The following is a 72,089-nucleotide window of genomic DNA, read 5'->3' on the forward strand; positions in this document are numbered from 1 at the left end:
GTTATTTTTTATTACAATATCTTTGAATGACTTTAATACTTTTTAAGGCAAAATGACAACATGTGCAGAAAATCACCCATTAAAACTGTATAGTAACACTCTAAGTAAAAGGTCCCTTTATTACTGTTAGTGCATTATTTAGCATTAATAAACAAATGGTCCCTTTATTATAGTTCCTGGTATTTGTTAACTAATAAATGTCCATAAGTTTAAGACATAGGGTCAGAAGAGTATCTGCTTAGCATTATATAGTATGGTAAAACTGATGTTAATACTTTATGAAATAGTTTATGATTGCTTAAAAATGCTCTAAGTAATGCTAACAAGCTTTACTGTGTACTGCAAAAACCAGAAGTGTGAACCGTCTCACTGTCATAAACACATATTCATCATGTCCCTCCTGATTCTGCAGAACCGTCTGTGAAAGAAAGGATGCGAACGTAAGTAGATTTCCACATTGTCAGGTTTGATTTCCTCTTTTAAAGTTGTCACGTGGTTAAAAGTAGCTTTGGTTTGTTTTTATTTCATTAAACAGTAAAGTTGGCTTGAAAAAGTCTCCGCCGCCCTTCTCCATCAGCGGCTCCGTGAAATAGCATTCTGTGATGACTGAGTCTGGAAACGACAACGATGGAAGTCACACCCCTCATGCACCTTGTCGGCAGTGCTTAAATTGTTCGTGTTTTGTATTTGTTGCTGTTACGTCCAATCCGTGTTCCTCATCTGATTTCATTGTTCTGATGAATGCTACAGTGAGAGCCGAAACATGTCTGCAAAAAGTGAAAAGACAAGCTCTATTTACTCTGTAAATACTAGTGAAGAACCAGAAAAAATGGAATCAATCCATTCTATTTGACCTGGTCTTTTATTAACAAAGAAGGCAAAAATATTGCACGATTGCACACAACATTAAAATATGTACTTAAGTTGTTTTAAATTATCTTTAAATGAATAAACATGTTGTTAGATGTTTGTTGGTTTTGGTCTGAGTCAGAACAAAACCCAAATGTCACGGTGTCTCGTGCACATGCTGAGAGAATGAGATGCATTGCATGGTTGATAATTAAAACTTGTTGAGGTGAAGAATCACACCAGCTCCACCACACTAACCAGTCAGATCCGTTTTCTCATAAACTGAAGGTGACTTCCTTGTAGCTTCACACGTTTGCAAACTTTATGATACTTTCCATGGTTAGATGAACTTTAAAATCTCACCATTTTATTCCTTCTTTGAAACTAAAACTTGCATTCTTGAACTTTAAAGTATTTTTCTTACATGAGTTGCCTGAAATGGGGTGAATTCAGGTCATCTATTATATTTGGCTTAAAAAACTGAGCTGCATGCATTATTTAGATATATCACATTCATTTATCATATATTATTTAATAACATCTTACATGGTTTAAAATAGAAGAAGATGACAAAGCTTAGTAAAGTAAAAAAAAAGGTCTCTATTTGATATAAAAGGAAATGCAAGTTTAGACTAAAGAAGTTCTTTTGTCCAAAAAAGAAATGTGATGCGTCATTGGTGAAACTGGCCACAAAATGCAAATCAAAACTAAAGTGTAAAGCAGAACTCCCTGTACATTCTGCACGACATGCAGTTAATTCTGTCTTTTCCTGTCATTGGATGTTATAAAAAATGAGGCAGATGCATACTGTCTATAACAGTTAATAACTAAACTGGGCTCATATTAGGAGGCGCTTGTAATGACAGTATAATGTTACAGGTGACATTCATATATATTACATTTTTTATCACCCCCTGCAGAATAGTGAGAGATGTTTCAGTGAGCAGATGGTGTTTTGTTTATCTGTCTCTTGAAGTGTTCTGCACTTGACCAGCAGCAGTGAATGTACAGGGCACACTCACAAAATTAGAATGTGGAGTTAAGTTAATTTATTTTAGTAATTCAACTTGAAAGGTGAAACCGATGAGTGTGTGAAAAAGATGGACAAACCCCATCCATAGCCTTCTGTGGGGCTTTTTGAAGTAGAATGGGCGGTTACGAATGCTGCCATCTTGGCCGTGTCACACCCAGACAAGCTGAGAGCTGGAGCCAGTGGTGGTACATGGAATTACTCCCCGAGCGAGACATCCCTTGAGCGCCTCGTCCCCGCCTTTTTCTATGCATCTCGTTTGGCACTCGACTCAATAAACAGGTTTCCAATCATCAATGACAACAACCAGGAGTCAAGACAAAACCAATTGACCCTAGTGGGTGACCACTAAATGTTTATTTCTTTATTTTTTTAACCCAACGATTGTGCACCCCCTTTGTGTCATGAAAAAATGCCGCCCGGTCTGCCTGAAACTGCTACTGGTTGGAGCAAATGATTGATACCCATAAACTCTGAACAAATATAGCTACAAGCAAACCCGAAGCTACACGGAGCCTGAAGCCAATGAGGGTAGCTACAAACTGCCTGGGGTAACCCGGAGCTAACGCTAAGGTTACGTATATTTTTGAGCTTGTTTAGCCATGCAAACGCAGTTGAGCAGAAGTGAAGCAAACATCAACTCAAAGAGCTGTGGTGTTTTTACGGTCTTGCTCAGAAAGCTTCACAGGCAACCAGGATGACTACAGCCTCACATCGGAGCTGGGTGAAGCCAGATGGCTGCGTGACTTTACTGCCTCAGCTAGCGCTAGCTCTGAAGCTCATGCTACCTGTCAATCAAATCTAATTATACATTTAATCACATTTAAAACAGTTGCAAAAAATTCTGCCCCGTCAGAGTTGTAATGAATATAAACTAGACCTATTACACCTAAAATGTTTTTTTGAACCAGGCTGTAAACATGCTTATTTGTGCTGAAGTTGACATTTTTAACATTGGAGGCAATGAGGATTTGCCCGCTTCTGGTGCCAGCCCCTAGTGGATGAGGGTGGAACTGTAATTTTTGTCACTTTCGTGTTGGCTTCAGGTCTGGTACTGTGGGGTTCCCAGTTGAGTGAAACTAACATCTGAGATAAACTCATTACATGCAAAGCCAGATATATCAAGCCTTCATTTGTTATAATTGTAATGATTATGGCTTACAGCTTATGAAAACCCCTCATTCAAAGTCTCAGACATTTAGAATATTGTGAAAAGTTTCAACGTTCTAGACTCAAAGTGTCACACTTCAGCTAATAAATCCAAAACCCCTGCAAAGGATTTCTGAGCCGATGGTCTCTAAGTCTAAGTTAACTCACTGATATAAATTTACTTTTGCCGCATTTTCTCATTTTTGAGTTTCACCTTTAATTTTACAAAGTTAAACACATATGAAAACTCAGATTTTGCTGCTATTTTACAAAATAACTCATCAAAACAAAATAAAGGATCACTGCTTCAGACCAGAAGCTGCATTATTCTTAGCTTGATGTTTTTGACTCATTGTTTGGTTCCCATTTGAATTTCTAACTTCTATCCCACCCAAGAGCCCCGTAGCTGGACCAACAATGAATCACTCCTGCACAAACCCTTTGAAAGATGATCCTAGTTTAAAACTCTGACATGAAACAGATTTCAGGTCTCTCTTTAAACCAAGTTTAACTTTAGCTCTATTTTACAAGATATGTGGCCCTCTTTTGTTCTAAGAAATTTCAGATCCTCCGGGAAAAACCTGAGGTTTTCTCACTTTCAATAAACAGATTTAGGTCAAAAGAGTTTCTTATCTAGATGAGCTCACGTTTGTTTGTTCCAGTTGCCATCAAAATCAAGAGGAACTGCAGCGTGGGACTTTTTATTGTAGGCTGGTGGAAGCGTGATGGAGGAAGTGTTTGCCTCTTAGCTTAAAACCACAGACCTGGTTAATGTTGGTAAAACACACGAGGATCCTGACTTTAGCCACATAACAAGCACTTTCATCTCCACATGATGTCAGGCATTTCCTTTAGCTTACCTTAGTCATGTTTTTTAAATAAACCCTGAGTAACATTTGGTCAGTGGGTAAAAAATGAAAACGAACAAAATTTCACAGTACATTATTACAGCTTTTAATCAAATACAGAAGTAAAAAAGTACATACAATCTCTGTGATAAAAATAAATAATGTAGTTTCCCCCTAATGACTAATAAATAGATTCTCCAAAATAAAAGCTACTCGCTGAGTCGGGTGAAATGAAGACAAGCTAAAACAAGTCAAGACATATTTCTCAGTTTATGAAATCTGACCAAGAATGTGATGAATGACAAATCAGTTACAAGTAATGTTCTATTAATACTTTTTTCAGCTTGAGTGGAATAATTAGAAAAAAGTTAAGCATGTGTGATGAAATGTTCAAAACTTTTTGTGTTTTCTCAGCAGTGCTCTTCAGTTTCGCTTCTGTTCTAAATGACTTCAGTTAGTTATAAATACCTCCCCTCACACAGGTTTGAATAAAGTCTTCACGGTGAGTTCTTCAACAAGCTCCCAAGACTTCAGCTGCACAGCCGAACTGCTGTTTCCTTCCTGTGTTCAAAAACCGCTTCATCAGTTTGAAATGTTGCCTTCTGTTCTCTAGATTTTGAAGCGTTTTGTTCACTTCTAAGCTTCAATTCCGATGATCCAGTGAGGACGACATGCAGGAGAGGCTGTGACAGGTTTAAAATTGTCATTGCATTCCACGGAGCCTTACTCAGACGCCAGTTGGACGTCACACAGCGAGAGGCTGTTCATGTTGAAGTCTTGTTCACACTTTATCGAGTGCAGAGGTATCAGCAGTGGACAAGTGTCACTTATTTGTAAAAATGTTGTTTCTAAATCCTCAATCATGACAGTATCTATGTGTGTTTCTTTAGAATAGGCTGAAAAAGTGTGTTTTTTCTGGTAAAGTTCACTTCTGGTGCTCAGCAGTTCATTTTTGTGGCACCAGCTGCACTGACCCGACCCTGAGCAGATACAGGACTGAGGCCCGGCTCTGTATCCTGTCACCACTTTAGCCAACATTGAGTGTGCAGGGATATTTTGTAACGTGTCTACGTCGTCACTGATCTGGATTTGCATCACAGATGGATTCTGCCTGCAATAATTGTCCACGATGACTGTTTCCATTAGAGGCTCACCGTCCTGACCGTCCAGGTTTACAGATGAAGAGTCCAGCTGGCAGCTCATGCCCGTCCCGCTGTCTTCTCTTTTCCCAGCATCACCTGTGTCTACATCATTCTGTAGAGGATAATCTCCCTGACTGTCGGGGGAACCCTCTGGGTCTCCCATGCTCCCACAGCCGCTGTCTTCTTGTCTCACTGGAGGCTTTTCAACACTCTTCGTATCAGAGTCTGACTCCATGCTGAGGCTGCTGTCCATCCTGCTCCTCCGGATATCCTCCTCCTCCTCGACGTCTTCTACTATTGTAGTGTGGCTCACTGGAAGTTTGGCAGAGTTTTTCGCCCCCGTGTTGTAACTGGAAAGAAACCATCCTTTGTCTGTAACCACCTCCATAGATCCTTCTGACACAGAAAGTGGATGCCAGCCGCTTATAGGGGATTTCTAGTGTGAGACAAATAACAATAGTATCACACACGGCCGATGGCCCAGAGGGTGTTTTTTATGTGTCGTTACTGTAACACCTGTTCATTTCTTGTATTTACTTACCAGTGATGTGGGCGTTTTTGCAGGACGTCTCAAATAACACAAGAGGATGCTTGACATAATAGTAACCACTGCAAGGACTCCCAGAAGAGACAACGATGTCGCAGCAATTATGTAGAACTCTGAAAAGAAGCAAAAGCACTTTTATTTAATATGTTTCTGAAACTTTCAATGCTTGTTTTGAATCTAAACACCCCTCACAATGAAATAGACTTCAGAAAACATGATAATTTACGTTTGTTTTTATAGTTTTAAAATGTACAACGAAACCCTGTTATTTTTACCTTTTGGAACTTAAAAGCATTTGTAATTTATCAGCCATTATTGCTGTAATTACCTTGTTCTGGAAGGACGAGACACTGTTGATCAGACAGTCTGCTGGAAGAAAGAGCTGCTGTTGCCTCAACTTTGACTCTCACGCAATATTTTCTCCCCCATTGGAGACCAGTGAAGGTCTTTGACCTCTGATCCTCCTCTGAATAATCTGTCATGTAAGCTGTGGTAATCTGAAGATCAAAACAATGTACATGGAATTAATTCCTCCTTCTTAGGTGTTAGATGTTCTTGGTCTAGGTTTTGCTCTTTGTAAAACCCACCTTGTTCTCGTCTCCTACTTCTTCCAAAGTGATGGTGTAGGTGACTCCAGACGGGAAGATTTTCTTCAGCATGGGTTTTTCATGCACATAGATGGTCAAAGTGCTGGAAGTCGCCCACAAATTGAAGGAAGGAGGAAGCAATCCACCTAGAAATAGAGAAGAAGAACATAAATGTTAGTAACCATTGTGTTGATGATCGATGATGCAGACACGACACCAAATATGACACTTGCCTTCATTTAGACGAATTTTTTTGCTTATCCAGTCAGACTTTTCAAATCCTTTGGCCATCTGAACTCTGACCTTGTAGATGACCCTGTAGTCATGAATGGAGTTATTGAGGATGCAATAAGTTTTCCTTGTTTTTGTGCAGCTGGGTACTTCGGCCCACTCATTATTGTACCTGAAAAAATAAAATCCATCATTCATTAGGTAAAAAAAGATCAAACAAACTGCTGAGTTGTTCGATAATTCCTTTCTTTGGTTCTTTTAATTAAATTTTTAGATAATAGAGAATTAATCTTACTTTGCCATTTGCACATTATACACGAAATCTGATGAGGCATCCCCGGGTTGTTCCCAAAATAGAGTCACCTCCCCATCTGAAATATTTACTTCCACATTATCGGGTGACGGGATTTTTATGCCTGTTGCAAAAACAGAAAAAAATAAAACCCCACTTGTTACCACTCAACCGTTTTAACATCCTTTAATGCAAAACACTCAACAACAGGGGAAATATTTCTGCTGCCTGGTTTAAAAAAAGTCCTTCAAATGTATGCTGGACATATGCAGAGAGAAGTGTTTATGAATGTTTCTGAGAAATTAGCGCTGAAGAGGAGGGAAGGATGTCTGGTTGCAGAAAAAGGAACCTTGTAAATCATGTGAGGGGATTCCAGTTCTGATGAAACAGGATCACCTGTGTTGGGATGAAGTACGAAAGTGTACGGGAACAAGACTGAAAAGATCTATAAAGTTCTAATTCTGAATGTTTTTACTTAAATATTTATAGTCATAGAACAACTTCATGACTATCAGAAAATATCATATTAAACAAAAAAAAATCTATATAACCAATAAGTATTCAAACATAAGAAAATTACCTGACACTTGGTTTACGTAGAGAATTAGGAAGACCATGACTTGCATCATGTTTACATCCATTTTATCTGCCTGTAAACGTTTCCCATCAGTCTGACTCCATTCAGCAGCTGCCAACAATTGCCCTTTCCTCCAGCTTCGGTGGATCCTTACTGAGTGGCGTTTAAGTGTTGGGCAACTAGAAGGGACGCGTCTCTCTCCGTGTGCTGTTTCTTCATCTGAAGAGTAAATAAAAGTGTTCACTATATCAGCCCTCCCACTCATGATGCCTTTCCTGTTGTGACAGATTCTGTGACGTTGTGGTAAGTTTCACATCAGTCCCTCTCAACTACATCTTCCTTGTTTTCTTTTTCCATGAACGCACAGTCAAACCCGTGACAGAGGATGTCTGGGTTAATACAGTACAGAGATGGGAAAGTGGAAAATGTCAGGAAAACTCCTTCCACTTTATTGTTTTGTTTACATTCCTTTTGAATAAGAGATTCACTGTCTTCTTTCCAGAGAGGACTTTTTATATTTGACTTTAACAAGAAAAATCTGAAATTATTTCAGTGATTGAGTCTTATTGTTGATTTGTTTTTTCTTCTTTCTTTCTGAACGCTTCTCTATTCAAACATGTCTACCTTTTCCTGTGACACATCTGTAAAACCTCAATTACGGTTGGTTGCCTGCAGATGGTTTTTGCACCTTTGCCTTTGAAAAGATGTATGCATGCAACCTGCAAAGATGTATGCACACACACACACACACACACACACACACACACACACACACACACACACACACACACACACACACACACACACACACACACACACACACACACACACACACACACACACAGCGCATTTGCACATTAATACATAAATAAGTGTAATCAGCAGCTTACAGCAATGCCACACTTTTGAATTTACATTTATATAAATATATATCAAGTGCAAAGGTCTATCTTAACTTTATAAAATAACATTAGTAAGGAAGGCTTTTATGATGCTTTTGATGATCTTATATCTTATTTTTATTTCTACAAAAATGTTGGGTTGAACTTGTTCCAGTCAGCTCAGCTTTAGCTGTTTTTAATCCAAACCCCAGCAACAGAGAACTATCTCCACACCTCATACACACAAATTCATCTGCACATAGTTTGTTCATTCTGATCGTATTTCTGGGGATTTTACAGCAAAGAAATGAAATGATTATTATTTTGTACACAGCTGACTACAGCACATAGCCATCATTTAATCACGGAGCCTTCTCGAGAGTGCCCATGGGTTACTTAATGTTTTTTTTCTGTGACCAAGTGAGGTCTAAAGGTCTCAAAGGCATCCGAAATTTCTGTTTCTGCCTTGTTTCTCTGCTACTTATCTATTCCTTTAGTTTTCACCCAGGATTTTTATTAATTTTAATTTTTACTGTATAAAAACACATAATAAAAAAGAAAACCCATGACAGTGTAAAACAAACAGGAAAAACAGGTCGTGAAGATTTTATTTTGAGGTTGACAGAACGAACCGTATTATTTCAGAGTTTTATAAGAAGTGGAATTTTCATCATGTAAAGGCATAAAATTACACTCAGAGTCATTTTCGTTTCAAAGAAACAACTTTTCTCCTAACTTCAGCTATCAGTTTCTCACCTCCTCTTCGAATGTGGTTTTTAGTTTTAGTTCCTGGTGGCATTTCTGCTACAGAAAAACCCCGTGTTCACCTGTTGGTTTCTATCTCACGCTTGAACAGAGAGCTGCTGGGTGAAAGTTGCGTGCGGGAGGTCCAAATGTCAGCCAGAGATCATCTGGTGACTTGCTTGCATGTCCCCGTCAGACTCCACGAGCCCGTCAGAGAGACATCGCAAGCCTTAGGGATCACAATTCGCCCACTTTTGAAACACTTTTCTTCATCACATATCGTGCTTTGTTTGACGATATAGATATTGTGGTAAATTGAACTGGACTGATGTGCTAACGGCTAGTCTGAGTGCAGCCAGACTATCTCTTCACTTAAACAAGTGTCTGAAACCACCAGAGCCAGCCCAGCAGAACCAGCTCTGAAGGGTAAATAGCAGTTAACTTTAAAGTAGCTGCAGAGCTAGGCACCCCGGCCCTAGAGCTCAGAGCTCCCAGCAGATACAACTCTAAACTTGCTGGATCCCGTTTTATCTGCATCAACACACCTGATCCTAATCAGCAGCAAACTTCTGAGCTGCTGAATCAACCGTGTTGAAGCAGGGAAACAACTGAGTCCATCCATAGGACCAGACTACCTTGAGCTAATGTTATTTTATGCTGCAGAGAAATGCCTACGTTATAAATAAAATACCCCATGAGAAAATCATTCTGTAATGTGCACATTTATGTTAGACAATCACAAACATCCCACTAAAGTGTCCCTGATTTCATTATTTACTGATATCAGTTGTTTTCTTGGTCGTAGGTTCCTGCAGCCGTTTTCCTCTGTCCACAATCAGCTTCCAGAAGAATGTGCCTTTAAATGATTCATCCCTCCTCTGGACTTGTTTGCTTTATTAATTAAATAAATCTCAGTTTACATATTTACTATTTTGGTTCATGTCTGTAAATATATGTAAACACACTTGACTAAAAAGAGCTCAGTGAGGTGCTAATTTCATTCATCACATTAGAGCTAGTTAAATCTGCATCAAAGTAATGATCATTTATCAAATGTGAAATATAAATATCAAATTAGGCAGCACAAAGAACTCTCATACAGCATTTTTATTATAATTGTAAGCAGACAGGAGACAGGGCTGGATGGTGGCAGTGAAGGGGGTTCTGTCCTCTCAGGGTGACAGGAACAGGAATTGAAACGTCTTCACAGAGAAACTGATGTCCATAGATCTGTGGAAAACAAGAATGTAAGTTTCAGTAAAAGAAAAAGGAGAGCCATGGCCACCAGGTCATTTACTCAGCCAGATGAGCTGATAGGTTACAGGTGTGTGACTGAGGATGCACCTGCCGTCATAGCCAGATGACAGGAGTTGTCAGGTGTCCTGCAGTGGTGGTCAGCCAGGCTAATGATGAAATGCAGAAAGAAATCCAGGACAGTGAACAATAATAATATTAATAATGTGTTCTGTTGCTCAGCATATGTGCTCCTATATAATCTCCACGTGTGCCTGCCTCATGGTGTAGCGTCCATATTTTGCTGAGTGTCCTACAGGAATGCAAGTTATTAGTTAATTCACTTTTGTTACCAAAGAAAAAATATTTATGTAAAAGTTATTTACCAGGCGAATCAGCTCACACGTCACCACCAAGTGTCACTGGACCAGAATGAGTAGTTCCTCTGTGATGTCATGATGTTCTCTAGCTCCAAGCTCACAGCAGCAACACACTTTGCTATAAAACAAAAACATGGATAATGTTAAAACTCAAAAGGTTGTAATGAAGATTACATGAATAAAAATAAATCACTTTTACCACACCTGCAAAGCGTCATGGTAGGTAGCCTGGGCCATTTTGTAGCAGCCACAGTCAGCCTGACAGCAGAGTTCTTGGGTTAGTTTAGCCTGAAAACCAATGATACACAACCTCAAACTGTTGTGGAAGTGAGCTTCTAGAGAAGATGAGAAAGACTGGAGAGCAGAGCAGAAATGGAGCAACTTAAACTGAGTGAGTGTGTGTGTGTGTGTATGTGTGTGTGTATGCGTGATATCAATTTTAGCCTTGTTTATTTATTCTTTATTTAACCAGGAAGGTCCCACTGAGATTAAAAACCTCATTTTCAAGGGAGTGCTGGGCAAGAGCCTGAAAAAATTACAGTTACAATTGTTTTAGCCACAAAGACATGTTATTTACACAATTACAGAAGGCAGTTACAACACAGGGAATCTGTCTCAAGGGCTCTCAGTCAGGGTTTTAAATTGTCCTTATATTTTACTACATCCTTATGAGCTGTCGTTAGGGAGCGCAAAGACAACTTTGTTGTACACCTGTGCAATAAAACAATCTTTTATCTTGAATTTCTGAAAATATCAGATATGTAAATAATGGGTTAATTGCATTTTACATATAATCAGAAAATCTAAATATGATGAAAGTCATTTTACATTCCGAACAAATAAAAACACACTTTGGACTTCTGGACCGTCGACTTCTGGACGGTCAACTTCTGGTCCGGGGGCGTCGACTTCTGGTCCGGGAGCGTCGACTTCTGGATCGTCGGCTTCTAGACCGTCAATTTCTGGTCTGGGGGCGTCGACTTCTGGTCCGGGAGCGTCGACTTCTGGATCGTCGGCTTCTGGACCGCCGGCTTCTGGAGTGGAGGAGGAGTTGCTGCAGATGGGACTGCTTGGACAGGCTGGACCGGATGCGGTGCGACCTCCGGGACCACCGCTGGAAATGGATGCGGTGCGACCTCCAGGACCACCACGGGAACTGGATGTGGTGCATCCACCGGGACCACCACTGGAACAGGATGCGGTGCGACCTCCGGGACCACCACGGGAACAGGATGTGGTGCATCCACCGGGACCACCGCTGGAACAGGATGCGACTGAACTGGTGGTGCTGGAAACTGGGAGAGGAGGTAGGATAGAGTGTCCAGGTGGAGCTCCTGGAGACTGAGGCTCTGATAGAGTTGGGCCAGCTCAGCTCAGAGACCGGCGAGCTCTGCTGGGTGGACTGCAGGCTCGCTCCTCTGGCTCTGAGACGAGGGAGCTGCTGGCTGGACTGAAACCCTCTCCTGGTGATTCGGGGAGGATAGGGTGTCCAGGTGGGACTCCTGGAGGCTGACGAGCTGACGGATCAGGCCAAGCTCCGCCTGGAGACCTGCAAGCTCTGTCAGCTGGGCTGTGGGCATCGTTCCTCCGCCTGCAGATGACGGAGGAGCGGATTGGACCGGAGACGGGACTGCTGGTCTGACTGGGGGCGGATCCAAGCAGGTGCGCCAGGCTGGGGCAGCGGCGAGCTCGTGGCTCCGTCCTGGGACACAGGATTGCGGTGTATCCTGGCATCCTTCCCCACACAGTGGGGCAGCTCCGGGGGAGCACACAGCCAGTCTGGTGCCCACGTAGCTGGTGTGATCTGGAAGCGTCTCCCGGTCCAACCTCTCATTTGGCTCCGGGAGGGTGGAGAGGATCGCCGAGGCTGAAGGTCGGTGACGGCGTCTGCGGCGAGGCGAAGCCGGAGGAGGAGAAGCCGGCCGGTGGTCCGAGGAGAGAAACTGGAGCAGGCACTCCCAGGGGATAATCTCCCCGCTGGATCCTTTCGTGGGTTGGATCATTCTGTCATCGTGTGCCGGTGAATGAAGCGGAGGTAAGGATCCATATGCGGGTGAGGGAAGCAGGCAAGCAGACACACAGGAAACAATGATCCAACATGAGACACAAACTGAAGGGGTTTAAATACAAGAGGGCTGGGAGCTTGGGTGATTATTAAACGAGGGGCAGGTGGGAGCAATTAACATGGACACATGACTAAACAGAACGGGGAGACAAGACAGGGTGTGACATGTGTATGTGCGTGTGTGTGTGTGTGTGTGTGTGCTTGCATATGTCTGTTAATGGTTTTAACCTGTTATGAAAATCTGGGGTCATTTTGTAAAGCACTTTGAGAAGCACGTGACATGCACATTTACTGGCGTAAAGTCAAAGGTCACTGTCGCGCACCCGGTCCTGAGAAGGAGTTGAACGATCTCGCAGACTCTTTGGCCAAACAGGGCGCGACCGATGGCCCCCTGTGGGGTTTCGACCCCGGGTGGCTTGAGGGACGTGTGTGGTCTTTCCCTGATGAAAACCAGGTGTGTGTTGTTACCCGAGCTCGGGCTGCTAAAGCGTCCCCCTCGGAACCACCCAAAGGAGCGGTGGCCGTTCAACCTGCCTATTCGGATACCGATCTTGTCAGTCTTCAATCCCAGGACCCTGCTATCAGCAGGATGATCAGGTACATTTCCGATCCTAAAACCCAGCTACCAACTTCCGTCGAGCTTGATTCCGTTCCAGAGCTTCGCTCTCTCTTTCGTGTGCGGTCCACGCTGAGGGTCGTCGAAGGGCTGCTGATGCACGCCGCCAAGCCTCCTTCGCCGCCTGTCCTTGTTACTCCAAAACCGCTGAGGAGGGGCATGATCTCGCAGGCTCATGACTCTCAATCCGCCGGTCACAAAGGCGTCAAGGCCATGTTCGGTGCCCTGTGCCAGGTTGCTTATTGGCCGGGGATGCGTCATGACATCTTGGACCACGTCGAGCGTTTCCTGGTTTGTTGTCAGTTTCAGCTGTCCAACCCTACGCACAGAGCTCCCATACAAGAAAAAGGGCCGACCACTCCATGGTCGGACTTGCAATTCGATTGGGTGGGGCCTCTGAACAAATCCACATAGTACAAAACTAACACATAGTACAAAACACACTAATAGAGTTAGGTTTTAATTTTTTTTTTGATGACATGAAATGCAATTTTGTCGTGTCTACATTGAAGTGCCTGCACTGTGCTTTCTCTCCTCTGCTGAGCTTGTGAGGATCCTGCTTCCTGGGGGTGGATCCGTGACTCGTCATCGGCATCGACTACTCCTGGGGGGTGCTCCGGCTCGTTGGCCTTGAACGACTGTGGTTCCGGCATGGCTGCTGGGACACCTCCTTCGTTGGGATTACTGTCAACTGCTCTTCCCTTTTTGTGGATTACGATAAGTACTCTTTCAAAGTTCAATTTTTATTTGGAATATTTCCCTGCCTGCGGATACAATGATCGATTTTTAATTGGAATACTACCCTGTTCGTGGATACGTACAAGATTTGCTCCTGCTTTGCTTTATTGCCCGTGAGGATATAAAGTTGCTGTTGCTTCGTTTATGGCTTCCATGGGGAATAATTAATAACCTGCTGACTTGTGTTCTTCCTGAGGAGTATGCGAGACTGTTCTTCAGCGTGGGGTTCGTACCTCACCACAGATGGCTGTTCCCTTGGGATCGCATCCTGTTCTGTTGTCAAGATTCTTCATAACTTGGGTTTGTTCAACTACCAAGTGGTCTCTTGAAGGACCACATTGACCTTGAAAAGGGGGGATATGTAAGGTTATGAAGTTCATTATTTTCAGCTCCACACAGCTGCCCCTGTACACAGTAACACCCGTGTAGAAAACGCCAAGGTCGGGTGTTCCTCAGACTGTTTACATTCCAGGAGGAGAGCCAGAAGGAGAAGAAGAACGCTTTTCAATAATCAAAGTACTTAATTTGTGATTAAAGCTAGTCGAAACAGATGTTGATCAATAATAATCAAGTGAATGATCTGTGGAATAAAGATGTCATGATTTATGTGTTTAATGAAAACAGGACTACTGCACAGACAGACTGACCCTCATCTCCATAGAAACGCATGACACATTGTTCCAACCAATCAGAGCTTTCGGCTGCCGCAAGAGAATCTGGCTTGTTGACTTAAAGTGTCCAATCCGCTTTACTAAAACTTATCAACAATTCAGAGATATAAAACAAGGCAACGCCATTTTAAGCTCAGTTCCATTTTCACTTCAGTTCTGTTCAGTTGGAAGTCCTACGGGGTTCCACCGTCATCAAAAGAGAAGTACAGCCTGGCCAGATGTGCTTTCTTGTTTAACTGAGAACTGTGAAGCTACTGGAGAGTTCCGTTGTTTACCAACAAGACAACATCCCTTCAAAATAAGAGCACCACTAGCTGACGCTGCCGATGGTACCGGGGTCGACCCTTCAGACGGGCTCTGACGTGCTGTGACCGCTGCTTCAATCAGCTCCAGTACACATCCGAGGTCCTAGGACCTGGCATCTCCTGATCTACCTGGGAGACTCCACAGGGTACGTACACGGCAAAATAGCTGCTCATGTCATCAGCTTCCGAAGCCTCGTGGTCCGTAGTCATAACAACCAGATACGCTCCGTCAGCCTAAAGATCCTGAACAAAACACACACACACACGCACCAACACAACATCCAAATCCATTTTCATCCATCACAGAGTTAGTCCTGGTAGATTGTTAAGAATTTATAATTAAGAAATTAAAGATTCTTAAACGATCCCATCTCTCTCTCTTTTCTTGTCTCAAAGTCAATACAGAGTGTTTAATTAAACTCCCTGATGATAAAAACAGCCTATTCTTCTGTTTATAAAACTAGATCTACTTACAGTATATTAAAATACAACTCTAGATCGTTTCATCACTCTATTTCTCTACATTTGAAAAGCGCTTTATAAATAAAATAAATCTGATTGATTGATCGGTTCCATCTTTGAGCTGCTGTGTTTCAGGAGAGGGAGGCTCCAGCTGCAGGTCATTAACAATCAGCGGGTCCAGCTATAAGAGGGGGAGGAGAACACATCTTGACGCTGGAGGGTTAACTACAACTTGGAAGTGCCAGCCCTTTGTGTCTCCAGGTTAACTCTAGTGATTTTTGGATTTTAGAACCCTTGTGGAATACTTGTGCTTACCTGTTCCCAGGATTTTTGGATCGTTTGTGGACCTTACCTTGACTCCTCAGGATCTCCTTGGGCTTCTGGAGCTTCTCTGGTTTTCCTGTGGCTCCGCTGATTGACTTCTTGGACATTTCTACAATCCCGCTGGATTACTCACCTGTGCCCCATAAATCTCCTGGACGCAGCATTCATCGTTTTCCTCTTCTACCTGCCGGCCCGCTCTCCTCTCGCCCCCTCTCCTGGACACCCCCTCTTGGATTCAACCCCTGCACTCCACCAACCCTCCCAATGCATCAGCACCCAGCTTCCCACGCTGCGGTTACCCACTGGACCTTATCCAGTGCGCCCTCGGTTCCCGATAAAAAAAAAAAAAAATTCTTTAATTTCTCTAACTGACTCGTGAGCAGTGAATTTCTGCATGTCTTGGGTTAAACTCGTCCCCAAAACCATGCCAATTCTCTGTGATGGAGTTCAACAAATCCAAACACAGATCCTCCATCACCGATGACGGCCTCTCAGCTGTTCTCCGCATAGCCACCTCAGACGTCCAGCCAGATTTCAGTGCCCTTGTTCAAACCCAGAACAGGCCGGATTATTCTCATTGAAAAGGATGAAAATGTGACAAGTCATTGCACTGTTGCATTTTATAAACTTCTTGTTTGCTGTTTTAAACAAGGTAAAATTAAATTACACTGATTCAGTGGTTGTTGTTTACTTGACGTATGCACCACAATTTCACATAGCATAGCACCATAGTCCACTATCAATATTTACCGAATTTTATTTAAGTTTTATTCTTCTAATTACCTATACCAGTGTAATGTCCAGAAAGGGTCAATTTTCACCTACCTATTGTCCACAGAGTGACCGGTCATCTACAGATATAATTCCATTCCCTAAGCAGATTTTAAACTCTATCTTCAACAAGCCAGAAGACACTGCAGGGCTTGACACTCCAGGAGGACAAGATTGTCAAACCTGCGTCTCCAAACAAAGCTTTCTTCTGATAAGACTGCAGGATTCCACACTCTGAAAAGTGAACTTTTACAACTCATACGTTAAATAATCATTAACTAATCATGTATTTGAATGAACCAGATGATATATTAATATTAATGTTTGGATAATCTGTGCCTAAATCAGTGAAGTAGATTGTTAAAACTAGAGTGACTGCCGAGTTACTCAGTTAAGTTTGAGTTTTGAGCAGAACTTCGGAGTGGCCAATCCGGAGGAAAATCTTTGAACCATCAAAGCTTTTGACAAGCCGTCAAAGCCTGCCTGCAGCTGACACAGCAAACGACTCCTTCAGAGTCCATCCTTCTTAGACGCAACCAACCTTCATGCCTGTTGTGACCTGGAGACAACTCAAGGCCAGTCTAGCGGTGCTGCGGTTTTTCTATGAGCTTAGGTGCCTTGGGGTCCACCAGATTTCTTGACATTCCGGATCTACAACGGAGGTCTCCAAGGGTTTGTAGACACAACCAATTGCGCCTGATGTTGTTTTATTAATAATCAACTCTCTAGTTCATAGCAGACCAAATTCTTTTACACCCAGAACTCAGTTTCTTCCAGATACAAAGGCTCTGATATACATCTACTTTACACCAGAATCACACATCACCATGCACTCATCACATATCATTATTCATAGCTTGTCATGTATTATAATTGGTCTAGAAAATAAAGTTTATTTTTAAGTATATACTTGACTCTGTCTGAATTAATACAAAATGTGTTAACGGTCATTGAATAAGCAAAGAATCCTAAATTCTTCTGGTTAAACATTCAAAGATCAATCGGGTTGATATTTCATATTTATATAGAACCATCATATCTTATTGGTCATAATTTAACCCCCCAATCTCAATTCATTACACCAGCTATTTGTGATCTATAATTGAGTGAATTTTACAATGGAAGAAATTTGAGCATACTTAGGTTTAAGTTGTTGTTGATGTGGCCCTCTGACACAACTCCGGTTTCTCATGTGGCCCCTTGTAAAAAAAAAAAATAATAATAATTGCCTCCTCCCCGGTCTAGTGTCATCCTCTAGTGGTGGTTTAGGGTGCATTACACCAATGGTTCCAAAACATTTTAGCTTCAGGACTACAAAAGAGCAATGTCATTAGTGTAACCAAATATACCCCCGATTAGATAAAACAAACACCACATCCTTTAACTTTTGTAACACCTTTTATCTTTTGCACAAAAATGCCTTGGAGGGTCACAAATGTGACTATTTACCTGATTGTTATCACAAATGGCAGACGTGACATAAATAAAATAAAAGAAAGAAAGTTGGAACTGATTTGCTGTATGAATCTTTACAGGGGGACAAACGTGTACCAAAGAGGTCTGTATTTTTCATCCTAGGTACACTTCAACTGTGAGGAGAGCAGAGCACGGCTTGGCTAGTTGAAACTAACAGTTAGCATTATCTCCACAACAATACAGAACTCCTTCGGTCTTGTGTTGTTTGCAGAACGAACTGAGTCAGAAATAGGAAGGGGATCAGGAAATAAAACTCCAAAGTTGCTGTTTGTTGGCACTTTCTCCTCCAGCAGAATTCCACACCCTCAGACAGGACCATCTGAGCTTCTTTATCTCCAGAGAATGACTTACAAGGCATTTATTCTGAATAGAGACCACGGCAATTGTTTAAAAATTATGATGATGAAGAAGAAAAGATCTTTTCTATAGCGCCTCTCAAGATAAAAATCACGAGGCACTTAAAAAAACCAAAATAAGTAAAATATAAAAAAGATGTTCGAAAATGATTAAAAATATATTTAAAATGAGCAACAAATAGACAATTGTGATTAAAAATGTAAAGAAAGAGAGAGAGTGAAAAGGAAAGACGGAAATCAGTGGATCCTGAGGAAGGTGGAATAGGTAGGGAGAGCAGAACAAGGGGTGAGTGATGAAGGTCACACCAAAACCAGCCTGAACAGGTGAGCTGCTCTTTGAAGGAGACCACTGAGTCCACTGATCTCAGGCTCAGGGGGGGAGGGTTCCAGAGTCTGGGGGACACAGCAGCAAATGATCTGTCATGAGTAAACCTGATCTTTGAAAATCATGCAAGGTTATTATTGAATTACTAGCTCTTGCTCAACTAGAGTTCTATAATGTACTTTCACTTGTTTTACATGTCACTAAAACAAAATCTAATGCTAACTCAAATCTAATGAACCCCCACCCTATTATCCACCCAGGGCTCTGGGATGGATCCTGTCACACATTATGAAGACTTAAACATTGAGGCTGTTGAGTTTTTCTCTTTTAAACTTCAGAGCTCTGGGTGAAAACATTGAAGTGTAGAGATTAAGTCAGTGTCATTTATTTATTTTGAGGTAATTATTAGGCTGTTTTCTTAATATATAAAGAACGTGTTAACTCTGAGACACATTTCCTCTTTGTTTTATGAAGAAACCACATCTGGCTTTTGACAGATTCTCATTACTTCATCTAATGCCTGACCAAGTTTTTTTTTATTTTTATTTTTTAGTTTTGTTGAATTTGTTAACACATTTTCAGAAGTCCAAATTAGGTGTTTGAGCACCTGGTTCTCCCCCACCTCAAGACCCTCACAGCCTCCCCTCCTGGACCCACTGCAGTTTTCCTACAGAGCCAACAGGTCTGTAGATGATGCCATCAACATGGCTCTACACTTCATCCTGCAGCATGTGGACTCCCCGAGTATACTATACCAGGATCCTCTTCGTGGACTTCAGCTCTGCCTTCAACACAATCCTCAATGACCTCCTCCAAGACAAACTGTCCCAAATGAATGTGCCTGACCTCATCTGCAGGTGGATCTCTGACTTCCTGACAGACAGGAAGCAACAAGTGAGGCTGGGGAAGAATGTCTGTGACCTGCAGACCATCAGCACCAGTTCCCCTCATGGCTGTGTTCTCTCCCCTCTGCTCTTCTCCCTGTACACCAACAGCTGCACCTCCAACCAGGAGTCTGTCAAGCTGATCAAGTTTGCAGATGACACCACCATCATCGGACTCATCTCTGATGAGTCAGCTGATGAGTCAGCCTACTGAATGGAGGTTGAATGGCTGGTGTCCTGGAGCAGCCACAACAGCCTGGTGCTAAACACTCAGAAGACAGCAGAGGTTGTTGTGGACTTTAGGAAGCACACAGCCCCACTCTCCCAATAACCCTGTCTGACACTTCAGTCATCAAGGTGGACTCGTGTTGCTTCCTGGGCAACACCATTGCCCAAGACCTCAAGTGGGAGCCCACCATCACCTGTCATTAAAAAAGCCCAGCAGATGATGTACTTCCTAAGGCAGCTGAACAAAATGAACCTATCAATACAGTGGATGAGGCAGTTCTACACCACAGTAACCAAGTCCATCCTCACTTCTTCAATCACCTTCTGGTATGCTGGAGCTACCATCAGGGACAAGAAGAATCTGCAGAGTGTTGTACGCTCTGCTGAGAAAGTCATTGGCTGCAAACTCCCCTCCATACAGGACCAGTCGCTTGGTTTCAGTCAAATGACCCTGTGTTGTGTTTGTACCTGAACTGATCTCTAATCAGTACCTACACTGTTTTGTATATAGTGACAGACACATGATTTTCAACTTGCCCCAGGAATCCATCCCATTACCAACTGAGTGTGTTCTGTCAGGGCAGGAGGGTTCTCCATTGGCCATTCTTTGGGTGGAGAAAATTTGATCAAATAGAGACCAGCTGACCACATCCATGGTTGAAAAATACAGCAGCAAATGCAGAGAGACACTCCAGATAGACTGACAGGAAAAGAGCAGGCAAGGACAGGGGAGGACTGGGGAGGAGGGTGAGAAGAAAGCGTCCGTCCTGGATAAGAGCAGGAAGTGAGATTAAATTAATTTGTCTTTTATCAATAAAATCACCAAGATATAAAGTGTTTCTTGCTGCTTAAGTGAATGGTTACATTTGCGTTATAATTTCAAATAATGCCCAGCTATTTAACTTGGCATTTAAAATGAATTATTATTTCATCATTTGCATTGCTAATATTTTTGGCCTTCCCTGTTTGCATCAGCTGATTTGTTTCATCCAGCTATTAATGACAACATGTTTGTTACATGGCACTGAATAAACTATGACATGATACAATTTTTTTTTACAAACTAAAACTGATGGGTTCAATGGGAAATTCTTATAAAGTAAATGTATATGAAGATGTGTCATTTTCTATTTTTTTTAATTATTTAATGTTTATGGAAGAGAAGAATTCCCAACATAGCCCACTTCATATTCAAACTTCAGACTGGCGCCTGGTGGTTACATTTCAATGAGCGTCACAGCGCGGAACTACCTATGAACAAGTCTGGTAGCCTAAAACTTGTCAGACAGGTGGGACGCTGTTGCTTTAGGCACGCCCATTACTGGGAACAGAAGAGTGAACCGCAGAGATATGATGGAGGCCTGCGGTGGGAGGGCTTAAGGAAGTCAAACAGAGAAAATGAGAAAGAAAAGAGAGGAAAGAGATGTTTGACCACTGAGTTCTGACTGCTGCTCTGCGAGTTTACCTGGATGTGAAAAGGCTCCACCCACTTACTCTCGCTGTCCACTGGTTCCAATGGCAAAGAATGGTCAGGTAGGTTTAAAAACTTATGACTTTTAACACAACATTCGTTAATATAATCTATGTCTGGGACTGTTTTCTTGTCTTACTTTAACATTCCTCCAGTTTATGATTAAAGCCCCGTTGTTAATGAGTGTTAGGAAGTTATTTCCATACATTCTTTGCTGCAGTCTGAGTTTCTGTGTACTTTGTTGGAGATAAAAAAGCTTAAGAGGCCCTCAGAAAGGTAAAGAAAGTAGTCTGATTGAGCAAAACCATAGCATTTAAAGAAAATTGCAATAAAAAGTGTTTTCTCCTCATCTCATTGACTTTTGCGCACGTCTAAAAGAAAGACTAGTTGACCCATTTGTACAAATCATGGATCTAAAAAAGTAAACCTGTCCATGTAAAACTATGCACCATACACAAAGGAGAACTTATTTTTATTTTGTATAATATACAATAAGTTATGCACACAGCCATTTTTGAAAGGTAGAGTTCATGCAGAGTTTCTATTTACCTTAGTAAGATTGATAAATGACTATAAACATGGAAGAACACAGCATTGAAATCTATATTCTCAAACTGACGATTCACTGATGCAAGAACCGAAACCAAACACAAAGCAGAACTCTAGTTTCACAGCCTCAGTCCCAAGTTGTTACCAACACGTCATTTGGTTTTTGTACACAAACAGGTACAGCTGATATTTTCTGACATGTATTCACAATAAAGACCTGTAACATGATAATGGACTGTACACTCTGCCAGAAAAACTGACAAACTGCCACCTATTCCCTTTCAGCTACCTGACTCCTTAACCTGGGGAGTAACCTGAAAATAGTTTGAAACTGAAGCTGTTTAAATTGAAAACTTTCTTTAATAAAACTTTGAGAATTATTTGAATGCTTACAGAAAGGAACATGAAGTATTTAAAAACCTGTTCCGCCACATTTTATTACTCTCCAGAATACAGAACATACAACAAGGAAATGTCTCAACAAAAATAGCATTCAGACAAGTTTGGTTACATTTCAGTGTGAGCTTTGCCTTTTAATGAGAAGGCTGTGTTTACCTTTATTCGTGACCTGATTTTATTAAATCCCAGAGACTTTGTGATAAAATGTGTTAATATAAATCTACTGTTAGGCACACATTTCTGGGAACAAGTGATAATTAACAAGGGCATTAGTGATCTGCTTGTGGGTTGATTTTCTTGTCATTATGCTCAGTTTTACATTTTATTTTTTTTATTTAAAATAAGTGCTGCCATCGGTAACACATTTACTCCACTTGTGATGAATAAAAGCAATAATTAACCTTCTTAGAGAAAATATGCAGACAACAGCTTTTGGATGTTTTCATTAAAGTGCCAAAGTACACGAAACACTGTTACGAATAGAAGTCATTTTAATGAAGTGTTTGAAATTTGTGTATAATATTTGTGATGACTGACATTTACATCAATACTTTACTCATAAAAAACAAACAAACATATCAGTTTGTTAGCCAATCCTTTGGCTTTTTATTAACTTTTATTTTTCAGGACAAGATAGTTAAACTTCAACCATCTTCATGGAAACAGGAAGTAACATTTGACGAAGGCACAAATTTTGTTTTTACTAACAAAAGAATCTGAAGGATCTTTTCATGTAATTACTTACTAAAATTAATTCCCAGGAAAAGTTTTGTTCATCCTCCCTAAACCTCAGATTCAATAGCTCCTTATCGCTTTTTTATGACAACATACTTTTCTACCAAAATTCAAACATCGATTAACCCCTTTGTCATCAATTCAAAAAATTAAAAACAGCCAAACAAAACTGAGAAAATAGAACAGAAACATGCTAAATGAAATCTTTGATCAGATTTTTTCAGTACAGTTTCCAAGATACCAATTTGTGCCTTTGAGCTTGTTACTGTGGTGTGGACGTAAACTATTAACAATAAGTTAATAACAATACATTAATAACCCTTTGACTATCGTTTAACTAATGTCTTATTATTTAATAAATATGTTTTAATATCAAAGATTAAAGTGACAGTGTGTTTTTTCCTAGCAATAGGGTCAGTATATACCTAAATCGTTGCAAGCAAGCATTTTTTTTTGTGGTGGAGTAAGACCTTACCAAAGGATGCCCATTAGGGACAAAAAGCCCTGTGGAGCACAAAATTCAGCAAAATAACAAGAGCATCAGATTCCCTTTCATCTCTGGCAACAAGTCAAGAGGTAAATGTGTAAAATAACAACATTTAAGAATGGCGAAGGTTTTGTAATTGTTTGTTACAAATCAGTAAATACATTTTGTCCTCATGGGCTCCCGTAGAAGTAAACATGGTATCTAATATCTTCCAGAGACTTAGTCCCGCTCTCATGTGTTTTAGACCTGCTTTTTATGGTTATATGTTACAAAACCACCAATATTTTTTAACAACTGGGCATCATTTCATTCCTTTTCAACAACATTTTGATGGATATTTCCAGAAATTAATGGTAAAATCTACTCGTTGTCTCTTTAAGAATGAAAAAAAAAAACGGTGCTCTCATAAGTATGGACTTGTACATTTTCAAGACATGTCTTAAGGCTGTGGTTGGCACTAAATGCACTGTGAGTTATTATTGTGTGATTGTTCAGTAAAACAATGTTGATTTTATATTTCCTCATTAGGTTGATACAGTGATAGCTTGCTCTAGTTATAATGTTGTGTGTCCGTTTTTACTTTTGTTTGTTTTTCTCTTTCTGCAGGTCTAGAAGCAGACTCTTGTTCATCAATGATTGTTTATTTTTGTGGAACGCCCCCCTTTTGTCTCTTCCTTTCTCTTTCACCTCTGTCTCCGTGCCTGGTCGGAATTATAAAGCATCCAAAAACAAATATTTTTTGCTTCACAGCCAGACAGGTCATGGGAAGAAAAAAAAAAGAATGAAAAAAATGGAAAACGGTCTAATGAAAACAAATGATATATTGATAATAATTCAGTATTAACTTTTCCCTTAATTGTCTTTTCTTCCAGGATGCACTCCCCCCTCCTTACTCAGTTGCTGTTCACACCCAGCCCCCCAACAACTATTATAACGGGGTGGTGTATGGTGCAGACCCCCACATGAAAATCCCCAACCACCCACAATACATCGCCCAGCATTCACCACCCGTGGTCCCCCCCCAGGTCACCAATGTCGGTCCACGTAAGTCAAACCTGCTGCCGTTTGTTTGAGAAAACATCAAATGAAAATGTGCAACCCCAGAGGAATATTATGTCTGTTGTTTGTTTTGTTTGTGCTTCTCAGCCCCTAAAGAGAAACAGAAATGCTGTCAGAATAATGCGCAGGTTTACAAGGGGTTAGCAGCAGCCATATTGGTACTGGCATTACTGGGAGTCGGCATCTGGCTTGGAGGTAATATTTAAAAAGATCAGCAAAATTTATTAACCTTTAATTTCTGCTTTAAATTCAGTGTTTTGATTAAATACAAAAATAATGTTAATGTATTATTTGTTTGCTTATTTCTGTATTTTACTTCCTCACTTTTATATTTTCTGCTTGCAACTAAAATCACAAATTGAAATGTACATTATTATTATTGTTATTATTATTATTATTATTATTATGGTAACACTTTAGTTTAGGGAACACATAATAACCATTAATTAGCTGCCAATTAATATGCATATTAGTAGACTACTAAGTCTGAACTAGTCATTATTAAGCACTTATTAAGAGCGTATTACTAATGCCGTAATTCTAACATTAACAGGCCATAAATTAAGAGTTTTATCATAATAAGCCATTTATAATGGTTTGTTAAGTGAAAGTAACTGGTTTGTTGGTGATTAGCAACATGCTAATTAGCTCAAATCAATATGTGGCTTTTAACAAAGTTCAAGGGGAACATATTCTTGCTTTTAAGTGGCTAATTAATACTAAACTACTAGTAATTAAGTATGAACAAAATCTGACTTTAGAATGGAGAACATATTCTTGCTTACAAGTGGTTAATTGACTGTTGCTTAGGCTCTATTAACATGCAGAGTATGATGTTTATTTTCGTACATAATACCAGAACATAATATTTTTGGTTATTAACTATTATTGAATTACTTCTTTAAAAGCCACATATTGATTTGAGCTACTTAGTATGTGTGTTAATCAGCAACAAACCATTTACTGTCATTTAACAAACCATTATGAATGGCTTATCTTGATGAAACTTAATTTATGGCCTGTTAATGTTAGAATTACATAACTGGTAATAAGCACCTAATAATAGCTTAATAATGACCAATTCAGACTTAGTAGTCCACTAATAAGCGTATTAATTGGCAGCTAATAAATGGTTAATTTGTGTTCCCTAAACTAAAGTGTTACCATTATTATTATTATTTCTGTCCTCTTATATCTATTTTTTCCTTGCTATCGATCACTCTGCCTCATCCACAGTTCGCTATGGCATCAGAGCTGCAAACTCAAGCTTTTACTACTCTGGAGACAGCAAGAATCCACAAATCGCAAATCCACATTTGACAACGTATGATACCTGTCCCATCAATGCTACTCAGTGTGACGGTATCAAAGAGTGCCAACTGGGCACAGATGAAATGAATTGTGGTGAGTATTTCTATCTGGAGATCTCCTCAGTTTCAGTTTGGAGGTGAATGACCTTAGAAACATAAAACTCGACATGAAAATTTCAAAGAAAATTGCTAAACCAATAAAATAAACCAAATTTAAGAATGATCTCAAAATAAAAAACATATTGATTGAAAATCTTCATCAGAACGTGATTTTCAGCTTTCACTGAAGTGGTTTGCAACCGAGTGTGAAGCAGCTGGGATGAGAATAAGCTCTTCTAAATCTGAAACCATGGTCTTGATTTGGAAAAGGGTAGAATACCTTCTCTGGGTCAGGGATGAGGTCCTGCCCCAAGTGGAGGAGTTTAAGTATCTCGGGGTCTTGTTCACGAGTGAGGGAAAGCTGGAGCGTGAGATCGATAGGGGGATTTGTGCTGCATCTGCAGTGATGCGGGCGTTGTGCCAGTTGTGGTGAAGAGAGAGCTGAGCCAGAAGGTGAAGCTTTCGATTTACCGGTCAATTTACGTTCTTACCCTCACCTATGGTCACGAGCTTTAGGTAACGACCCAAAGAATGAGACTGCAGATACAAGCAGCCGAAATGAGTTTTCTTCGCAGAGTGGCTGGGCTCTCCCTTAGAGATAGGGTGAGAAGCTCGGTCATCTGGGAGGGGCTTGGAGTAGACCCGCTGCTCTTCCATATTGTGAGAAGCCAGTTGAGGTGGCTTGGGCATCTGGTCAGGATCCCTCCTGAACGCCCACCTGGTGAGGTTTTCCGGGCACGTCCAACTGGGAGGAGGCCCAAAGGGAGACCCAGGACACGTTGGAGGGACTATGTCTCTCACCTGGCCAGGGAACACCTTGGGATTCCTCCGGAAGAGCTGGCCCAATTGGCTGGCGAGAGGGAAGTCTGGGCCTCTCGACTTAGGCTGCTGTCCCCGCAACCTGACTCCGGATAAGCGGAAGAAAATGGATGGAAAGATGGATGGATGGATGGATGGACTGAAAATAAATTTAAAAACGAAAGGAGAGGTTGTAATTATTCCATTCAAAACAAGACATTTTAAGGCAGAACAATGATAAAGTCTTATTCGTCTTTTGTCTTTGTGTCTTATCAGTGAGATTTATTGAGAACAATGTTCTTGAAGTCAAGACACCTGGTGATGGGCCCTTCCTCCCTGTATGTTACAGCAACTGGGACAAGAAATATGCCGACCAGACCTGCGCCCAGCTTGGATTCAGACAGTAAATAGTCCCATGATTCACTTTAACCCTCCCACTGTCCTAATGAGCACCACCTCACCCCTGCCATGTGGACCCCAAGGGATAAACCATCAATCCTGCTCAATGGTCAATTTTCCTCGTGGGGTCACCCATTAGGACAGTGGGAGGGTTAAAATGTGAATTTTCCTGAAATGTATTAATTCTGCGAAATCCAAAACCTAAAATGAAGTTCATAAACGACTTTATTTCTTCACAATCTCTTTGCTAATTCTCTGCATTTTTTTTGTGCTGATTTTAGTATAAACAGCAGCCGTTCAGCTCACATTTTTCTCCAAACCGTGCCTTTAAGTTTTAATTAATCCTCTTCAGAGACCGCTGGGGTGTCTCTGTTTGACAGACCCAATCAGGCATCGATGGAAGAAACTGATTATTTTTCTCACTTCTATGGATAACTCTTCTCTCTGTCTCCAGATCCTATTCAAGTAAACCTAGTCAGTTCCAGAGTACCATGAATTTAGAGCTGACCGGCACATCATCGTCTCCTCTCATCCAAAGTTCGGTGAACATCAGGTACAGCTAAGTACATCTAAAAAACAAACATGTACAGTATGTCTCCAAAAAAGTCAACATTGTGAAAAAGTTCAATGTTTCTTATCACTCGTTTCAGAATATGAAAAATCATACAATTACACACAGAGTGAAATATTTAAAGCATTTATTTCTCAAAATGATGATCGTGGCTTACAGACAATGAAACCCACAATTCAGTGTGTTGGAAAATTTGAATATATTATGATATTTATATTTTTCCCAATTTTTGGAGACACTTAACATTGGAGTTTCGTTATTTCAAATCATCAAAAATACAAGAAACTAAGAATTTTAAATAATTCCACGTAGATGTAATATATGAGTTTATCTTTTAGAAAAAACACGAGAAAAAATAAACATTTTCACAGTTTTCAGGTTTTTTGAGATGTGCCTGTACATATCATGTGCAGTCTGTCGTTGAGTGATCGCTTTTGTTAACTAGCTTGTTTTTTGCCCTATGCAGCTCTTCCTGTGCAAACCAGGAGACTGTCTCCCTGCAATGTGTGGGTAAGAATCCTCCATCTGTTCACACAGAAGCTTGTACTGATGGCTCCTACTGTTAAATTGTCTCAGTAAAACCAAGAAAGAGTTTGATTCATATAACAGCAACTTACTCGGTTACATTAAATTCTATGTTTGAATCTGAAATGCTCTTGTGGATATAAAATAAGGTACAAAATCAGGTAAATTAGCAGAAATTGATGCCATTGGGATTCTTGCCAAAAATGCTCAACATGCATATATTATGCAACATTTATTCATACATATGGTATTTTGAATTTTTGCAGGCACATGTTGGATCTGACAGCAACTTTATATCAGCTAAATACATTTTTACTCAGTGTTTTAGAGCTTGAACATAAATGAATATTTTCATTATTTATGAATCAATAAATCATGCAAATTAAAACAAATATTTACGCATATTTGTTGGTTTAAATTGTGAAAAGGATGAGATAAACTGTGAGTTCTGTTCGAACAAAACTTATCTAATCTTTGTAGTATTTTGTTTTTGTTGTTGATTTAACTTTTGTAAATGTACCTTGCTCTCAGATTGCGGGAAGCGACAGTTGGTATCCAGGATCATTGGGGGCACAGCAGCTAAATCCGGTGACTGGCCTTGGCAGGTGTCACTACAATATCGAGGATCCCACGTCTGCGGTGGCGTTCTGATCTCACAGGACTTTGTTTTGACTGCTGCTCATTGCTTCCCAAGGTTAGAGTTAGTCACTTCTTTACTTTTAAACAAATCAGTACTCTTCTATTGCTTTCTAGTAAACTCCACTCTTTTTCTGTGGCAGCCCTGCATATCGCGTTGCCTCAAACTGGAGAGTGTTTGCTGGTATTGTGTCTCTGATGGATCAACCCCGGCCCTACTTGATCGAGAGGATCCTTGTCAATGAGAACTACAACAGTGACACCAATGACCAAGATGTTGCTCTGCTGAAACTCACATCTCCGGTCACGTTCAGCGGTCAGTCCCACTAAAGATCAGTTGTTCTGATCTTGGCTCACAGGCATTATTACTCATCATCAACAGGATTAACTGTTTCCATTGATGACTATGATTTTTACATATTTGTAACAAGAAATTAAAATAGTTATGTGACACATGATAAAAAGCGACAATGTGACTATAAAACTGAACTGAAATATAATATTGGATGTCAAAACTATTAAAACACCACTTCAAAAAATTCTTACAGTCTTTCAATATGTTGCAGACTGAGCCCAAGTCAGCAGAAATTCCTAATTTTTGGACGTCAAAATAAAATATAACCAGTCACCGTTGGTTTTTGGTCCAGTAGTTAAATTAATAACACCTAACAAGATACTGAACTTCAACATTTTGCTTTCTTTCAACAACTGCAGTCATCAGGTTTCATAGCAATTTCAGCTTTATTTGGTCATCTTTTTGAGAGGAACAGAGTTTGAAAAAAGAAGAAACAACAAGTCAAAACTTTCAGAACCTGCCTCCAATGGCACTTCCTGCTATTTTGTTTTCTCCTCACGAACTTCCCACACACAAACATGCATGCACATACCGAGCTCTGACAGCCAACAGTGGACTGGCTGCAATAACAGACAACAGATTTATCATCTAAACACTTTCCCAACAAGAACATAACCGGGCAGAAGAAGAGAGACAGACAGACAGACAGACAGACAGACAGACAGACAGACAGACAGAGAGTGAGAGAGAGATTTGCATGCGTGCCCGTGTGTTAATTATTTTTTGATCTTAGAAGGCAAATAGACTTTGCATTTGCAGACATTAAATACATGTTTTTTTTTTTATAGATACAATTCAACCAGCCTGTCTGCCAAATACAGGCCAGGAGTTGAAAGATGGGACCAGCTGCTTCACCACAGGCTTTGGTATCACTAATGAAGGCGCAAGTAAGAACAAATACTCTCTGTCTATTAAATGTGGGGACAAAGTGGCATACACTAAATCCCTAATAGTTCCCCTGCGTCTCATAAATATATGATTTATCCAGCGACTCTATCAGATTTACATACAGCTGCATGATTGCACTTCTTGAAACTGAAAATCCTTTTTGAGTTGAGTGTAATTTTCATCAGTGTGATTTATTTTGTTAAATCTAATTTCTGACTTATTTAAAGACATGTGAATATATCAAGGATGTTGAACAAGTCAACGGAAAAATTCTACAAGCACGTAAAGTTTTTGTCCTAGTTTTGAATACATTTTTTTTCAGTTTTATTTTAATTTTAATGGGAAATTCTGGCTTTGAGTTTACATGATTTCTTGTTGTTATTTTTTTTTAAGTTTCTACCTGTATTTTCTCTGAATATTGTTGTTTTCTATATCAACACAAATGACCTCCTTCTCTTTGTTGTAATCAGCAAATCTGTATCCAATCAACTCTCCTTGTCCATATGCTCCCTGCTTCATCAGACCATTGTCAGATCCTGCTGATCATGATCCTATAACCTGAGTTTTTTTATGGCTTCAACATAAATTCATCTTCCTTTGAATTTGCTGGAGAATTTAGCTGCAAATATCAACAAAACTTTGACAGCATCAAACACTATTAGAATGCTAACAAAATGTTTTTTTGTATTTGTTTGTGTCACAGTTGGATGCAAACATTTAGGCAGCCTTTATGATTTTCCTGCATAAATTGTTGATTGTTATGATAAAAATAATCTGTTAAATATATCATGTAGGAGACACGTGTGCTGGTATTTGAGGATTGGACACATAAAACAAAGTTTATAGGATTTGCAGAAAGTGTGCAATAACTGTTTAAACAAAATTAGGCAGGTGCATACATTTGTGCAACATTCAGTAGATCCTCCTTTTGCAGAAAAAACAGCCTCTACAGCCTCCAATGAGGGTCTGGGTTCTGGTTGAAGGTATTCTGGACCATTCTTCTCCACAAAACATCTCTAGTTCATTCAGGTCTGATGGCTTCTGAGCACGGACAACTCTCTTTAACTCGCACCTCTAATTTTCAATAATATTCAAGTCTAGGGACTGAGATGGCCATTCCAGAACTTTCTACTTGTTCCTCTGCATGAATGCCTTAGTAGACATTTAGCAGTGTTTAGGGTCGTTGTCTTGTTGAACGGTCCAGCCCTGGTGCAGCTTCAGCTTTGTCACTGATTCCTGGACATTGGTCTCCAGAATCTGCTGATATTGAGTGGAATCCATGCATCTCTCAACTTTAACAAGATTCCCAGTCCCTGCACTGACCACCCAGCCCCACAGCATGATGAACCCACCACCATGTTTTACTGCAGGCGTCTTTCTTGGAATGCTATGTTATTTTTCCTCCATGACACCCCTTGTTATGCCTAAATAACTCAGTTTTAGTTTCATCAGTACAGAGCACATTATTCCAAAATGAAGCGCACTTGTCTAAATGTACTTTAGCATGCCTCAAGCAGCTCTGTTTGTGCTGTAGACGAAAAAAGGCTTCCTCTGCATCACTCTTGCATACAGCATCTCCTTGTGTAAAGTGCACCAATTAGCTGAACGACCCACAAAAACTCCATCTGCGGCAAGATGATGTTGTAGGTCTTTGTGCTGGTCTGTAGGTTGACTCTGACTGTTCTCACCATTCTTCAACTCTCTTTATTTGAGATTTTTCTTGGTCTGCAGCTTCAAACCTTAATCTGAACTGTGCCTGTGGTAGTGCATTTCCTCAGTATGTTCCTAACTGTGGAAACAGACAGCTGAAATATCGGAGACAGCTTTCTGTACCCTTCCCCTAAACCATGATGCCACTCTTCAGAGAAAACTCAAAGAGGAGGAAAATTTACAATTTGCCGCCTTATATACTCTTTCTCATAACTGAACTCACCTGTGTATGGAGGTCAAGGGTCACTGAGCTTACCAAACTAATTTAGAGTTCCAATAATTTGTTCTAAAAGGTTTTGGAATCACTAAAATGACAACAGTTTCCAAATGTAAGCACCGTATGTTTAAGCAATTATTGCACACTTTCTATAAAACCTATAAACGTTGTGTCACTTCACAAACATCACTGTGTGTGTCTGCTATGTGATGTATTTACCTGAATTTATACAGGAAAATTATGAAAATTAACAAGGCTGACCAAACATTTGCATCCTACTGTAGAAAGGACAACAGGAGTAAAAACACACCACATAAAAAAAATCACCTGCTCCTGTTTGCATAAAAATACAAAAAAGTTAGAAAGAAAAACGTTTTAAAACTCACAAAAACTGGCTGGTTGTTTCTTTTACACTCTAATTGAAAATAACAATAGCCTGGTGTTTACCAGAAACACTGATTTTAGGAAAATTACTATTTTACTTTGTGACTATTAAATGAAATGTGACTATGAATAATTTTCCCATAGCGACTCCCTCCAATAACCTCATGGAAGTGTCTGTGGACATCATTGGCATGACTACATGTAACAGCCCGAGTATGTATAATGGAGCAGTGACCAGGTACATGCTCTGTGCTGGAAAACTGGAGGGAGGCAAAGACTCCTGTCAGGTAAGCAGAATAAGCAGACATCAATCAACACATTTTCTGTCAAATTTGTTTTTTTTTAGTTCAACATAAAGTTATTTGTGTAATGTAGGGTGACAGTGGTGGGCCGCTGGTGTGTCAGGGAGGAAGCCTCTGGTACCTGGTAGGGCTCACCAGCTGGGGAGCTGGTTGTGGACAACAAAACAAGCCTGGCATTTACACCAAAGTCAGCAGTGTTTTGCCTTGGATCTATAGCAGCATGCAGGTATGAAAACTAAAACGTTTGATTTTTTGATGATACAAGTTTTACCACATGACTCTCCTTTTCTTTCCTGCAGGAGGAGAAACCGTGATGCCTCTTAAAAATCCATGCCCACAACTCAAGTCTGCACTCTCATAATATAAAAGGCAAAACACTTGAATGTGTTTTTCAATGCACTGATTCCAGTGTTGTGTTTTAATCCTCTGTCTTTTAGGGGTTTCATTCATCTTATTATGAAATTGATTTAAATTCCAGAATTTGCACACGGAGTCACTTTTAGTGAGATTTGGTCTTTTTTTTTTGGAAAATGACCATCTTATACATACAATAACATAAATATTTGAGGGTGTTTGTCTCAGGGCTACATCCATTTAATATTGTCTGATGTTTACCCTAATAAGGAAATCAGTAGGAACCATAAAATAAAATGTTTACGATTTTTGTTTCTTTTCAGAATTTCTTACTGTAATTTTTGTCTTATTTATGTGCCTTTTCAATCAATTCTCTGTGCTGTATGAACAATCAGAACAATCATAAACAAATAAAAACAAGCATTAAGGAAGCAACTGGTGACTACTGTGAGAGAGAGAGAGAGAGAGAGAGAGAGAGAGAGAGAGAGAGAGAGAGAGAGAGAGAGAGAGAGAGAGAGAATTCACACTGAGGTTGCTTCTCTACATTTTTTCCGCCCAGAATTGCTTTAGATTCTGTAGCTTGCTTCTACTGACGGATTAAAACAAAGTAACACAATCTGCAACGACCATTGAGCCTTTATTCTTTTTATGATTTGCACTTTTTCTATGAGACAAAGATAAGCGTGCACAACAGGTAAGTTGATAAGCTTATGTTTGATTTCACTGATTGTGACTAAGTGGAAAAAACAAAACAAACAGGGTTTCGTTTGAAGGGATTTCAGTGCTGATCGTGTGCATAAACAACAAAAATAAAACGTTTTATTTAATAATTGTAGATTTTTGTATAAATGACTTCCTGCCACATGTGAGCGGTTTAAATAACCCACGGTGAACGCTATTAATGTTGTTTACAAATCCAACACGCTATAACAAGAGGGCGTGTCTGCTCGCGCTGATAGCGATGCGCAAAACGCGCGTGCAAACTTGTGATCATGTTAAGTTTGACATCAAACATCCAGCGTCGTGTGACATTAATTTAGACAATTATTTGAAAGGAGAGAACACTGGAGGCGTTCTGTGCCATATGATCTACAGGTTGAAAGACGCACAAGTTGATTAATGCGTTCACGTCGCGCGCTGGCCGGATTGTGTCACAAAAAATAAGACTTGGTGCTGACAGACTGTGATAGATGGGGTAATAAGAGTTTTGGATAGATAAATGCCCGGAGGAGGACTTTCTGCAATGAACTGACTTTGATGGCGCGCGCGCGCCACACCCCTTCACGATCACGTTCACGGAGGAGCTCTCTGTTTGTTTATTGTCCTTGTTTTGACACAAGATTCCCGATTCTCGTTCAGTGCCCCATTTTTTTTTTACCGGGAAACAGTTTCCATGGAGATAACCGGGGACCATGAAACGACGCACATCGTCATGGAGATGCAACATCAATATAATTGTGATGATGAGGCCAGGTTGTCTGAAGACCTTCTGTGTGACCCATTTAGCTGTCCTACATTCTGCTGCTGACGTAGAGTATTCCTGACTGAGACAGTTATAATGAATTATTTTAGCTGTTGTGCTTTGTAGTACACTTTTAAGTTTATAAACCATGTACAGGGTACAATATACTGTTTTTGGAGTGCCATATTTTAACTCTTCACTTAACACATCATTTGAAAACTTGATTATGCTTCCTTTTACTGTTCCCTATTTACTAAGTACTTACATGGTAATTCCATCCATCCATCCATCCATCCATCCATCCATCCATCCATCCATCCATCCATCCATCCATCCATCCATCCATCCATCCATTTTCATCCACTCATCCAGAGTCGGGTCGCGGGGGCAGCAGCCTGAGGCGAGAGGCCCAGACTTCCCTCTCCCCAGCCACTTGGGCCAGCTCCTCCGGGGGAATCCCAAGGCGTTCCCTGGCCAGGTGAGAGACATAGTCCCTCCACGTGTCCTGGGTCAACCTTTAGGTCTCCTCCCAGTTGGACGTGCCCGGAAAATGTCACTAGGGAGGCGTCCAGGAGGCATCCTGACCAGATTCCCAAGCCACCTCAACTGGCTCCTCTCGATGTAGAGGAGCAGCAGGTCTGCTCCGAGACCCTCCCGAATGACCGAGTTTCTCACCCTATCTCTAAGGGAGAGCCCAGCCACTCTTCGGAGAAAACTCATTTTGGCCACTTGTATCCGCGATCTCGTTCTTTCAGTCATTACCCAAAGCTCATGACCATAGGTGAGGGTAGGAACGTAGATCGACCGGTAAATCGAGAGCTTTGCCTTCTGATTCAGCTCTCTCTTCACCATGACAGACCAGTTCAACGCCCGCATGACTGCAGATGCAGCACCAATCCGCCTATTGATCTCACGCTCCAGTTTTCCATCACTCGTGAACAAGACCCCAAGATACTTAAACTCCTCCACTTGGGGCAGGACCTCATCCCTGACCCGGAGAAGGCACCCTTTTCTGAATCAAGACCATGGTCTCAGATTTAGAGGAGCTGATTCTCATCCCAGCTGTTTCACACTCGGCTGCAAACCACTCCAGCGAAAGCTGAAGATCACGTTCTGATGAAGCCAACAGGACCACATCATCTGCAAAAAGCAGAGACCTGATCCTCATGCCACCAAAACGGATGCCCTCCTCACCTTGGCTGCGCCTAGAAATCCTGTCCATAAAGGTTATGAACAGAATCGGTGACAAAGGGCAGCCTTGACAGAGTCCAACTCTCACTGGGAACGAGCCCGACTTACTGCCGGCAATGCGGACCAAGCTCTGACACCGGTCATACAGGGACCTAACAGCCCGTATCAGATGGCCTGGTACCCCACACTCCCGGAGTACCCCCCACAGGGCACCTCGAGTGACGCGGTCAAACGCATTCTCCAAATCCACAAAACACATGTAGATTGGTTGGGCAAATTCCCACGCACCCTCCAGGATCTCCCTAAACTTATAGAGTTGGTCCAGTGTTCCATGGCCAGGACAAAAACCACATTGCTCCTCCTGAATCTGAGGTTCAACAATCCAACAGACCCTCCTCTCCAGAACCCCTGAATAGACCTTGCCGGGAAGGCTCAGGAGTGTGATCCCCCTGTAGTTGGAACACACCCTGCAGTCCCCCTTTTTAAATAAGGGGACCACCACCCCGGGCTGCCAGTCCAGTGGGACTGCCCTTGATGCCCACGCGATATTGCAGAGCCGCGTTAGCCAACACAGCCCCACAACATCCAGAGCCTTAAGAAACTCTGGGTGGATCTCATCCACCCCTGGAGCCTTGCCACAGAGGAGCTTTTTAATGACCTCAGTGATCTCAGCACCAGAGATTTGAGAGGCCAACTCAAAGTCCCCAGACTCTGCTCCTTCACTTGAAGACATGTCAGTGGGATTGAGGAGGTCTTCAAAGTATTCTGCCCACCAATCCACAATGTCCTGACTAGAGGTCAGCAGCACACCCCCCACTATAGATAGTGTTGGTAGAGCACTGCCCCCCCCCCCCCCCCCCCCCCCCCCCGATGGCACCGGTTGGTGGACCAGAATCTCCTCGAACCCGTACGGAAGTCTTGCTCCATGGTCTCACGGAACTCCTCCCATGCCCAGGTTTTTTCCTTGGCGACCACCCGAGCCTTGTTCCGCTTGGAATGCCGGTACCCGTCAGCTGCCTCTGGAGTCCCACAGGCCAAAAATACCTGATAGGACTCTTTCTTCAGCTTGACAGCATCCCTAACTGCTGGTGTCAACCAGTAGATTTGGGGGTTGCCACCACAACAGGCACTGACGATCCTGCGACCACAGCTCCGGTCGGCCGCGTCAACAATGGAGGCACAGAACAGGGGCCATTCAGACTCAATGTCCCCCGCCTCCCCCGGAACATTCTGGAAGTTCTGTCGGAGGTGGGAATTGAAGCTCCTTCTGACAGGAGACTCTGCCAGATGTTCCCAGCAGACCCTTGCAATGTTTTTGGGCCTGCCTGGTCTGACCGGCATCCTCCCCCACCATCTGAGCCAACTCACCACCAGGTAGTGGTCAGTTGACAGCTCCGCCCCTCTCTTCACCCGAGTGTCCAAGACATGTGGCCGCAGGTCAGATGAAACAACAACAAAGTCGATCATCGAACTGCGGCCTAAGATATCCTGGTGCCAAGAGCACAAATGGACACCTTTATGTCTGAACATGGTGTTCATTATGGACAATCATGACTGGCATAGAAGTCCAATAACAAAACACCACTCAAATTCAAATCAGGGGGGCCATTCCTCCCAACCACAGCTCTCCAGGTCTCACTGTTGTTGCTCACGTGAGCGTTTAAGTCCCCCAGCAGAATGAGGGAGTCACCAGAAGGAGTTCTTTCCAGCACCCCCTCCAAGGTCTCCAATGATGGTGCCATCAGGTGATGGTAATTACATAGTAAGTGAAAGTGTGTTATTGTTTCTAAGTTCTTAAACAGTTATTACCATGTTACTCAGGTTCAGTTCTAGTTTTTATTTTTATTAATCATTCCTAGTAAACACTGCTTTACACAATTATTACACTTTATTACAATTATACACTTTAATTACACAATAATAGATGTTAACTTACTATGTAATTACCATGTAAGTAGTAATTAGGGGACAGCAAAAGAAAGCGTTACCGAAAAGTTTGCTACACTTTTATTTCTCTTTCCTCTTCTCCTTCGATACACATTGCCTTGTAACATTCCCATATGTTGTGTTTTAGAGGAATTCATTTTCCCTTTTGTGCAACAGCCTGTTCTCTCCTCAGACATCACCTCCCTGCATGCCCTTCACCTCTACCCCCACCAGACGGTGTTCTACCGACTCCTCACTCAGATGTCCTTTGTTCGTCACATTTAGTGGAAAGTTACTCATTTCCACCCTGAAACAAGTTATCTCACCCACTCACTTGAGGCAAAACTGATTATAGGTGAACAACAGATTTCAAGAATGATTAGAAGGTGAGAAGGTGACCTCAAAGTTGCCATAATACGCGCAAGCACGCAGACACAAATACTTAGACCGTGAAACGTCTTTAAATCATAAACTGTGCTGCTTGCAACAGTCATCCAAATCCTACAAATAGTTTATTAAACAATACTGGCCCACACATTCATTATTTTCAGAACATTTGACACTGAATCTTAAGCAATACATCAGATGTTCACGTTTTTTATTTTATTTTTTAAGCATTCTTGTTTTGTGATCAACCAAAAAGAGGCTAAAACCAAAAATCTAAATAAATAAATAAATAAAAACTAAGCTACAAGAAAAGTGGAAAAAATGCTTTTAAACATGTTATTATTTTTCAATCTAACCACATAAATATCCAGTGAACTCAAAAATAGATGGGCAGTTTATGGGATATAATAGCAGTCTATAATTACTGGTTGCTTTGCAACATATTTTCTTTAACTAAATGGCTCTTTAATTTCAAAGTTTTAGTCGTTTTTTTCCTAACCAGTTAACAGAGTGCCCTTGGACTGGTATCCAGATTCCAAATCTGTCACATGCTCCCATGCTGATGTATGACTGGAACACTTTGCACACCTTTGGAGTGATTTTCCAACATGCAGACTTGTGATCTATGACATCCTGCTAAACTAAGATGCTCATTAACTAGGAAAGTCTGTTCACAACTTGGGGTATTAGATACACGACTTCCAGACCGGAGTATAAAGTTTTCCTGTATCCAGTCATGGTACAGGAAGTGCAGTGACGTGCATTTTCTGATGTCATTAAACTGCATTCAGTGTGATTCAGAGAATAACTTCCTGCTGCAAATAAACTTGATGGACTTTCAAGTAAAGAAGAGGGCAGCAAGCTTAAAGAACAGCTAAACACAACACTGAAAAGCAGATTCAATTATTTCTATGTTCAATTTTGGTGGTGGATGTTTTTAGTTTTATACATGCAACAAAATTATTTACTTCAGAAATGTCCCCAAGGCTCAAACTATGTATATGAAGGACCAATTTAGAGATTACAGATAATCTGGATTCAGGATGTCTGTTAATGACTGTAACGGACCTCTGATGCAGCTGAGAACAGACGGAAGAGAAAGATGAATACAGATAGAGACAGATGGGCTGGGAGCAATCACACAACCCATCAGTCTCAAAGATGGAAAGAAATGCATGTTTCTGATAAAGTCATAAAAAAAACCAAGCTATTGACACTTACATTGTAGCTATAGACTGAATTTAGGACATAAGGGGTGTCCTCTATTGTGTTTGTCATGAGCTTTAAAAAATTGTACATGTTAGTCATTATTTTGTCTTTGTGGTAGCAAACAAAATGGATTCAATTTGAGTGTTTTGTGGGTAATAAAAAGAGTTTTTTAGATTTTAGGAAGACGTGTTTGTTTTGTGTGTGAACAGCCCACATGAAAGTAGGCCAAGGTTGTGTGAACTGCCAGGAAAACGGGAACATGGATCGTTATACAAGACAGAAACTCCACCCAAAAGCTTATTCTTACATCCGTTAGACTCCAGAGTTTGTGGCAGAGCCAGTAATGGGTAAGTTCTCTGGTTCATATCAGTGTGGAGCATTAATAAACAATAGTTTTGTGCCTTGTCATTCTTTCTATCCCAGAGGGTTAGACAGAGGCACATATGGACAATCACATTAGAGTGTCCTATCTCTCTCGTTAATTATATCATGTCTCATCCTGTACCTTTTTTCTGTGTCGACAGTTGCCATGGAAACTGCTTTGCTCTTCCCCTATGCATTCATGGGATGTGTTGCTGGTAAGTGTGCCTTAACCATCAAACACACATGCCTGCACATGCTCAAATTGTCCAGGGGGAGGTAGTATTTAGGAAAAAGGGAAATCTCAGCAAAACATAAATTACTCTTGAAAGCGGGCTACTCAATTCTGCTCCGGGAAGGTCACTGTCCTGCCTTTTAATTTATTTTCCCTTCTTTCCCTTCTTCAATATTGCTTACACCACCGCTTAAGCATGTTCTTAAGTTCTTCAGACACCCATTTATTTCAAACCAGGTGTGTTGGTGCAGGTAAACAGAAAAGAATGAAAATTTATATTTTCCTCATTTTTGTACACACAGTACCCCATATTAACAGAAAACACAAAGTTTTAGAGTTGTACGCAGATATATTTGAATAAAGAATCTGTAATATCACATGCTCCTATGTATTTAGACCCTTTTCTCAGTATTTAGTTGAAGTACCCTTTTGAGCTAATACAGCTACGAGTCACACACACATACGCACACACACAGCATATATATATATATATATATATATATATGTTGCAGTAGTTTGTTCTGACTCTCTTGTTGATTTTCTTTAACAATATTTTTTATGCCTTATTCTCTACCGTTTGTTGCTCTGTGTCAACAGTTTTTGTGGAAACTGTTTTGGTCATCTTCATTTCAGTCCCAGGATGTGTTGCTGGTAAGTTAATATATTATTCACACACACACACACACACACACACACACACACACACACACACACACACACACACACACACACACACACACACACACACACACACACACACACACACACACACACACACACACACACACACACTCCTGCACATGCTCAATTTGTCCAAGGGGAGGCAGTGTTAAGGCAGAAAGAGAAAACTGAGGGTTCAACCCTCAACAAAAGGTTTGTATGTGTGTGTGTGTGCGCGCATGTGCGTGCGTGTGTGTGTGTGTGTGTGTGTGTGTGTGTGTGTGTGTGTGTGTGTGTGTGTGTGTGTGTCCATGTATGAGCGCCTGTGTGTGTAGTCCCTCTTTACAGACTAAGATTACCTATAAGATGTTCAAATGCTCACACCACAAAAAATATATAACTTGTCTGTTGGGACACTTTCACTTAGTTTCACTAAAAGTAATCATTTGACTTTCTTTAAATAGTTCGATTTTTATGTTCTTGCTAAGTTTTATCTTGTTTATTCCCTATGACACTCACCTCTTCAACAAACTGGTACGTCCTAGCTGTAAAGGGTAAGTGACCCTCTTGAATCCACTAACAGGGCTAAGCCTGATGGGTGAACTGCTTTCTGGACCAACCCTTGACGGATCGCTGCTCTACACTAAACAGTCGTGTGCAATAAGGATCATTCCAAACTAGAACAAGATCTGTATTCATATAAGTTTTAAGAAAGTGTGTTGATTAACTATGGAATGACAAAACTGCTACTTCAGTTTTATAAAACCATAAGAACAAATAACCACATTTTGGGGGGTTAAAGGTTTAAATCAAAATAGCATTTTAAAGCCAGAATCAAGCTGCATTTCCACTTAAAAACACTCACCAGTTGGTTTAATCTCCACGTTATGTTGTTTGCCTTACTATAATTTCATAAAATAGAAAAGGAGAACCTTATTTAAGTAGTACTTTTTAAATGCATAATAAAAATGTATTTAGCCTTTAGCCACAAAAAGCAGAAGAGTAAACCAGGAACTCTGCAGAAAATGTGTTTTCATTTTTAATTTTGTCCTGTTCATTCACAGAAGGCAAGGCCAATGGTGAAAATCCTTTCCTTTATGGTACGTTCATGGGAGAAAACACTGAATCATCAGAATACAGTCAAACTGAAAAAAATAATAAATAAATAAACCAGCAAGTTTACAGACCAAGAAGCTGATTTTGTGTTTCTTATTCACAGACTATAAGAGTTTGAGATATGGGGGTCTGTCCTTGGCTGTTATTCTCTTCACATTGGGAATCCTTCTCATCCTCAGTGAGTAAACCTCTAAAATCTATCTGCGTTTTTTCTCATTTTCACTTATCATCTTTATTCTCATGGCCACACTTCTACTCAGTCTGATCTCTTTGCACTCGTTCATTTTGTGGTCGTAGGTCGGCGATGTCACTGCAACATGAACAAAGAGTCCAGGTGAACCAGTGGGTTTCTCTGACTGAAGAAGATATTATTATACAGATCTTTTTTTTGATACATCGTTGGGTTACCATGACAACACGTGGGTTCTCTCCACAGGGACCCCAAAGATGAGGAAGCACAAGAGGAGAACGTGATTGTCCCCAAGGGTAAGATGAGTATGTTAGCTCTCACCTCTCATCAACACAAATCCATAGTTTAGTTTGTCGTTGCTCATCAGCTCACAGTAACAAATATAATATTAGTGCTGACCTTTCGCCAATGATTTCCATCGGCTCTGCTTTGGAACATGCCAGCCTTTGACAAACAGATTCTAGTCAGATAGTTCTCTGCAGCCAGAAGCGGTAACAGTGTGTGTGGCAGGCTCCCACAGAAGAAAACATGTAAAGAACTTGAACACATTAATCAGTGCGCACAGCCAGACCTCATCATGGCCACAGTTACCTGCTGCTTGAGGGATTCAGCCACTCAAGTGTTACTAAAACACACAGTGGAGATAACACCACTAGATATTCTTTACTAATGAGCATTAAAACGTTCAGTCAGCTCAAGTTACACATTTGATGATGAGAAAAGGGAAAATATGCTAAATAAATTATTACAAAAATATTTTACCTTTCAGAAATAAGGGAAAGGAGGAGGACTTTCTGCAAAAGGAAGTTTGATTCTGTGTTGTCCTTAAAGAAATGCTACAGAGCACCGGTATTTTATTGCACAGAACTGCTTCGTGTAAAAATGAGATCAAAAGGAACATAAATAAGAACAGAATAAAATCTTTTTGAATTTACTGACTTCTATTGTTTCTAACATCAGTGCTCTTGACCTGTTTCAGCTGCAGCAGCAGCTGCTAAAGAGGCTCCAGCAGAGAAGTGAGACGACGGAACAGCACCTTTAGGAAATATGATTTTTATCAACAACACAAATCCTTATTATAACTGGCTAGACCATGGGGTCAAATCGGAGGAATATATTGAAGAGTTGTAAATAGATCTTGTGCCAGTTGCTGTTTGCTGGTCCTCAGTGCTCTAGTCCATTTCTGTGCCTTTCTGTGATGGTCTTATGTTGTCTCAGCCTGCAGCATCGTGGACACAAGATTGTCTTGAAACTCCTTAAGAGATGTTTATTGTTGCATTTTCAGGGTTTGTAAATGTTTCTTGTTTTGTCCACGATGGTGTTTGTCAGATTATAAGAAATATTATTTATATATATATGTATATATTATAAGAAATATGCATACATTCTCTATTTAAACACACATACTTTACATGTGACTCCTATAGTTGTATAGTGATGCTTCTGTTTGAGTGGTGTGTTTGAGTGCACATAAATACGTAGCTCTTTGTGTGGGCTTGTCGTGAGTGTGTGTATGTGTGTGTGTGTGTGTAGATGAGATGAGCCTTATCTTGAGACAACCTAAAAGTTCCCTGAGTGAGCTTGAGTGATTAGCAGGAACCAGCAAGGACTCCTTCACTGCAGATTTGTCCCACCTGAAGTGGAGAGAGGTCCCCAATCAGTTCTCTCACTGCCTTCTTCTCCACGCATCCACCCTGCTGTTGTGTCACTGCATCCGTCAGGATTAATCGGTCTCCAGCAGGCTATGATTAGCTTCCCCAGTGCAAATCTGTAAAGCTGGGGTTATATTTCTTGGTAACACTTTACAGAAAGGGTCCCTTTATTAACATTTCTTAGTGCATTATTAAGCAGTAATAAACCATAAAAAAGTGTTAACAACTGCTTTTATGCATTACATAGCATTACTAAACATTATTTAATGAATTATTAAGCAGTTACCTAATGTCTATTACTGAACCTTAGTTAATGCAGTACTAAGCTTCTTTGACCCTTATTGTAAAGTCTTAACATTTTTTCATTTATAAACACTTTTTAAATGCTTAATGGATGCCTAAACATCACTTAATGATAATTACTCATTACTGAATGAATTTTGGACCCTTAGATTCAGTGATAGACATTAGTTAACTGCTTACAGTTTTTTTTACAGACGTTAGGACCCATTTCTCAATACTTAGGTCACATTTGCAAAACTCTTCATACAGTGTGCACAACAGAAGTCTGTGTGGGCCAAACTGAGGATCAATTATCATTGCTTTGGCACAAAATGCAATGAGTGACTACATCTCTCAAATGTCATGAAGTCCCTTCTCACTCAGACACAACAACTGCCAAAACTCATTGTACTAACAGGACATGTTGCACTTGCTTACATACTGTTCACAAAACTGTAAAACTTGTGTTCAAAACAATAATGCACTGCAAAACTGAATATGACAGCAAAATCCAACAGCAATATGTTAGTGAAACATAAATGCAGTTTCACCAGCCACAGCTGACTCTAATTGTAGATGAACAGCTGCACAGGTGTTACACTTTCAATGTCATTATAAAAGTAGTCAACGCCAACATATGTAATTGTATGGGACAATGTGGCATTTCACCACTCCCATGCAGTCACAGAGTGGTTTGTGGCCCATCCCAGAGTGGAGTCACTTTTCCTCCCACCTTACTCTCCATTCCTCAACCCCATAGAGGAATTCTTTGCCTCATGGCGGTGGAAGGTGTACGACCATCATCCACATGATCAAATGTCCCTTCTGGATGCAATGTATGCTGGATGTCTGGACACATCAGCAGTAGATTGCCAGGGATGGATCAGGCATGCCAGAAGATTCTTTCCTAGGTGTATTGTCCTAGATGACATAAGATGTGATGTGGATGAGAACCTGTGGCCAAATGGAGAAGACCGAGAAGATTAGCATATTGAATCTGTATCAGTGGATGTCGTGTTTTTGCAGTACTTAGTGCAAAAACAAATACCATTAAAAATAAATGAACAACATGAAATATTGACTAATTCTGCATCATGTCTGATTCATTCCAGTAACATCTATTGGAAGTATGAACAGAGCCGTGTCCTTGTTTTACACAAGAAAATGTAATGCTACATGTTGTTTGTGTTTTTTAGGTCTTTGTTTTGTGGGTGACAAAGTGTGTTTGTCGGCTGTCAGCCTTTGCTAATGTTCTGGAGGAATGTGTTTATTTGCAACGTGAATGAAGTGTTTGGGTGGTTGTAGTGCATTTTGAATGTGAAATGAACTATTTTGCCAAGCTGAAACTCAGTTAGGGGAACTGTGTGAAGTGTCTAGCAAAAGTGACATTAGTATTGAGAAATGGGTCCTAACGTCTGTAAAAAACTGTAATAATGCATTTAATAATGTTTGAGTGGTGTGTTTGAGTGCACATAAATATGAAGCTCTTTGTGGGCTTGTCGTGAGTGTGTGTATGTAATGCATAAAAGCAGTTGTTAACACTTTATGTAATCGTTTATTAATGTTTAACCCTCACACACTTGTTAATGGGGTCAGTTGGACCTCTGGTGTGTTTTTATTTTAATATTTTTAAGGGGTGCATCACTTCACCCCTGTCAAGGCATACACTTTAAACCCTGCTTAACCACCCCCGTCCTGGCGAGGTCACCTGAGAGGAATGTGGAAGGGTTAATAATGCACCAAGTAACATTATTAAAGTGACCCTTATTGTGAAGTGTTGCAATTTCTTTTATTTTAATTGTTTAATGCTTTTATTTATGATGCATAAAGAAAAGACGGGCTGCGACTGCTAAGTTTGTAATAATTTAAACCTTTAATAGAAAAGTAGCTCATAAATTAAATCATAGGTTGAAGTCTCGGTTTCAGAGATAACAGTGGTACATGCTACTTTAATGCTGCTCATGAAGCCTTTTTGTAGCAACCTGTTGTGCTTTTGGCATAAATAAATAAAAGTATGTTTAAATAGACTATCGTCTTTATTCATTCAGACATATTTCAGAACAGAATCTGCTTTTTCTCCACAAGAGGCTCCTATGACGGAGACGTTTGTTCCACAAGCAGCTCTTCAGAAACACTAGAAATCAATCTGGTTTGTCTGTCAGTGTTGGTGAAAGTTGTAACGCAGCCACTCGGGGAAGAGAACAGCTTCCTCACCAGCAGAGAGCGTCAGATGCTGCTGCTTTTTCTGCTATGACTCCAAAGGTTGGCTGGCATTACCTTTATGATTCTGTAAATGTGTGACTGAGTGGTGGGACTGAAGGAGACCTGGAGATGTGGGGAATGTGTGTGTGTGTGTGTGTGTGTGTGTGTGTGTGTGTGTGTGTGTGTCTGTGTGTGTGTGTGTGTGTGTGTGTGTGTGTGTGTGTGTGTGTGTGTGTGTGTGTGTGTGTGTGTGTGTGTGTGTGTGTGTGTGTGTGTGTGGAGGTGGATCTCTGAGGTAGGAATGTAGGTGCAGACCGGACCACCAGTTCACCTTCACAGAGCCACAGCCTTCAACAGCTCAGGTGAGTTTTCACTTCAACTGCTCTGATCAGATTTGAATGAAACCTTCCAACAGAGAAATAGTATCATCTGCAAAATGTGTTAAAAACGATCCTGAATTGTAACAGTATGATTTCAAGTCAGTTGTTTAATTTTTTGTGAAAATAAATGTATTATGATGCAGCTCTATTATCCAAACATTTAAAGCAACAGTTCAGGTCTTCATTAGTGTGCTAATCTTACCTGTTATTGATGCTTTGAACAACCTGAGTTTGGCGAAGCAGAGATTAGTTCTGATCAGGTAGCTCAGCTAATAGCTAAAGGCGGACAAGTTCCAAAGTATTTCTGCTGCTTTAGAATAACTCTTATCAGTTCCTGCTTAAGGTATTAAAGCTTAGTTCTGTGGAAGAAGCAGCAGCAGAAACAGGTTAGGGTTTGAGAATTCCCAGCAACTTTCTTTCTGGATGGAATCTGATAATTTCTCTGTTGGAATAACCAGAAAAAGTAAAAAAAAAAAAAAAAAATCCATCAGAATTTTTATGTTTCAAATTAGAATTCATAGATAACTTTGAAGCAGACCTGATTTTTACTATTTGCTCATATTTCTAATCAGAACTGAGGTTGTTCAAAGATATGTGTGCAGCAGGTAAAATATTGACCGACATTGATTGAGCGTTACTTTTAAAGATAGGAACTATCATTTAGTTTTTCTTTGCTATGTGTTAGAAAATGTTACTCTGGATAAAAAGTGAGCTTGTTGCGGTGCAGGATCTCAGGGCTGTTTCCTAAAGCGATCACATATCAGCACACACATCCCACTCTGCTTGTCTCTGCTCCATCTATAACCTCTATCAAACCGCCCAAGGTTCAATGTTAATGAATATCGGAGTTTTAATGCTTTAATGAGTAACCACCCGCCATGTCCTTGTGCTCAGCAGTGCACGGAAAGTCCAAGACATAGTACAGGAATGAACTGAAGTCCATGAATCGGAATCAAAACTGACCAAAATGGAGACATCCAAGAAACACTTTTAGTCTGTTAAAGTGTTTGAGTTAATGATTATAGGTCAGAAGATGTAGATCAAATGAGAAGTGTGAGTGTGAGTGTGTGTGTGTGTGTGTGTGTGTGTGTGTGTGTGTGTGTGTGTGTGTGTGTGTGTGTGTGTGTGTGTGTGTGTGTGTGTGTGTGTGTGTGTGTGTGTGTGTGTGTGTGTGTGTGGAGGAGAAGAGATCAATACAAGCCTCTTGAAAGTGTCACATTGGAACTCCAGTGAGTGACCTAATGAGGCGGTTTGTCTGACATGTATGCGGTGTAGAGTTTCTAGCCTTTCAACGCGCTCTCATCTAAAACAAATAAGCTGAAATAAATGAACCTTTTATTGAAAGAGGAGATGATTCTGACATCAGAGCTCCACTTTCAGAAATCAAACCTGATGGTGAATAGCTGTTACGTAGTTTAATCACTCAAATGTTGATGGATTTTTTTCTGGATTTTATTTTTCTTGCTTGAGTTCATTTATTGCCTTTTTTCTGTTTAGTTTTGTCGTCTGAACTCAGAAAGGGACGAGGCAGCATGAATTCCCCTAACGGTACGGTCCACTGCTCATAGTCCACCAAACACACCTCTGGGGCATGGAATGTGTGCAAGAAAGCATTTTAATCTTTTGTCTTTCTTTTATTTTTAATTAGAAAACAAACATCACATTTTTAGACAAACCCTGCATGTTTAGAAAAACAGATCTTGTTAAAATTCACTTTGACATGATTTAAAATCTCCTTTAGAAGCCTGAGCATGAAGGTGTCAGTTTCAGATTCTAGCCCTTCAACGCCCCATATGTGGCAACAAAAACAGCATGGCGAATACTAATGCTAATGCTATCACTATTACAACTACTATTATTACTATTACTACAGTATTTATCCCTGTGATACAAACAGAGGACACTGACGCTCGTGTGGAGGTAGAAAGGGTTAGAAAATGATTCACTGGAGATGGGAAACTCTCCCAACAGACACAATATTAGACTTTTATTTTACTCCATCAAAAACTTTCCAGTGCAGATTAGTTATTTTGACTATAAGAGAAGGTGAAATCAATATAAATGTGTCCATATGTTGCAGCATCAGTTTGCGGCACATTTCTGTCCTTTTCATTTCTTTTTGTCTTCTCAGACGTGCAAAACGACTTGGATGCAGACTTTGTTTATGGTAAGTTATGTTTTCAGAAAAAATATGAAAAGGATGATTATCTTTATTTTTGGCCTACCATTAAAATGAAAAATGATGTGTAGAAAAACTGCAGAAAGTAAACATTACTAAAAAAGATAAACAAATCAGCATAATCATCAATGTCTTTTGAAGGTCACTCAGAAACATTAGTTCAAAACTGTTTATCACTTAAGAAATATCTCCAAACCGCAAAGGTTTGAGTCAAAACATGAACTTGAAATGGTTATCCATGCGTTTATCTCCTCCCGTCTAGATTACTGTAACACACTTTTCACATGTTTTAACATAAAAGCACTTCAGTTGGTCCAGAACTCTGCAGCGAGGCTCCTAACTGGAGCAAACAGAAGAGCTCACATCAGTCCTATTCTGATGTATCTGCACTGGTTACCCGTTACCTTTAGAGTTCATTTTAGAATCCTGATTATAACTTTCAATGCTCTACATCAGGGGTGTCAAACTCATTTTAGCCCAGGGGCCACATTGCGAGAAATCTAGTCCCAAGTGGGCCAGACCAGTAAATTAAAAACAACTTCAGATTGTTTTCTTTGTTTTAATACAATCAATATAAAACAAGGCTGGAGCCTGAGGACAGTGTATCCAAAATAGTACAAGTACAACACGTGAAGTGTACTTGAAAATTTGAAAAAATAAAATAAAAAATCAATCAATAAATAAAACATTCCTTAGTGATTCAAAGAGCTTACAGATCACATGGCTAGATCAGTTTCATGCAGCACTTAAAGTATATTTGACTAATTTTACCTAACATCTTTTAGCTTTCACCAGCACATCAATATCAGAAGTCACATCCTGAGTGGCGGCCAACTTCAGGATGTGATTCAAGTTCTTGTGTGAGCCTTGAGCGCAGCTTTGTTTTATTTATACTCATTACAGAGAAAACTTGCTCACAAAGATAAGTTCATTTTCACTCTACATTCTAAAGTATGAAAATAAAGTTTACACAACCATCTCGCGGGCCGGATTTAACCCGCTTGCGGGCCGGATCCGGCCCGCGGGCCGCATGTTTGACACCCCCGCTCTACATGGTCAAGCTCCTCCCTATATTACTGAACTGTTAAAGCCTTTTGCTCCAACCCGAGCCTTCAGGTCCACCCACCAGAACCTTCCAGATGTTCCAAAGACCAGATATAAAAGTCAAGGTGATCACTCCTTCCAGACTGTTGCACCCCGACCTTGGAATGATCTTCCTTTATCCTTAGGTAGCATTGACAGTCTGGACACTTTTAAAAAACAGCTGAAGACCCTTTTATTTAAAGCTGCTTTTACCTAAACCTTTTATTTTCTTATTTGTAACAATTTTTTAAAAATCTTTTATCTGTTTATGAAATTTTATAATTTTCTGACTTAATTTTTTCTGATATTAATCTATTTCTGTTTTGAGGCCATTATGATTTCAAGACTTTGTTTTACTTTCTTTTGATCTATGTGAATGAAGCACTTTGTGATTCTATGTCTGTGATAAGTGCTTATAAATACAATTTACTTATATTTACTTACATAAAGGTTTGAGGGAGAATAGCTGAACATTTAAATAAAAACAAGATAACCTTGAAAATCCAAACTTTGTTCTGTTTGAACCTTTAGACTACCACACATTGCGTGTTGGAGGTCTGATCTTTGCAGGGGTGGTTTCCTTCTTTGCCTTTGCTCTGCTGCTTGGTAAGTTACCAGTGATACATAAATGCTTGTGTGAACTACATTTGTATTTGATTTGTATATTTGAGCTTTAAAATAGAGTCATACCAGTTAAAGTGTAACAAGGTTGTATTTAAGTGTGTGTGTAAATGAGCCTATCTCTTTATGTGGATATAAAAACTTTATTTGGTGAAAAAAAGCATGACAAACTTTTGTTTGTTGTCATGAGGCTCAAATATTTCTGCGCTATAAAGGTTATTTTAGTCACATTTATGAAAAGTGTGGCTATTTTATGGCTTAGAAACTAAAAATCTCTTATTTTCTCTCAAGGCAACAAGATCAGAAACTGTGGCAAAGCTAAGGTGAGATTTCTGTATTTATTAGTGAGATTCATTGATCACATTGGGGAACATGAAAACTGATTTGTAAATTCCTTTTTGCTATTCTATAATGCTATTATTAACACAACACTGAATTCAGTGATAATCAACAGAAATGTAAAATGTTTTATCACCTGCAGCCGAGACGTGTTCCAGAGGAAGATGAATGAATCCAGAACGACTGATGAGGGGGGGGGGGGGGGGGGGGGGGACTGTCATCTGTAAAAATTTAAGGATTTTGTATAAATTACATGTATGTAACTAAAGCATGTTGTGTTAAATGTGCATCCGTTTCTTCTTTTGTTGACATTTACTTAATGAATGCATGATCACTCAAATGCGAAACACAACAAATTCTGCAAAAGTCAGCAATAACTACAATCTAAATAACATTCTAGAAAGAATCACCGGAAACAAATTGAAATTGGGCCACATATTCACAAGAAAAGGGGAAAATCAACTCATTTTATACATCCGTGTGGAAAGTTTGCTGGTAAAATTTAGAACCTTGGAAGAAAAAAGAAGACACAATACATATTTCTGCCAAGAAATTTTTAGCATAGCTCCATTCATATTGTATGTGAGGAAAAAATAGAAAAATATAGTAAAAAAGCACAAATGCATGGATTCATTAAAAAATAAAAAGCTCAAAGTTTCGAGAATGTGTTTAAATAGGACCAAAAATGTAAGGGCAAGTGTCTAGAGCTGAAACGACCATTAGGTGGCGACATCCGACCAGTGAGGACCGTGTGATGAACCACTAAGCCCAACAGGACTGAAGAGCAAAAGCTGCTGACAGAAGAGAAACGATCAAGTTACCTTTACGTTCTTTTCAAAACAACAAATCCCTTGAAAATGTTCTAATAAACATTTTGAAGAACACACACTTTAAAGCTTTAGATGGTAGTTCTAATTACATCTCGGGTCAAATAAAGCCTTTTAATCTGTGCATTGAGAGAAAGCGGAGTTCAGATATTCAGTGAGTTAAACACAAGTCATGCAGGAGTTTTCTATGGTTTTTCCCCACAAAAAGGCCTGTCTGTCTGCTGTTGCATTGGATCCAATCAATTAAAGAGCAAGTCACCCCTTACAAGAAGCTCCCACTTCACTCCCACTTCATGTTTGAAAAATGCAACAAATGCTGTTGCCTAGCAGACCAGAAGGGTGGAGCCTCTAACAAATACACACACTCACGACATTGTGACATCATAATGTACCAGTTTACATCATAGCATACCTCTTAGCCAATAGCGGTGGCAGATTTAAATTCAAATGCAGTGCAGAGTTTTTACCTGACAACGGCACAACACTGAGAGTTTCAGGCAGAAAAAAAATAAATTTTAACTAAAATGCATTAAAGTGCAAAACTATTGACTACACGTGTCTGCAGCACGATTAGACACGTATTTCTATAGTTTATCAGAAAAAAATAGTTGATTTGGGGGTGACTTGCTCTTTAAGCTACTTTATTTTAGCAGTTGCAGCACAGATGACAAAGAACGTTTATCACACTTCCAGAAAACTACGACTGATTAACCACCAGATAGTTAATAAGTTGTTACAGGGAGAGACAAAAGCTGTCATGCTGCTGGCTCTGAGGGACCCCGAGTGCTTTGGCTCTACACTCCCATCCAACCTCCAGACTTTAGTGAAAACTGAAGGATGGAGTTGTGGAAGTTCACACTGTTCCTGAGAGTGTTGCAGCGGGCGGTTTTATCAGTTAGATCCTCCACGGGCTTGGATCAGCTGCTTCTCCTGAGGGCTCCGGTTGAGGTAAACAGGCCAGCTGATAAGATCAATGCACCAGGAGGCGGTTCTTCTCAAACTGCTGAACAGGTGTGAGAGGACCGATCAGGTTCTGTTCCCACAAGCATTTAGAACTGCTACCATTGTGAACCCTGCATAAAAAACAGCCTCAGGTCTGTGGGGAGAAACAAACAGGTGGGCATGCTGAGCACATCTTTCAGCATGAATGTTTACAGCATAACCAAACCCTGTCAAACACAGTTTCCTAAGTCAGCAGGAACTTCCGTGGGACAGCTTGAATAGTGTTTTAAATTGTAGACCTGCATTATGCATACATGTACTTTCTTTTTAAACATCTTCTCTACATTCAAACTCTTGTCATGTTCTGCATCCCCCTCATGTGTCCCCTTGTGTTCCCCATCCCTCTCTAGGCTCCCCTTATGTGTCTCCTTGTGTTCCTCATGTGTTGCCCTGTGTTCCCCAGCCCACTCCAGGTTTTCTCCTTAGGTGTTCCCCTGAAGCTTGGTTTATACTTGACGCATTCACTTTCCGCGCGGTGATGCGGCTCGCGGCTGGAACGCGCTTCACAACTCGCAGCGTTTATGGTTTGTGCGGCTCGTCTCTGCGGTGAGCCAATATTCTCCCAAACTGTAGGGGGCAGCATGGAGCTCTACAGCATGCATCCAACACTACACCATAGCAGAAGTAGAAATGACTGTTTACAACATGGCATTTCAGCATTTTTAACAGCGTTCTCGTCTTTTCCGACAGTGCGAGCTATTTCTCTCCAAGAATTATTAACAACATGTTGATCACGGTGATCTCTGAGAGCTGAATCATACAAATGTCTGTATTTACGAACCTCTGCCGTGCCGGTCCGCCATGTTTTTCCGCGTCCGTCCGTCCGCGTGGTTAGAAATTTTCCGAGGTGCGCGTTGCGGAAATCTTGGGCCGTGCGGAGACGCGGTGGAGGGGCGTGGTTGTTAAAATGACGCAAATGACGCAACTTTTCCGCGCGGAGCCGTGTGGACCTCACGGATGCGTCAAGCATAAACCAACCTTGAGGTGTTCCCCTTAGGTTTCTGTGTCCCTGTGGTCCCCCACCCCCTTCAGGTTCTCTCTAGGTTCCCCTCACATTTCCCTTAGTCACCCTACTTATCATTAGGTTTCCATCATGTTTGGATCATTTAGTCAGTATCTCCCTTTGGTTCATTTTTCTTCCTTCCCCAGTTAGGTCTGGTTTCCTTCCCTGCTCTGTTCTGCTCCTCCTCTCTGTTATTAGACTCACCTGTATCCAATTCCCTTAATCACCCAGCCCCTGTGTAAATAACCCTTGCTGCGTCTCAGTGTGTTGTCGGGCCATTGTTGTGTCAGCGTTGTCTCTTTCCCCCCCTCTTGGTCTCTAGGTTTGTGCTCTTTAAGTGAGCTTTCGTCTCCAGGATTTTTGGACATTGTTTTTTGGCTTCCTGCCCTCATTGGATATATTTGGACATTTATTCCTAAATAAAAGATTTGACGTTTTTTCTACCTGCCTTTGTCGTTCTGGGGTTTTCTGCATCTTGGGTCCTAACCTCCTCCTGGCTCACAATGTGACAACTGTGTCTCTTTTCAACTTGCATTTTACTGGTTTCTTTTAGACATTAAACATTTTCTTTACATTATTAGCTAAAATTTTGGCTACTTCCTGTAGCCATCTTCAGAGCTGTGACGATATTGGCTACACTTCCTTCTTCGATTATCTGCGGGCAACAGAGGACAGTGTCACCCCCTGCTGCCTGCGTTTTCCTCGTCGATGACAGCCCCACGTGTGATCTAACGTGTAGACTTACTTGTCTCTGTCCAAGAATCAGAATCAGAATCAGAAAGTGTCATATATGCAAGAATTACAACATTAGGAAATTGCTGGTGCAAAAGAAAAGGAAAAATAAAACCAAGAGATACAAAATATAGGAAATAAGAATATAATCATGAGAAATCAGACCAGATCAGCTCAGGTACAAACACAACACAATGTCAGGTGGCTGGGACCAGGCGACTGAAGTGGGCAGTCCTAGAACTGTCATTCATGAGTCTGAGAGCAGAGGGGAAGAAACTGTTCTTGTAGCGAGAGGTTCTGGTCCGAATGGATTTGAGCCTCCAGCCAGATGGGAGCGAGTTGAAGAGACTGTGTCCAGGGTAAGGCGGGTCAGCTGTTATCCGACCTGCACGCCTCGATGTCCTGGAGATGTACAGGTCCTGTATGGAGGGGAGTTTGCAGCCAATGACCTTGTCAGCAGAGCGTACAACACTCTGCAGATTCTTCTTGTCCCTGATGGTAGCTCCAGCATACCACACGGTGATTGAAGAGGTGAGGATGGACTCGGTTACTGTGGTGTAGAACTGCCTCATCCACTGTATTGATAGGTTTAATTTGTTCAGACGCCTTAGGAAGTACATCATCTGCTGGGCTTTTTTTATGAAGGAGGTGATGGTGGGCTCCCACTTGAGGTCTTGGGTGATAGTGGTGCCCAGGAAGTGACATGAGTCCACCTTCATGATGGGAGTGTCAGACAGGGTTATGAGTGGCGCTGTGCACTTCCTAAAGTCCACAACAACCTCCGCTGTCTTCTGTGCGTTCAGCACCAGGCTGTTGTGGCTGCTCCAGGACACCAACCGTTCGACCTCCATTCTGTAGGCAGACTCATCCCCGTCAGAGATGAATCTGATGATGGTGGTGTCGTCAGCAAACTTGATAAGCTTGACAGGCTGGTGTTTGGAGGTGCAGCTGTTGGTGTACAGGGAGAAGAGCAGAGGGGAGAGAACACAGCCAAGAGGTCAGAGACATTCTTCCCCAGCCTCACTTGTTGCTTCCTGTCTGTCAGGAAGTCAGAGATCCACCTGCAGATGAGGTCAGGCACATTCATCTGGGACAGTTTGTCTTGGAGGAGGTCTGGGAGGATGATGCTGAAGGCAGAGCAGAAGTCCACGAATAGGGACCTGGTGTAAGAACCCGGGAAGTCCAGAGGCTGCAGGATGAAGTGTAAAGCCATGTTGATTGCATAATCTACAGACCTGTTGGCTCTGTAGGCAAACTGCAGGGGGGTAAGAAGCAGAAAGTGCAATTAACAAATGATCTGTAACAGACTACTGCACAAGGGAGGATCACATAGTGGACTGTGATAATATGAGGATCATAAACACAGAACAATTAAAATATAAAAGATAGATTAAGGAAGCCATAGAAATAAGAAGACATAAACACAGATCAATGAACAGAGATGATGGGGTCGATGGATGATTAACCTTGGTGATAAAGAGTCCGGATGTATGGTTTCCAGATTGACCACTTGTTTTTGTCCTCAATTACAATTGTTGTGATGTCTTACCGTTGACCTGAGCTAAAAAATCCAGCTGGGCCTCAACTGGGTAGATGGCACATTGGAGGTTAACCCGGGATTATGGCTGTCACTGCTGAACCATCCCAGCATAACACTGAGGAATAGCATACCCACCCAGAGGGGCATCATCACTCAGTTGAAAATCCCACAAAATCCAAGCTGCAGGTCTCATATATGTGTGACAGGGTAAGCGTCCCGTCACTGTGTCCCGATTGATCATGCACCCTGACCACGGGGATATCCGTTTGGCTGACTGGTTAGCATGCGTGACTCTCACCCAGGAGTCTGGAGATCAAATCCAGCCTGGGCCCCCATTTCTCCACCTTGCCACATTTGCAAGCATGGAAATTAAAGGTATGATGAAAGATGTTTCTGAATTTCAGGAAAGAACTGCCCTCTCCACATTTTCAAAAATGCACATGAGAGAAAACGCCCAGTTATCTTTGTGCACGCTGTGTTTAAAAGTAGCTGCCGACATTGCAGCACACGTTCACTCAAGAAAGAAGATTTGTGTTTTTTTTAACAATGTCAGATTTATATTTATTCATGTGCAGTTCCTTATTTTATTTTTTATCTTTGTTCTACTTATACTACTGCTGTCTGCCTACTCCTGCACCTTATTCTATGTCTGACATGCTTCCGTAGCATTCAGCATTCATACCCCCCCATTAAGATAAACTTTGCTTATAACCACTAGATTTATTTTCTGATCACAATCAAACAATTATTCCCTGGAAATTTTAAATGTAGTAGTAGATAACTCTTTCTAGCAGCAATCTGAAATTAATTTCTCCAAATAGCATGCCGAACTTTAGCTTACCTGTCGAGAAAACCAGCAAGAGAGGTGCCTGTGGGGAGCCCAACCTTCGCTTTCAGCACATGCCATCATTGAAAAGTTTCCTAAAAAATCTCTGGTCTTTTATCTCACTTCAGTGGCCTTTCTCTTCTTGTCATAGACTTCCAAGTCACTTTTTCTCTTGTGACTGTCTTTTTCAAAAGAACCTGGTGAGAACGGTGAGGAATGAAGGCTCATCGCTCTACACATAGACATGCATGCGCAGGAAGTGGATACTAACCCAGGGACGAGCACGTATGACGACGGCCTTGCATGAAAGCTTCACCAGAATTATTTACAGTCATGCAGACCAGTGGTCTAGATGATCCACCCAGAAGAATAAAATCCTCTGCTATAGCTTTAACACAGGGTCCTATGAAACAATCAGACTTTCTGGGAAACCAAAGACTAAATGGCAGCAAAAAACAGGCATAAACCTTGGGATGACATGGAAAGCTAACAGGTGGGAATGGACCCCAAAGGGGCTTCCATGGGTTATCTACCTAGTAGGATGTAACTCATAAGGCACATGTTTTTCGCCTATCACCAGTGACAGAAACTTCTAAAGAGAAAATATCCCCCAGGTCAACAAGAGCGTGGACAAGAGCAGACGATGACGCGTTAACAGAAAACAACAGACCTTGTAACGGAACAGACAATGAAGAAGAGCAGCATATTTGATATAACAACACCAGCTGCAGGACAGAAGCTCCAGAGCAGAGTGTGTGGTTGGGCAACAGTTACTTCCTCCAAAGACCAGAGAATACATCAGGGCAGGGAGGGCTGCAATCAGTGGCTAGGAAACAATCTATAAGACTAAGGTTCCTTGTAAACTAAGGGTGGTGCCTACAGTTTGGCTTATTCCACCTCTCGTGTGGCTCTTAACCATATATAAATTTCTTTTTACAAAGGTTAACAACTGGATTGACTGCTTGGCTCTGACATGTAGATGTGGCTTGGTCTCGCAAGGTGCTCCAGCAGGATTAGGCTCTATGGCAAAGAGAAACTAGAATTACCCATCTCCAGTCGCACGGAAGAGTACAAGTGTGCCAGGGTTAGGTTGGAGATTAAGGTAATCGAGCCAAGTGATTCTGTTGTGGCCAAGGTTGCACCAAGACTAACTACTAGGAGGATAATGTCACCTACTGAAGCAACCAAACTTCACAAGGCAACATTACTGCACAAGGACAGCATGGAGAGTCAGGCAGGTTTTGGTCTCTCTGGCATAAGTTCTTGGAAAAGGGCCATGAAACCTAAAAGAGGAAGGCTGGTTGTGCAGGAAATTTATCAACAGGAAGAAGAAACAATCCAGGCAAAGGCAGTGACTCAGATGGGAGTGGAGAAGAGGATGATCTCTTGAAAAGGTCTGTGGGAGATGGAGGAAGTTAGAGTAAGCTTCACTATTATGAATGTGTATGACGTCCTGCCGGGTGAAAAACCTTTGCAGTGTGGCTGAGAAGGGTCAGTAGTCAGTGGCTCTGGCTTAAATCCGGAGCACGCTGTGCAATCTTCGGCTGTCTTAGCCAAATCCTTCATCGTGAACAGAATCGTGATTAAAAAAAAAACGGTGAATGTGAGGGTGATTTCCAAGTCGGTAGCCGTCCAGTGTGACCGGGCTTGCGACAGCTTTTTGAGCTCTCTCTCGACCAAAGACAGCCTCTGACAGTCTACAAGCATGCTTGAAAAGCTACGACTCACCATCTGCAATCAGTCAATGAAAATACATATTTGGGTCGCTGCAGCAGCAAAACCCCTTCTCTCTGAGTTTCGGTTTCAGCTATGTTTAAAATGTAGAGTATAAACTACATACCAGTTTAAAATTATAAAGTATAACTCAAGTTTTACTAAAATAATTAAACTACCTTTTTTAGACCATCAGATAAACGGTGAAAGTTATAAGTGTATTCTGATATCCTTCATGTCTCTGAATTTCCTTGTCTATTTTACACCCTGCTGGAAAAACCAGCATAAACCAGCAGATGTTGTGTGTTGGTGCTGGTTTAGCTGATGGACAAGCATGCAATGCTAGTCCAGCATGGGGCACTGGTGACTGGATTGTGGACCAACATGAGATGCTGGTGATGAGATCCTGGACCAGCATCCTTCTGTTGCGCTCAGCATTCACGACTGCTACAATGCTGTGACACTTGGCTCTACCTCGCCCACAAGAACCTTGATTTCCATCTCTGTGAAAATGAAAGATAACTCAGTTCAACACACAAAATCATAATGACCAGTAAAGTGATTCCCACACATTAATTAACTAATTGAAAACGTCGACCTATAGATGATCAACAAAAAAGCTGCCAAAGTTTGATATTTCAGAAAGTCAGAAAACTATTGGTCACAAAGAGTTAGCACAGAATGAAAAGAGCAAAGAAAATACAAATCAAAAGTGTTTACAATTGTTGGCTGTTTACCAACCTTCATTTAGTTTTTATAAGGCATGCTTTCACGTGTAGGGTGAACCATCGCCTCTGTTTAAGTTGGAGTTTGTTTAAAAATGCACCGATATTTGGACACATAAACATATTTCTCTTCATCAAAAGAAAGTTTCAATAAACAATTTAGAAAACTATTTTCTTAGTATCGAGTTTGAACACATTCACAGATTCCACCAGGACATGTTTTTATTGGTTCACCTCAGATAAAGTCTGAACTTCAGTTTAAAAGAATTGGGATTTTCCTGACTGGTGGCTTCTCTAAACCTAAACCAAAGTCTGAAACCTTGTCAACTACTCAAGAAGAGAGATAATAAAGATAACATCTTTAATTTTGGCCACTGGGTGTCACTATATCTCTGATCAATATCTCTGTTAAAGGGTTCTTTAGTTATTTGCATATTCAAATTACAGTGACAAAACAAATCCTTTCCTCAGCTGTGCAGATTCTTCTTATGTTTGCAGAGCACACTCGAAAGGCAGAAAATGGGTTGGTGGGTCCTGAAGTAGGAGCAGCCGGTCTCTGGGTTGGTCCCACAGAGGATGCCGCCAGCAGCAGCCATCTTGGAAGTGGTGTCATCTTGGCACGGAATTTAGTTTCTCTTACATCTCTTCCCATCTTTGAATTTTGTTTTCAAATCTCCTTTAGAACCTCACCATCTTTCGTCTCTCTTCTCCTCTACCATGCAAAAAGTCAACATTTTGAATCTGAAAAATAACTAAAAATAAAACAAAACAAAAACAAACATTGAAGGTGCACCCATCCTTGCAGAAACACACCTCCTCTGCCCCTCACTTCATCCTATCACCATCCTCCTCGACTCATTTGAATAAATTAACACCCCTTGATGTATTGTGTGCATGAACTGTCACGTCAGTGCAAACACAACCACGTTCGACCGAACACACACACTCAGATACACCTCTGAGGAGAGGAAGAATGTACGTATCCTGTGTTTTTGCCATCATGCATAATGATTATGCAGACACATTCTCAGATGCGCTGATACACCACAGCAATCACGCATGCCTAGTTCAAAGCGAGCACTCCATTGGCTGACTGGGAGCTTCCTGTTGAAGTGCTGCTACGTGGCGGTGTGTGATTCGTATTAGCCTAATGCAGAGGCTCGTTTTCTCAAAACAGCGTGCAGAGGTAGGAAAGGTAGACTGACGCCTGACACATACTGCTGTTTTTTGTCTGTTGCCAAAGTACACTTTGAGGCACTGATGTGATGTGATCATCAGTCCTTCATTTGACCAATCGAGGGATTTTAGATTGATCCAACCAATCACAGTCCTCCATCATCATCATGCCTGCATCTCTCTTCATTCTCACTTATAAGCCCATGACCTTGCGCAGAGCAACACAGCAGTTCCATCTCCTCCCGGTTCTAACCTTGCAGAGGTTTCCTTTTGGTCAGGGCAGTGGACTAATCCTGGATGTGTTAGTACGATCCTAGCAAGTTAGGCATGAGAGAAAGGCTCTGATTGACTAATCATTAATATCCACAGTTCTTTCTCTCCTTCTGGATTCCCGGTCAACAAACTTCCCTCCTCTGACTTTCCCCTTCTCTGCTGCAATGAAGCAGAGTGATGTAGAGAGGATTGGAGATGAGTCACATGCTGCTGTGGTTTTGAGCAGCATGCACGGTGGCCTGTACCGGACTGCAGTCCTCGCTGATGACAGTCACTGGAGCTGTCTGCTGCTCGCTTTTTCTCCGGCCTAGCAGCTTAGCCTGTCAGTCTCCATGATGATCACTGGCTGACATAGAGTATAACCTGCTTGAAGCTGCCAGGCCGACTCACATCATCCCCATAACCATCTTGCCACATTGACTTTAGAAGACAGACTTCATGTGTTATCATACAAGGCAGCTGGGTAATGCTTCTGTGCACAGATAGCTTTAATGTACCCAGGACAAGTTTGTCTTTGGGAAAGAAAGAGTGGACCTGCAGAGCACGTGATACAAAAACTGTTTTAGTCTCCAAAAAAAGATTTTCGATCTACTTTTAAACAGGGATCGGAAGTCCAAGTGGTTTTGCTCCAAAAGATTGAGACAGGAAACACCAAAGTGATCACTCTGTGTCACTGTTTCACATGTTGTGTGTGCGTGTGTGTGTGTGTGTGTGTGTGTGTGTGTGTGTGTGTGTGTGTGTGTGTGTGTGTGTGTGTGTGTGTGTGTGTGTGTGTGTTTATGAGTGAAAGACACAGATTGTGTGGGCTTGTGGGTTTCCACCTGTTACATAATAAAAGAGTGGAGGCAGAATGTGAATCTTTTTCCTGCCACATTGAAGCGGCTCCTCAGTGGGAGTGAAAGAGTTCCAGCTTTCCTCAGTTTCACCAAACAACCAGGATGGATCCTGGTTGTGACTCACTACATTGTTCATGGAGCCTAGCAGAGGTTATAGGTGAATAATGAGCAGGATGAAGTCTGAGAGAAAAAGTCACTTGGAAAATGTTTGTTAAACCCGACAATGAACAATGAAGAAATACAAACGTGCAGGTGTGTAAAATTGAAGCTGGGTTTATTCGGAGTCCTGCTCGGGTGCAAATGCATTGTAACTGTAATTGCAGCGTTTGTGTAAACTTTCTCTCTTTTCACACCTGTTATTTAAAGCAGTTCCAACGTTTGTCAGCCATGCATGTCTGCATATTTAAGTCCGTTTCAATGTCATCAAAATTTGGATGGATAAAAAATGTTTCTTCATTGCTCTTGCATGTGTTTTATGACTTTTAGTAACAAATCTGTCAGACTCTCAGCAACCAGGGAACCACTCGTGCTAGGGCGCAGCGCAGCGCGCATTTCTAGGGCTCTGCAGGTTGCGCTCCTGTTCCTCCGTGTCACCTGCAACTCCAGCCTTGCCCCCTCTATTCCGCCACATCGGTAAACTTATGCGCACCCTTGTATGTGCGCACAAACTGTCCAGATGATTAAAAAATGTTGTAATGCAATTTTGTGGTTGATGTGCACACCCAGAACGCATCTTTCTCACTTTGAACTTACACTGAAGACAGGAAAATCTGAGTTTGCAAGCAGTTGACTGGATGAAAACATCTCCTTGGTGCGCGCAACGCAGCGGTTCCAGAGAGGTTTTTGTTGCACGGCTCCACAGTGATACGCGGGCTTTCATCTCTCCACTACGGCGCATCATTTGGATACCGGGGGTGGGGCGACAGCTCTGTGTCCCGGTAAGGGGAGGAGAGAACAGGGAGCAGAGGCGGTTCTATCTCGGCTCTTCGTGTTTCGGGGCTGGAGAGTGTGGGTCCACGGCTGGAGAGACCGCCGGGACCATCAGCAGAACCAGTCCAGCACGGAGCCTCGCCTGGCCGAACGCGGCGCCGTGCACTCTTCTCGGGGGACTGCACAACATTCCTGTGAAATATAACTGCTATTAATGGCATGTGGCTTGTAACTTTACTTCTGCTGTATTCTTTGCAAGAAGGTAAGCTAGAATTAAGTCTTTTCTTTAATTTTGCCAGTCTGCATGTTCTCTTTTTCCAGTGCCGAAGTTGCATCCTGATGGATGATGTTGGGCAAAATTAATAATGCCACGAAGAAGACTTAGGGATGTGGAATCAAACACTTAATTTTCTTCTAAACGGGACTTATAACTTTTTATTAACGGTCTGGGAGGATGTTTGTCTCCTCTACCATTATCTCCAAAGCTGCTGCTTGGATGCATCTTGCTTCTTCGACCCCCAATAGTAATTATCTGATCAGACGGAAAAATGATAAGAACAATCTGGTTATGACCATAAAATTTGCATGAAACGCACTTGGATCAGTAAAAGAAAAAAGCAGAGGTCTCCAAATAAGACAAATAAACAGCGTATGCAAAAGGAGATGACATTAGCATTTTGCATGATGAATATGTGTCGTGAATATGGAGGCTGTTGAAAATGAGGGGAGGCTGATAAGGATCTGCAGGCGCGCGCACGGTTTAAGGGCTCACCTCCAGCGCGGGTGCTGACCGCAGCTGAGGGCTATTTACGCTCAAAAGTCCAAGTGGAAATAGACGTTTGTTGTTTTTACTGACTTTTTAACACCCTCTTCGAATGTTATCATCCCACTGAGTGTTTGTGTGCGTGTGTGTATGTGTGTGTGTGTGTGTGTGTGTGGGGGGGGGGGGGGGGGGGGGGTAAAATAAGGAAAATTATGGAATCCCACTAGGGTTGAAGCTTTCTTAATCTTTTTGTAAAATATTGTGCAAGGAGCGCTGGAGCGTGCGCTAATTTTTCCGCGCGGCTGCAGGGCAACAAGGGTCAATCTGAGTCAAACTGATGCTGAGGATATTGAGCTCTGGACTTTCATTTGCAGATACCGTTCCCCAGTTGGGTGTCTAAAATACCAGCCCGTGCATCAGAGTTGGTTTTCTGTGATAAAATGTCGGAAGCGCAGTGTGCAGACTCAGTTGTTATCATCCCCTGGTCTAATTATTCATCCACCATTTTCTGTGCCACCACATGCTGATTGGCTTTGCTCTGAATACTGCAGATGCGAGATAATGAACCTTTTTCTCTGTTTGTTTCGCAAATGAAATGTGTTCCTCTTCATAAATTATGTTTTACCACTTTGTGAGAACGCAAATTTTAAAAACGAAGAGCCAAGGGGCTTCATTTATCATCTAATTTCCATTAGTTGCCATTACATCAAACTGAATATTTCATGAGACTAACAATTTAGTTTGTAAGGTGGTTCTAAGTTTTTGTTTTTGATTCCGGTTTCCTGATGCACCCTACTGCTTCCACGGGCCTTGCCAGTGCCCTCTGCCACTCTGCAGCTGCGGCGTGCACTTTAGAGCTGTTTTGTTGTATGATTACAGGGTCTATTTCGATTTTACGCACTGTACATCACTCTGTCCCGTGACTGAAAGAGATGCATCGTTCGTGTGTGTGCGTGCGTGTGTGTGTGTGTGTGTGTGTGTGTGTGTGTGTGTGTGTGTGTGTGTGTGTGTGTGTGTGTGGCGAAGGGAGGAGGCTGGGGGCTGGAAACAGCCACTGGAGCGGAAAGAGTGCTTGAGATGGGAGAGATGTAGATAACGCAGTGGAAAACAAACTTCTGTTTTCCGTTGCTTTTAAAGCCAACTTCCCATCATTTTGCATGGTTCAGCAGCTATTTATCACATCACCTGGACATTAGGTCTTTCAGAAAGTCCTAAAGGTAAAATCTAGTTGTTTTGAACGTGAAAATGAGGCTCTATTATCATACATGCATATGCATTAGTACTGCGTATTTTCCTGGCTCCGCCGCGCCTCCTATTGCTCACGCATCTCTTTCAGTTTGTTAGTTTTCTGCTTAAGACAAGTCGTGTTGGATAGTTAAAACACATTTATCATTTTTTCACGTCTTTAATTAGGCATTCATTTTGTCGCTGCTGGCCGTTTTTTGCTTCAGTTTGGCTGCATATCAGCACACCTGCAGCCATGTCTGCGTAGAGGAGGCGATAGCAGGAGGATGGGAGGGAGAGGGGATGGGTAGATGGAAAATAGATGCGGCGGAGGAGGGGGGGATACACTCATTCTTCTTTGTCATGATTTGGGAGGTTGCTTGTCATTTTATGGAAATAAAATTGAGACAAACTCAGTTGTAGGGCTGCGTGTGAATCTCCTCCCAGGCCTGACAGGCCAGAGCAGGGCCTGGGAAAACCCATGCTCAAGGTGACGTTTGTAATTAATATCATTTTGGTTCATACTCAAAATATGCTTTACTTTAACCTTTCTAAAGGATTTCTGATCTGCAGATGTTAATATTTTAAATTAAAGAGTGGCATGGAGACTGAGATGGAGAGGGATCTTTTGCAATAATCATTTTATCAATTAATGCGGGACTGGTTATATCCGGTTTTGACCGACTGTCTCCTACCAGTCCTGAGCTTCTTGAAATCAAACTTGATTTTTCACAACGTTGCTTCCTCAAACGCAAAACATTGAAGCATCCATGAGTCTTATTTCTTTGTACATTTGAAGCGTATGTGCCTGATGTGTGCTTTTGTGAAAGCTTGAATAGATTCGTGCGTAAATTCGTGCATCCCTGAACGTTATCTTTTAAGTTTGAACCGAAGGTTTGTTCTTCGGGGATTGCTTGAGTGTTTTAATTTTGTTATTTTCAAGCCAGTAAGATTCTTGCGCATGTTTTTAAGATCGAGCCGCGGTGCTTGTGTGTAAAATCGGAAACAAAATATTTTCAGAGCAGAGAAGCGCTTGAAGGGGGAACCCATGAACTGCTGTATGACTCACTCTGATGACTTGGTTACACCCGCACAACGGACTTAAAGATGTTTGGATTGTAAAACTGAGCAGGACAGGCAGGACGATAAAACCTGGTGGGATATCAAATAACATCAAAATATGCGATAATAAAAAAGAATTTAGTGCAAAATTCAAATGAACTATAATCTGTTTCTTTATTATTTCCACAAAATGATCCATCTTGAGTTGAAAAGTCAAAGCCTTGACAATCAAGGCAACCTGTGCGGTTTTTTAAGTGACACAGCTCCAGTGAAGAAAGTTTCACTCTCAAGTTGATTTGCTCCCCTCGTTTCGCGCAGAGAAGAAAATCAACAGTTTTGATTGTGAAGAGTTTGAGCTCTGCGCTTGGCAGATGAACGTGTGACAAAGGTCACTCGGTCTCACATTCTGTCTGAACATTTTGTTTATTTTGAAATCTTAGTTGGTCAGTGGGTGTGAAGAGCTGCTTTCAGTCTTAAAGGAAAATAAAACAAAACACAATATGTCAACATTTAAATCTATAAACAACTGAGACGCGAAAGACAAGTTAAAGCTTCTCATCCACCATTCAAACCCTGCTTTCTTATAAGCAACGTTCCATGTTTTAAATATATTTTAACTTGATTGCGTCAGTGTCCTTATTCTGACAGAACTCAGCAGCTTTCACAAGCCTGCGCATCAGTGGAGTCCCGTGCGCTCTCCTTTACGCACGGACAACCGGACGGCGTCATCTTAAATAACAAAACTAAATAAATAAATAAAAATAAATTGCCCAAACAAATCCTTGGAATGAAACAATCCTAATCAATACCTCTAGTCTATCACTCCATGTCCCTGTTTCTCTCGGTCTGCCTATCAAACACTTTATAGACCTGTCTAAGAGGAGGGGGAACGCCTCCACTCACTCTGTCTCACTTCAGCTCCGGAAATCATCTGCTTCAGGCATAAGATGCGGATTTTACAAACATTGAAACAGCTGCCAAGTATTTGGAACTGCACATACTATGGGTCGGTGTTGAGTTGTTCCCCCCCCCCCCCCCCCCCGTGGTTGCGTGCGCGCGTCTGTGCAAGTCCTTTCATTTCTTTCTGCCTGCAAGGTGAACCAGAGATCATCACTTAGACACACGTCAAAATTTGGATTTATTATGGAGTTGATAAGCATCATAACATCACACTTTGTCATCCTTTGAAGTTTTGCAGCATCACTGCAATGTGTCTTAGCATGCATTCCTCTGTAGAGCTTCATGTTTTGCAACACACAAAATCAACTCGTTGTTAAGAACCTATGGGTGAAATGTCAAACGCGTTTACATGACTTTGTCTGTGACTGTTTAAAGGAGAAGTGTCAGAAAGGAAGAGAGAAAGGGGGATTTATGACCCTGCTTTTCTATGCACACGATGGTGATCGTGTGAATCTCAATGTGTGTGTGTGTGTGTGTGTGTGTGTGTGTGTGTGTGTGTGTGTGTGTGTGCGCGTGTGTGTGTGTGTGTGTGTGTGTGTGTGTTTGAATGAATCTAGATGAGACAGAAAAAGCTGCATTATGCATAGAGGTACACCATAGGCAATATCCTTGCTTCTGCAGTATAACTATTCATACTCCATTTTCACGTCGCATTTGAAAACAGCGTGCTAATGTATCAGAGCGAATATAGCAAAGAGATGTTTCAGTCAATAACAAACCGTAAAAGATACATGCAAAAAAAGGTGAAGATTTAGAAAAATCTAAAGAGTTTGACATACAGGTTTCTGGATGTTTTCACCTGAAATGTCTTCTTCATCGTAATCAGTGCATCCCGGTTTAGAGAAGGGGATGAAAATACAGTCCATGAATGAACGAGTGCTGCTCCTTTGTGGCTTATTAATCTACAAGAAAAAAAGGAGCCTGGGGCAGTGGAAGGTGTTTGGGAACATTTGAGATTTGATTCCTGAATAAAGACAAACATCAAGGTTGTTGCATTCCGGGCAGGCGTTGCAGACTTGCAACGTTAAAACCTACCTACCTGGTTACTCCACATACGTATTTCATGAGCATTTTTTAACTCAGAAGTACCCCTGAATGACTTAGTTGTTCGTCCTTTTATCAAAACTTATTTTGAGCCTGAGAGGTTTCCTGACATTTATGCAGTCAGCAATAGTAGATAGGTTCGTTTTTAAAATTTCTCTGCAAAAATGTTGTTACACGTTATCAGTAAGGGGCTAACACCACTCATTTGTTGGCATTTGCAAGGTTACAGAAAGAAAGTACTTTTCACATCATACACTTGCAAGCAGTTACCACTGTGGCACAACTCATGACCAAAAAACCCAACAAACAAACCAAAATGTTTGATGGATATCATAGCAACCCATCTACCTTTAGAGTTTCACCCTTTTTCATGTTTTAAACCACATATTTAAATATCTAGCCATGGAACATATGATTATTACTTTCGTGGTGACTTGATCTGAAGACCATATTCTGGTTTTGGTTCATCAAAATTCAATGACCTGAAATCCTATTATAATAAAACAACAGCCGGTCGTCACTTTATGAGCTTTTGAAGTGTTTCCATCTGCATTTCCATTTCTTTAAATCATAAAATAGTTTAAAATGTCTTTAGTCTTTCCTTTAGTTGAACTCAAAGATAATCTACTCAGCTTCTCAAATGTGCAGATGGAGGTTTTTAAAACTGAACAAACAAAAAATAAAATTTTAAAAGATTTTCATTGACACAATGTTGCTCTGTTCAATGTTCAAGACAAATGAAGAGAAAAACAGGCAAAAATGAGCGCTATGTAGAGTCGGAATACATCACTGCAAAACAAAAGAACGTAAAATCTAAAACTTGAATTGCATAATTACTCATTTAAGATCATTAACTTGTGTAATTTATGTCACATGCTTCTGAAAAGTAGGGAAATTCCAAGGAATAACTCCTGATAAAAACAGTTTTTGGCGATTCTTGGCTTGAAAATACCCCCAGATACCGCAGCAATCACTAAATAGAATCAGGTCATTGTTACCGTTATGATTTCTTTCTTATTTATTGTAGAAACACTCGTGAGCATGTGCTTCTCAGTCACTGCCTAGTAGCGCTCTCCATGGTGCTGAAAATGCAGCTCAGCCTTTGAGAGTGACTGACATTGAATCAAACAGCACAATGGATTGAACTTGACCTAAATTCCAGTTTTTGAAGTGAGTATCTGCTACAACTTTGACTCTTCAGCTCATTTTTATCTGTAATACCCTCTCATAATCTTAAACATCATAATTTTGTTGATTTTTTGGGGGTGGAGTGAAGAGGGGGTGTTCCTGTGCATTTCTTTCTTTGCACTTGAAATCCGGCACAAGTCAATCATTTAACATTAATCTCCCCATCCCTTTGACATCGCCTCACACAGAAAATCCACATTTATCCAATCACCTTTGCACCTGAAAACCTTTCCCCGTCCAGTCAGCCACATCCAGTCTGCAACACTGCACTCTAGCCTGATTCCCTGATCTCCGCTTTGACCCCACACCCACACTTGTATAAAAACAGGAAATTCAGACATCGGTTTCCCACAGCAGTGTGATTATAAGTGGATGGACACTGTGTGTTAAATGTGAAAGGAGAATATGTATCTTTAATGCTCGGTCTCTGGCCAACAAACCCCAGTGAAAAAAAAAAACAATGCCTGTCTGCAAAGAGGCAGGAAAAAAACAAAGTGAGTGTTAGTATCTGGAAGAGGAATGAGTGAAAGATTAAAGCATGATGAGAGCCTGTAAGAAAAAAAGAGTGACTTTTACAAGATCAGTGCATGAAGGCAAGAGCTCATTTCAGTTTGACACCTTAATCCCCTCTATTTGCTTTTGAAGCTTTTCTTACAAGATTCACTTTATTTATGTAATTTTAAATTATATCCTATCATTTTATTTTAAAATAATCTTCATAGCAAGCATTTTATTATAGTTTTTCCTTGTATACACACTAGAAAATTCTCACATATCTATGTCACTGTGTGAATTAGCCTTCATGGCCACGCCCATCTGGGCTCGCACCTGCCCACTGGAAGGCTTTTTGAAAAAATCGATGCAGCAAGGAGAGAGAGAGTGTTTTGGTGATAGTGGCTTTGCAACATGGCTGAACATGTTCTGTTAGCCAACCAGAAGTGAGGTGTGTGCACATAATTAAAAAAATAATCTGGTCTTCCATTAGCCAAAAATAACACACGTCACCCCTCTGTTCATTGAGCTCCATGGCTAGCGCTAGCAGCATGCATCAAATTCAAATTGCTAACACTAGCATACAAAGTCAGAGATGGTACAGCTCCCATCTGCCTGAATCCTCTTGCAAGGGCTTACGTCTCGGCCCGGCCGCTCCGGTCATCACAGGATTGTCGGCTAGCAGTGCCTACTCCACGCTCAGGACAATCCAGACTCTTCTTATGCATCGTTCCACAAATGTGGAATGACCTACCAAGCACTACCAGAACAGGGGCTTCCTTTTCGACTTTCAAGAAACTCCTGAAGACCCTGCTCTTCAGAGAGCATCTTCTAAACTAGCACCCTCCCTGCACCCGTCCCCCTCTCTACTGTCCACTCCTTGTTCCCTCCTCTCCATGATTCATCAGGCTGCTTCACTGCCAACTACAACTGACTGGAAATTGTGTGTTGTTGTTATTGTTGCTGTTAGCCTCAAGGGCAACATGCCGTTTATAACTTGTAAGTCACTTTGGACAAAAGCGTCTGCTAAATACATAAACATAAACATAAACATAGAGCAATCCTGCTGTTTTTAGCTCACATCTGCACCTGCAAACCACAGCATCTCAGAACAGGATCATCATAACTTATTTTTTAATGACCCTTAAAAAATTTGCACTTGGCCAGCAAATTGTTTCTAGAAAAAAAAATCATGATGCCATTTTGTCTTTCGATGGTGTCTTTTCACTTCCATCAATGAATGAGAAGGTTTCTTCTTCCAGCATGAAGAGCATTACATAGATAAGGCTAATCCAGGCATTGTTGACACAAATCTGGAAAAGGAATGAATTAAGCATCAATGTCTGAGACGAAGCTTCTCTGGCTCGGGGCAGAGCATCTTCTTCTGGCCCCCAGCCAAGCTGAGCTCAGCACTTCTTTACACCTAAGCCCCACCCCCACCATCCCCAATCCCAGCAAACACACACAGGAGAGCACAGATCTTAAAGGATGCCTCAATTTCCCTCTTAAGATTGGGTTAGGGAGGTGCTTTTATCCTCTCTCTAAAGGAATATATTTGTTGGTGCATTTTCTTTTAGGGCAACTCTTCCGTTCCACAGCAGCTTTGCTTCATAGTGAACATGTGTGGTGTCTAGCAACAGATTTTTTTTCTAGAGCGAATCCAGAGTGAGATGTTCAGGACATACAGTGATGTTTCTCCACCACAAAGTGCATCATCAGAAATCGTCGTCGTCGTCATCGTCTTCCTCTGCTTATCCGGGTCCGGGTCGCGGGGAAAGCATCCCAACTAGGGAGCTCCAGACCGTCCTCTCCCCGGCCTTCTCCACCAGCTCCTCCGGCAGGACCCCAAGGCGTTCTCGGACCAGATTGGAGATGTAACCTCTCCAACGTGTCCTGGGTCGACCCGGGGGCCTCCTGCCGGCAGGACATGCCCAAAACACCTCCCCAGGGAGGCATCCAGGAGGCATCCTGACCAGATGCCCAAACCACTTTCAACTGGCTCCTTTAGATCCGGAGGAGCAGCGGTTCTACTCCGAGTCCCTCCCGAATGTCCGAGCTCCTCACCCTATCTCTAAGGCTGAGCCTGGCCACCCTACCGAGGAAACTCATTTCGGCCGTTTGTATCTGCAATCTCGTTCTTTCGGTCATTACCCATAGCTCATGACCATAGGTGAGGATTGGGATGTAGATCAACCGGTAAATCGAGAGCCTGGCTTTCTGGCTCAGCTCCCTCTTCACCATTGGGATGTAGATCAACCGGTAAATCGAGAGCCTGGCTTTCTGGCTCAGCTCCCTCTTCACCACGACAGATCAGCTCAGCGTCCACATCACTGCAGATGCTGAACCAATCCACCTGTGGATCTCCCGATCCCTCCTACCCTCACTCGTGAACAAGACCCCGAGATACTTAAACTCCTCCACTTGAGGTAGGACCTCTCACCCGACCCGGAGTTGGCAAGCCACCCTTTTCCGGTCGAGAGCAATGGTCACAGATTTGGAGGTGCTGATCCTCATCCCAGCCGCTTCACACTCGGCCGTGAACCTACCCAGCAAGAGTTGAAGGTCAGAGCTGGATGAAGCTAGGAGGACCACATCATCCGCAAAAAGCAGAGACGAGATTCTCCTGCCACCAAACTCGACACACTCCACACCACGGCTGCGCCTGGAAATTCTGTCCATAAAGGTAATGAACAGAACCGGTGACAAAGGGCAGCCCTGGTGGAGTCCAACCCTCACCGGGAACAGGTCCGACTTACTACCGGCTATACGGACCAAACTCACGCTCCTCTGGTAAAGCGACTGAATGGCCCCTTAACAGAAAGCCACCCACCCCATACTCCTGGAGCGTCCCCCGCAGGGTGCCCCTGGGGACACGGTCATAAGCCTTCTCCAAATCCACAAAACACATGTGGATTGGTTGGGCAAACTCCCATGCCCCCTCCATCACCCTTGCAAGGGTATAGAGCTGGTCCACAGTTCCACGGCCAGGACGAAAACCACATTGCTCCTCCTCAATCTGAGATTCAACTATCGATCGGACTCTCCTCTCCAGTACCTTGGAGTAGACCTTTCCAGGGAGGCTGAGGAGGGTGATCCCCCTATAGTTGGAACACACCCTCAGGTCACCCTTCTTAAAGATGGGGACCACCACCCCGGTCTGCCATTCCACAGGAACTGCCCCCAATGACCACGCAATGTTGCAGAGACATGTCAACCATGACAGCCCTACAACATCCATAGTCTTGAGATACCCAGGACGAACCTCATCCGCCCCCGGTGCTCCGCCGCTGTGTAGTTGTTTGACTACCTCAGCAACTTCTGCCCCCAAGATTGGACAGTC

At 41.5% G+C, this 72,089-nt stretch overlaps 3 protein-coding genes, 1 long non-coding RNA gene and 1 other non-coding gene across 7 annotated transcripts in view; 4 read left to right on the top strand and 1 right to left on the bottom strand.

Annotated features, from left to right (window-relative positions):
• Positions 1-3,958: 3,958 nt before the first annotated feature.
• Positions 3,959-7,521, bottom strand: il10ra (interleukin 10 receptor, alpha). The gene is made up of 7 exons (XM_015951492.3): positions 7,256-7,521; positions 6,679-6,799; positions 6,386-6,555; positions 6,153-6,298; positions 5,894-6,062; positions 5,560-5,678; positions 3,959-5,454 (listed from the first exon to the last, which is right to left on the bottom strand). Exons 1-7 carry the CDS (start codon positions 7,515-7,517, stop codon positions 4,600-4,602), a joined length of 1,842 nt encoding a protein of 613 aa, XP_015806978.2. The 5' UTR covers positions 7,518-7,521; the 3' UTR covers positions 3,959-4,599.
• Positions 7,522-20,948: 13,427 nt separating this feature from the next.
• On the top strand, positions 20,949-33,577 carry tmprss13a (transmembrane serine protease 13a). The gene is made up of 13 exons (XM_015951488.3): positions 20,949-21,244; positions 24,225-24,396; positions 24,499-24,606; positions 25,648-25,815; positions 26,895-27,021; positions 27,472-27,570; positions 28,055-28,098; positions 28,645-28,807; positions 28,893-29,065; positions 29,893-29,991; positions 32,448-32,590; positions 32,679-32,831; positions 32,905-33,577. Exons 1-13 carry the CDS (start codon positions 21,227-21,229, stop codon positions 32,917-32,919), a joined length of 1,482 nt encoding a protein of 493 aa, XP_015806974.1. The 5' UTR covers positions 20,949-21,226; the 3' UTR covers positions 32,920-33,577.
• A 7,071-nt stretch (positions 33,578-40,648) lies between these two features.
• On the top strand, positions 40,649-41,826 carry fxyd6 (FXYD domain containing ion transport regulator 6). The gene is made up of 3 exons (XR_011516052.1): positions 40,649-41,489; positions 41,609-41,683; positions 41,803-41,826. It is a non-coding gene; the product is annotated as an FXYD domain containing ion transport regulator 6 (transcript).
• A 4,260-nt stretch (positions 41,827-46,086) lies between these two features.
• LOC139062512 (uncharacterized) lies at positions 46,087-50,720 on the top strand. The gene is made up of 6 exons (XR_011516050.1): positions 46,087-46,193; positions 47,709-47,759; positions 48,343-48,378; positions 50,005-50,079; positions 50,386-50,417; positions 50,576-50,720. It is a non-coding gene; the product is annotated as an uncharacterized lncRNA (long non-coding RNA).
• Positions 50,721-61,917: 11,197 nt separating this feature from the next.
• dscaml1 (Down syndrome cell adhesion molecule like 1) overlaps positions 61,918-72,089 on the top strand; it is a 152,528-nt gene continuing 142,356 nt past the window's right edge. Inside the window, exon 1 of one of the 3 annotated variants that reach the window (XR_008563776.2) lies at positions 61,918-62,278. Coding sequence is in view for 2 of the 3 variants with exons in the window: in XM_015951485.3 (XP_015806971.1) it covers positions 62,236-62,278 (43 nt within the window). In the remaining variant the exon portion in view is untranslated. The remainder of the gene's footprint in view (positions 62,279-72,089) is intronic. The other 2 variants (XM_015951485.3, XM_015951486.3) reach the window with 2 other exon arrangements.

This window comes from Nothobranchius furzeri, chromosome 13 (assembly GCF_043380555.1).
Source record: "Nothobranchius furzeri strain GRZ-AD chromosome 13, NfurGRZ-RIMD1, whole genome shotgun sequence".
In the NCBI taxonomy this organism is placed as follows: domain Eukaryota; kingdom Metazoa; phylum Chordata; class Actinopteri; order Cyprinodontiformes; family Nothobranchiidae; genus Nothobranchius; species Nothobranchius furzeri.

Coding starts and splice junctions, on each gene's coding strand:
- tmprss13a (XM_015951488.3), top strand. Junction 29,066..29,892: donor ATCTCCGGTCACGTTCAGCG/GTCAGTCCCACT, acceptor TTTTTTTTATAG/ATACAATTCAACCAGCCTGT. Junction 29,992..32,447: donor TATCACTAATGAAGGCGCAA/GTAAGAACAAAT, acceptor ATTTTCCCATAG/CGACTCCCTCCAATAACCTC.
- il10ra (XM_015951492.3), bottom strand. CDS start 7,517: ATGAGTGGGAGGGCTGATATAGTGAACACTTTTATTTACTCTTCAGAT. Junction 6,800..7,255: donor CTACGTAAACCAAGTGTCAG/GTAATTTTCTTA, acceptor TTTTTGCAACAG/GCATAAAAATCCCGTCACCC. Junction 5,679..5,893: donor TCTCGTCCTTCCAGAACAAG/GTAATTACAGCA, acceptor GCTTCTTTTCAG/AGTTCTACATAATTGCTGCG.